Raw genomic sequence first — 60,948 nt, 5'->3', positions numbered from 1 at the left:
TTATGAATATCTAAAGGGTGGGTGTCAAGAGGATGGGGCCAGGCTTTTTTCAGTGGTGCCCAGTGACAGGACAAGAAGCAGCAGGCACAAACTGGAGCACAGGAAGTTCTGCCTCAGCACGAGGAAAATCTTCACTCTGAGGGTGACAGAGCCCTGGAACAGGCTGCCCAGGGAGGTTGTGGAGTCTCCTTCCCTGGAGATATTCAAAACCCGCCTGGATGCAGTCCTGTGTGACCTGCTGTGGGTGAACCTGCTTTAGCAGGGGGTTGGACTAGATGATCTCCAGAGGTCCCTTCCAACCTCTGCCGTGCTGTGATTCTGTGATTCTGTGAAAGCATACTGTGGTTTCCATAAATTTCTGATGTGTTCCTGGGGACCAATACTTGGGTACATGACACTTTCTTTTCAAAACCAGAATTTAAAAAAAAAAAAAAAACCACATAAAAATTGTACTTACTCAAAAAAAAAAAATTAAAAGAAAATAAGATAAGGAATTACAGATTTTTATTCATCTTTCATGTATAGCTGATCTGCTTCTTATAAATTAGGGGCTATGATTCAAAACAGACTTAGAAAAGAATTTCTAACACAGATTTCATCATCATAAGACCTTTGGTCTGAAAAGTCTCAAACTATTACTCGATCAAACATAAATTATCCATAATAACAATCACATTATGCAGAGCAAAGGCCTACCTTATTTGTACAAATGCAATGGTGTTCCAATGATTAAGAAATCTGGAGTACATGTGTGATACACCTGAAAGCATGTTCTTAACAATAAAACCAGAAAATAAGCACTTTTATTCTATGCTGCTAAATAACAGGAATATTTGCCATATTTGCTAACATATTAATTAGAGTCTCTTTGAAAAGGTTTATCCCAGATTTTCCTTAAAAGTCTATCGTTTTTACTGTAGCATTTAGCATTGTGTTGGCCAACAAAACGACGATCTTAGGAAAAGCAGAATGCCTTAATATAGCCACATAAGCCATCATAAGTACAGAGCACCAATGCCGTTCAGGTTCTACATTTTTCTGAGAATTCTCCACTGTCTTTTGATTCAATTCAGAGAGATTTAAATTTCATTAACTTCATTATCGATTTAGGTAGGCATGTTGCCCTTTCAATCTTAACTTGTTTTCCTAACTATCAGGGTTTGTTTTTTGAAAAAAGTGCTCCTTACTGATGCTAACTACAGCTGATCTGTTTGGGAAAACGTTTTGACATGCTATCACCTGCTGAACATATGACTTTTTTTGACTAACCAAAGATTTTGTGACTGATAAATAGTGACTATTCTAAGGAAAATTTAATCTTTTAATAAAAACACCAACATAAAAAAAAATCCCTCAGAAAAGGAAAGAGTTTGGACTCCAGTTATACATCCCTGGAGCGATAAAAATGTGATCTTCTTGGCATCATTTCCACTGTGCAAATCAATTTATCTAGCTGCAGGTTCTGCCAAACGAGCCCTAGCTGAGCTTGCTGTAGTGGTTTAATGTGCCGTTATCTATTCATTCATCCTTACACTGGGGATGGGAGAATGTAGTGAGGGACCAAACCTAACTGGCACCGTCCACAGCCTGAGAAAGTAGCTTAGCCTCACCTTCAGAAGCCAATGGGTGAAAATGTGAATTGCAGGGGCTGGAAATAACTTCTCATATCAACTCTGCTTTAGGGGCAGTCATCCCTTGATGAGGAGGTGGGAGAGACAGTCAGGAATGGCAATGCCTCAAGCTGCGCCAGTGAGAATTTTCTGGAGACATTTGGTGTGTGCGTTGCCTCTGACTAGCGGGTTGGTGGCAGCCTCATTGCTTTGTAGGCGTTAATGCAGCTCTCAGGTTTAGTGCCTGTGTCCTTGAGAGAAGATGTGAACGTTTCTGTGAGGTGAAGAGGATGCAAGAGAGACAAGAGCAGTAGCGAATACCAGCATACAAGAAGAAATTAAATTGCCTTCTCTCCACAGTGTAGAGTGCAAGGACGTGGCACTGAATGAAAAATTAAATAAACCACAACATGACTTTATCGTAAGTAAATTCTATTAAACTAGCTCATTCACTTTCTCTGGAAAGGAGAAAACAGATGCGGGGGCCAGAAGAAAAGAATGTGGCATAGTGTCACCTGGGGAAGCCAGTGAAGGTGGAGAGTATGAGGCATGGTACAGTGACAGAAAGCAACCGAACCAACACAGTGTGTTGAGAGCAGACCTGCTGGAAGAGCAGGGGGTTACTGAAGGGCCGGCCTTGGAAGGCATTTCACAGAACGCACTAAGGCCTTTGTCACGAAAAGAGCGAGGTGTGCTGGTGAAATCTGTAGAAGGCACAAAGTTGGGAGTCGCTGATGTGCAAGAGTGAGGTCCCCACAGCGGGGAGAACGATACGGTCCTTCAACCGGGGACGCAGGGCCAGGCCCTTGCGAGGGGCCGAGGGGGACCCGGGCCTGGCGCCAGAGCCGGGTGCCCGCGGGGCCCTGCGCCCGGCATCCCCCGCCACGCCGCGGGGAAAGGGACCCCAGCAGAACCCAAGATGGCCGAGGGCGCCGCACCGGGGCGGCGGGGAGCTCGGCGCCGGCAGGGGGCCTGGCCCCTCAGCGGGCGGGCGGGGCGGGGCGGGGCGAGGCGAGGCAGCGGCGGAGGCCGAGTAACCGCCGCCCGCCCCTCGCCCTGCCCCCGCCTTCCGCCGCCTGCCCCGCCGCCCCCGCGGCGGCCCCTCGCGGCGAGAGCAGCGGCGGCAGCGGCAGCGGGTGAGTGGCGGCGGCGGGGAGCGGGAGCGGCTGTGCCGCGCCGGGGGGAACCGTCCTTCCCTCCGCTCCCGGGAGAGAGAGGCGCTGCCCGGGCAGCCGCCGGCCGCGGAGGGCTGGTGCGGGCGGCGGCGGCAGCCCGTTGCCCGGGCGGGTCCCGTTTCCCGGTGCGCCCCGCGCAGGCGGCGGTGAGAGCCCCGGCCCGACCGTGCCCCGGCAGAGCCTGGGGGGAGCGGGGGGGAACGTCCTGCCGGCGGGTGCCTCGGTGGGAAGGGGACCACGCTGTGCTTCCGAAGGCGGGCCCGGCGAGGAGCCATCTTCTCCGGTGTTTGCAGCGTCGGCAACGGGGGAGGTCGGCGCCGTCGGTTACGAAGATGTATTTGTGCTAAGTAACCGTTCGGTGAATTTCCATCAAATAAAGAGAAGTTTATTTTTCGTACAACGTACTGAAAAATCATGCTGGCTTCCAGCAACGTATTGGCATCAGAAATATTAAGAGTTTAATCGTTGGCGTGCCCTTTTGGTAGTTGGCCTGCCGAGTATATGACAATACAAAGTGAATATTTAAGTGCGCTTAAAATACCTAGAATCCCTTTTTCTTTGCTCCTTACACGGCCGCGGTTCTCTGATCTCAAAAGTGTTGCAAAATAATGTAAAATATTTTTTCTTTTCTTTTATTTCTAAATGTGGCTATTTAAATTGATGGTGTAAGAGTGTGAGGGAAGATGAGTTTAAGTTAATGTTACTTTAAAGAGTTTAAAAAAGCCTTTGAAGTTAAGTGAACATCTTTGAAGAGAAGCTAATTATGCTATTGTAATGACCAATAATAAATTGGCAGTTTGACAAATTAGTAACGATAGTGTAACCTTTTTTGGTAGATGGGTCATATTTTCCTCGGTGACTTGTAACTATATTTAGTGCTCAGTGAAACAAAACCTAAAAGTTTGTGGAGTTCACCTGAGGCAATTAGAATTCCGCAACCCTGCTGCCGTGCCCTTGTCAGGCGGCTTTGCAGAGGGGGTACCAGGGCAGTGTGTGCCGTTGGGATGTTACGTGTCAGCCTGTTGTGTTCGTTGGTACCGTGCGTTAGGACACCACTGTGGTTTGGATGGGGCTCTGCCTGAAACCCGCACTGATACTAAGCTTGCTCAATTTCGCGTGTTAAAAAGACAGATTTTCGCAAGTGATCTTGGGATCTGAAAATCTAACTATTTTGCAAAGTTTTTTTGCCTCTTGGATAAATCATGAGGGGTCAGGAGGTGGGACTGTCTCACTCTTGCCTGTTTTAACTCGATAGAGAGCAGAGGGGAAGATTTGTGATGCATCCAGATGTCAGGTTTTTTAACCCCACTTATTTACCAGATCTGTGCAGAAATCTGGGTTTCTTGAACAATAGAGAGGATCTCGGTGCTTGCTGAGACCCTTTCAGGCAGTGCTCAGCTCCAGAAGCTCCCTATAGCATTTGTCCCAGACCATGCTTTGAGCACCTGTGGAAGCTGCATTGGATGCTTTGCTTTGACTGTGGGGCCCAGTTTCTTGTGCTTACCTTGATGCCAGTTTTTGCTTAAGGAGTTCTGCTTCTAACGGTTTCATTGCGTTGGTGCTGCTTTGCACAGCACAGATCCCGGAACACCTTTCAGGTGCCTGCAGTTACTAGCCGTGGACGCTGGTAGCCAAATAGCGTTTTGTGTGACTGCAGTGTTGCCATCCACTAAGTTGCGCGTGGCTAAACTGTTGGCAGGCATTGGTGGGCGTGTTGGTGAAAATGGCCGTGTTGCCCCACAAAGAGGTGCGCAGGATCTGTTTGACGGTGTAGCGGTTCCTTGGGATCACTATGAATGGAAATAAACGTTGGCCTTCTGAGGACACTTGGGTCGTTTGTTTCTAGTTCAATTCTGCTCTCGGTAGCAGGCGCGCGGTAGCTGCTGTCCTTGCAGGCACTGCATGTGTAGACCTGCTGTAACCAGCTGGATGTCTGTGGTATCTTGCCAGGGTAAGTGGAAAGCTGTGGTATGGTTTAAAAAACAAATCTACCACATATCCCAGAGAGGAATTTAAAGGAAGACGTTCCATTTTTATTGAGGGCATTGGTAGAAAGTTGCAAAGCCCCTGAAGGCCTGTGATGTTACTGCGGTGCTCCGATTCTGTGGCAGCCTAAGCTCATTTGAAACAAACACACACATGCCCCTGCCTTTCCCGCATTTTTCATATTTTGAGATTAGATGCTTATATTTGTGTTTAGAATGTACTGAGGTTGTAGTTTCTGTTCACTTCCTCTCGAATGTGGAGGCTCTTTATGCATTCAAGACTGAAATCTTGCATTATCCTGTAGCCATGTGCCTCCAGGCTACTGGGATTTACAAGGTACTGATTCGTTCCTGGTAAACTGAGAACAGGCCAGGATGGTGCACAGGATTTGCATGTCTCCTAATAACTTTGTGAAAATTCATTTTACTTTTTAGACCACGATGAATGTGGAACATGAAATTAGCCTCTTAGTTGAGGAGATTCGGCGGCTGGGAACCAAAAGTAAGTATTGTAATACCTTGGACCATACAGCTGTAGAATCGTTAGGTTGGAATAGACCTCCAAGATCATCAAGTCCAACTGTTGACCTAATACCGCCATGCCCTATAAACCATGTCTACCATGTCATGTAGTTATGCTGTACATACCTGTATGTATTATGACATACATGTCATACAGATGTAGTCACGTTATAGCAACCTATGAACTTGGCAAATTGAGTTCAGCAGGCTCAGGTAACCTGAAAACTTGCATATATGATTAATGTTGGACTGTATGGTACGCTCTGCGCTCTGTCCTTTAAAGTAGTTTTGTTACAAAGTTAAATGTTTAAGCCTCTGCAGCACAGAGGATGTAGGCCTGAAATCCTGCTTCCACTAAAATCAGCTGCAAAATTACCCTTTTCTTTAGACTTCCTATACTCGCTGCAGCCATCAAAGAAGAAAGTTGCACCTTTTCCTTCCACCTTCTTCCTTGGTAACTTCTGAACTTCAGAATTCATGCAGTTCTGTTCTGTTCATCTTAGTATTATTTGGAAGAAATTGATCTGTATGCCTACAACTAATCCAGAAGTTACAGGCGTAGGCCCAACTTTCCTTAAACTTGCTTATAAGGTAGCCTCTTCTTTTAAGATTGTTTTTCGTTGTTAAAACTCCTCTTTTATGTATTTATGCAATTTGTGGATGTGCTACCTGCTCTCATATTTCATTCTGATGCAGTTTCGTTCAGTTCCATTTGTTTTTCAAAACTTAAACAGATCCGTACGTCTTGCATTTTGTATGTTTGCATCTGCCTTTTAGGAATAACCTAGCTAACAACATATATTTTAAAATTGTTGCTTTGTGTGAGAAATGAATTCACATTGCAGCTTTTTTAATGTGAACCTTAAATATTAATAAGTAGGAAAAAAACTTGCTTGAAAAAAAATTTTAACATTTTAATTATTTAAAACTAATTTCCCCCTTATGCTTTGAAGAGGTTCAATAGCCTGTGCTGGTCATAAGTTTCAGAAAGGCATCAATGAAAATAAATGTAGAAGATACGTGGTCCTTGATAGGAGCCTCTGGAAAGAAGGGAAGGTCATACCAGGCAGGAGTTCTGTCTCTTATTTATCGTGAGCATTCATAATATGTTCGCCAATAAACTGGGAAACACCATGGGGTTTACTTTCAACGTTCTGACTGCGTGTCACTTTGCTTCCCCAGTAATCTCCTAACTGAAAGAAAATCTGCATGTGTTTTCATGTTATGTCTTTGATTTAGATGCTGATGGACAAGTGAGCGTGAAATTTGGTGTGCTCTTTGCTGATGAAAAGTGTGCCAACCTCTTTGAAGCCCTAGTGGGAACTCTTAAGGCTGCGAAACGGCGGAAGATTGTCTCTTATCAAGGGGAGCTACTTTTACAAGGTGTTCATGACAACGTTGATATTATGCTGCTGCAGGACTGATGCAGTGTTTCAACTATGCATTAATGGAATTGTTTGAGATGGTGACCTCCAACATCCTCTGAATAAGGCTGATTGTTCTAAGGTGTTTTGGTGCATTTTCTATATCTTTATAGTCAAAAGGAAACTGTCCTATTTTGGAAAACATTCCCTTTTGTAATTCTTCCTAAAATGGTACTGTATGTGAGTAAGGTAAAAGGTGCCAGATGTCTGTCTGTCTTTTCTTTTAAAAAAAATCTCAGGTAATGCTCTCAAATGTCTGGTGGTTATTTTCAACATATGAAGAAGAGGACTGATAATTTAATGTTTACAAATCAAAACGTGCCATAGAAGTATAAAATAAAAGCACATACTTAAATTTACATAATTCTTATTGCTGTTGTTTCTCTTTTTATGTGCCATCTGAAATGAAAGCAAACTGAAGTCCTGTAAGGAACAGAGTTAAGTAACTGTACAGAAACCATGACAGTGAGATAGAAATAATACTGCAGCATAATTTACTTGAAGAATGAACATCCTTTAGAGTGACCACATTTTGCACAAAAAGCCATGAACAATAGCTGTACCTCATTCATCTCTGTCAGTGTAATATGCTTTCATTTTTTTATCCTCTAGACTTTTGAAGGAAGTGGGTGAGGAGCTCCCTGTATGGTGAGGAGCTCCCTGTATGCTTTCATGCAGTGTTAACCAGAAGAGGGTACAGAAGCTTCAGGTTATTTTCCTCACAGAAATCATACTTTCTCTAAATCATTCCAAGCAGAAAGTGGGAGGGGAGAAAAAAAGCCCTTTTGATTGTTTTCTAGCTTACTGCTAATTCTTCTTAGCAGGTAAAAATGCTTCCTCCAGTAGGGAGAAAGAGTTGCTGCATGAGGAAAGCAGCAGTGGGTAAGCAAACTGCTCTGTGCTCGCACTCTGCAACTGCAGCTCTTAAAGTCGCAGGATGGGTGAATTTCCCTTTACTTAGCAACCTTTTACAAGTGGAAAATGCTTGAAAAGTGCCTTTCTATTTCCAGATACAGGAAATGCATGTGTGGTTATGGAGTCTCTCAAAGCTGTGTAATTCCAGCTGCTGCCCCTTTCATCTTTGTTCACTCTGCTTCACACAACAGCAAAACAACTTAAATCCTGTGTGCAAACAGATCTGGGCTGCCTCTGCCTGTGCTGGCCTCAGAATCTGGAGAGCAGGGAAGCGATACACAGGGAAACTTGAGCTGTCTGGGTCCAAGCCAGCTGGAGCGGAGAAGCAGAGCAGGAGCTCAGCACAGCTTACTGGCTCCAGTGCCCTGTCACTCCAGTGCAGCTATTCTGCTTCCAGACCTGCTCTGACAAGTGCCTGCACCCCTGCGCCCCACAGGTGGAAAGAAGGGGTACTGAGACCCAGGCTTTCCGCATTAGGGGTGAGACCAGACAGCTCTGTGTTACCAGATAACCACTGTTTTTTTTTCCTCTGCCTCTATTTTGTCAAAAGCCTGAGTCATTGTCTGGGTTCACAGGGTAGCCTGAGTATGCTGACAGGTACCGAGTGCTTTGTGATTGTCTGAGGTGCTGGTTTTGGTACTGGAAGGCATCAGCCTGCCTCAGCTAGGGTATAGTTCTACAGTTCTCTGTGCATGTTCATGACAGCTCTGTAAGCACTGAAGGGGCCTCAGTCTTGATAATTTAGTAAAAAAAAAAAAAAAAAACAACCCAAAAAAGCAAACAATCAGTTTAAGGCTCAGTGCTGAGTTGTAGCTGAGATGGGACAATGAAGAGACCTGTATGTCTCTCTCATTTTGGAATTATCCTTTTAACAAGGCTAATAAATTAATTCAGGGCTGCTGAAAGCACTGTGTAGAAAGAAACAGAGAAACCTGGCACTAAAACAAATCTGTAACGAACAGAGGAGACTGTGACTCTGTACTGCCCTGGGGAGTTGAGACTCATTTTCCCTGTTTCTGAAAGCAGAAGAGGAACAACATGAACAAGGATGTATATCCAAGAACTTGCCCCCTGTGCAATGCTTAGTATGTCTACTGGCCCCAGAACTGTGTAGGCGTCTTCACTTCAGGTTACATACAAGCACTGTTGACTTAATTTCTAAATTTTTTTGGCTAAATTTTTTTTGGCAGAGAAAATCAAATACGTTGCTTCACATGCAGAGGACCACACCTCTGTTAAGGAAATAATTACCACAGCAGATGGCCTGGGTGCAAGATGTGGTTCCTGGAGCACTCGACACAATAATAGAAAAGCTAACTATGGGGAAGGCATTACCTATTTTTGTAACCAGCAGGACAATCAGCAATCAGCAGTCCCCTGTGACGGGTTCACAACCTTGCCAGCCATGGGCCTGAAGGAAGTTTGTAGGTCAGCCAGGAGCACCAGAGATTCCAAAACAGCAAGACATTCTCCCAACTGCTGAGAAGTAGGAAGATATAGAGATCTTTGACAGCAGCACGAAAGAGTTGTCTGTAGGGCTGTTACCTGCCTGTGATAATGCTGGGAAATTAGTGAAAGAGTAACGTAGCTAATTCAGTCTCCATCTACATGAGATCCCAGAGCATGGTGAAACCTTGAAGAGAGGTTAGATGAGCTCCAGGCAAATCCAGCTGGTACAATTTAAGGTGTTACCACTGTATTTCTTCAGCAGGGACTGTTAGAGTAACCGATGGAGTAGACTGTATGCACTCACCTCAGCTGTTTCTATGCAAAATCCAGTGGCTGGAGATAAATGGGCTTTTCAAAGAGATTTTGACTAAGCTGTGAAAGCGCTGAGGTGCACGTTTGCATAACCTCTGGCAAGGGGTGGTAACATCTAAAACTTTTTAGCTATTTCTCTTGTGAGCATAGATTTTTGCTGGGAACTTGAACAAAAGGTTTGAAATGTATGCAATCGTGTCTTTTACATGACCCTCTAAAGTTGGAATGAATTTTCAAAATGTATGTTGTGTTTTGCTCATTTTTCATCTCCCCTCTGAAGTTTTGCTGGAGGTGTTCTTTCCGCTTCAAGGGATTTCTCTCGGTGACAGCAGTGTCACTTTTGCCATTCATATCTGTGTAAGTTGGTTGTCTTTACTTAGTTTCTTTGTCACACAACACTTGAAAGAACAAGACTAAGAGGAACAGGAAGTTCTTATATGCTGAAAACTGATTATATTGCTGCTGGTGCTTAGCAGTTTTATTTAAAAACAGTTGGAATTTTTCAAATATAGGCTGAGATTGTCTTCTACTCCAGCAGCACATAGTGACTATTAAGCATGTTTAAAAGTTGCAGAGTCTTTGCTAAGATGACGCAGCATGACGCAATGAATGCCACAGGATCGGCCTTATGGCTCCATATCAGAACCCTAACCATTAATGGTATCTTTGTATCGCCTCCACCTAGAAGAAAGGAACAGTCCTAGAGGTTTGGTTTACACCCCACAGCATAATTCGTGTTTGGTATTGCCTGAAAACCCTCTACCTGATAATTGTATGTTGGGAATCATGGTTTCAAGGACTTAAAAATAGAAAAAAAAGACCAACATGCATCTCTTGGAAGCTGACAAAGTCAATAATCTCGCAAAATTCATGTTCTTGTTCGTGTCCTTCTCAGGCAAATATGGGACATTTGGTCTGTAGTGGATCTTCTCTTCTGGTGTGTTGTAAGAAAGCAATTCATTCCAAAGCCAGCCACAAAGGGTAGAACTAAATATGAACAAAGCAATTTGAAGGAAAATTAACCCCTAGACCAAAAAATATGTTTCAGTGCTCTCACAGCTATGTGAAACAGGTGATCTGGCTATGTTGAAGAATATGAGTTTGGTGACCCAGGGACATATTTAAGCCTGAATACCTTTCAGGACAAAAGTCAGTATGACATACTTTGTTTTGTAACCCACAAGATGACGATACATGCCAAAATAATCCGTGTTTTTTCCTGCTTTCCCTACAGACCAGTCAATTTTTACTTTGGAAACTGCCCTTTAAGCTTATAAAAAAGACCCGAACTGTCCCCTTTGGTGCATTTATTATGTACCAGAGAAAAAGACAAGGACAAAAGAACTGCTTAGCGCTCTCCAATACATGCAGACAGGATCCAAGTCAAGACTGTTAATGTTATGGGTGATGCTAAAAAACAACAGTCTGTCTTTGCTTGAAAGTCCAACACCTATACTGACTCAGATCTCCCAAGGATTTGGTTTTCAAGGCACGGTATTTCGATCTGAAATGGCATTCTCAAAGAAAATCAATTACTGGTTGAAGAGTTGCTCCAGTGCAATGATTTCAAGGAATCTGTATGGTCAATATTTCCAGATACCCCTTTTTTTTAAAAAAAAAAAAGCAGAATGGATGCTTGACAGGTAAGTGCTTGGCAGTGTTTCTAGAAAGCTGGGGTATTTAAGATCTAGTTACATAAACTGCTTACTGTGAAGTTGTTTGTTCTAATGAAGTTTTCCTGAGGGTGGCGGTTCAGTTTCGTTCTGCCACTCTGTAACTTTAGCCACAAATGCACAGTAGATTCATATTTAAGCAGCTGAAGCTAGTCTCCTGGCAGGTATTTTGAATAACGCACCAGGAGCAGCATTATCTTTTGTAGCCTAGATGTCATTGCAGATTATGCTTATCTCTGCCGGAGCACCTGAGCAACTTGGGGAGGTTAAATACCAGGCTAGTAACCTGGGGAGGAAGTAGTGTGAACTACAAACATGCGCCAGAGTCTTGTCAGATCAGATCCAGATCAATCCTTCTTTCAGAGAAATATTTAGAGTCAGACCTGAGCATTTTCACAAATATAGCAGCGTTATGGCCATGACCTTGCTCCTTTTTGGAGCTTATTCCTGCAAAACCACTGCAAGCTGAGTGACACTAAGTGTCTTAAGGCCACCTTGCATGCTTAAAGCTGTTCTCCAGACAGGACAATAGTAGGTACCATGTATTTGTATATCCATATTATACATACATATTGGTGCCTAAAACCTGACTATTTTTTTCCCAGTGGAGAAACACTCGGTAAATGACAATTATGTTTGAATGGGAATACAGTGAGCTGCATTTTCTGGTCTTCGCAAAGTCTGCTAAATGCCACAGAAGATCACGTTAGTATAATTGTATCTTGTGGAATTAGGTCTTTTGTGAAGCTTTGGTGATAGAAGACATATTATTAGGCAAGAGGCCTTAGTCTGTCTCTGCAGGTAATGTTCTAAAAAGCTTCCTTTATAAAGTTGTATTTTGGAGCACAGTATGATTTTCTTGGAAATCTGCTTTCAGTTTTCTTAGGAAAAAAAAAAAGACATAAAGGCAACAGCAGTTGAAAACACTCACCACTGTTCAGGAGCTGGAGTTCAGCACTTTGTAGCAATTGACACGGTAGTCAAGATCCAAACAGAAATAATTGCATTACAGGTACCTTCAGTGGCACTGGAGTACTTAAATTCAAGTATGTGACATCTGCAAGGTACTCCGGTAGCTCCAAGTGCACAGGCATCTAAGGTTTGACTGGAAAACTTTGCTGGGAACCTAGAATCATGCGAGCCTCCATATACCCAGAGGCATCACCACCTTGTCGGTGCTGAACATCAAAGTACCTGTCTTAGACTTAAGTCCACAGGGGATCAGCACACACTCATGCCTAAACTCCCCCAGTATCTGTGCTGGGAAGCATAGACATAGAGTAGTCCTCAGCCCTGTACCAAAATGTCTGTGATTTTCTTAAGAGCCCGCTAAGAGACCTTTTGTTATCTTGGCTAATGGTTCTGGCTTGAAGGGGGTGGGGGCATCTGCAGTGGGTCGACACAGGTTGCTGCTAGGCCCTGCGTGCTGACCCCCTGCATGGCTGAAAACATGTCAACAGATGAAATCACTATGTAAAAACCTGTGCCTCGGGCTCCTTGCGAAGTTGGTCTGTGCTTCTGTATTACTAAGAATGGTTAGCTTAGAGCCAAGAGTGGGATTCCCTAACCTGTGTCTTACTTCGTGTTGTGGAAAACAACGTCGCTCTGTGTGCTTACATTTGTATTGTATTACACTCAAGCAAGCCCAGCCAGCTGGCCCGATAGCGGGGAACTGCTGTAGTGGGACTTCTCAGAATTGTTTTCTTCTCTCTAAACGTATTTGGCAGTTAATGGAATAATAGAATATCTCAAGTTGGAAGGGACCCATAAGTTTGTAGCACACATCAGCTTGGTTCCCTCTCAAATCCCTTGCACACTGAGAAAAAGAGCTCCCAGTCATGCTTGGGACCCCAGTCATAGATGTGCACCTTACTAAGGGTCTTGACAGCTTTCTTGACATGACTGAACACCTCTCATCTTAAAACTATAACAATATGTGGCCCAGAAAACGAAGGGCTAAAAAAATGGCAATACCACAGTCCCACTGTCGTCACTAAGTTTAGGCCTGTACCCAACATGCTTCCCTTACATTTTTAAAACAGCCAAAGACAGCAGGCTTTGCATTTGGATGTCAAAGTCAGAGCTCCCTCTCCGTGGCCTGCAGCCCCAGCGCGGGCAGGATGTGGCAGTGGGTGACAGCCAGGGGTGAAACGCGCCCTGGGCTCTGCGGAAGAGAAAACGAAACCGATTCACTTTGGCAGAAGCAAGAGGAAGTAAATGGTATAAACAGTGCAAAGTAAATAATACTGCAGATTTTTGTTTTTTTGAAATCCAGGCTGCTATGGTCATGCAAGCACATATTTTAAATTGCTATGTTGATAATCTCCATTTTAAACAAACAAACAAACAAATCCCTGAAGCTGTCTAGAAAACTAACTTGAGCCATACCTTGCAAGCTGCATGTGTTGCTGTCAAGCCTTATGACACTCCTTTAAATTTAAGGAACAAAACTAATCATCTTTGTATGATTAGTTATAGACGATGGCAATAATCTTGGCCAGTTAATGATGTCTTGAGGCTAAAATGCAGAAAGTTGGCTATTTATAATCATTTTTAGGATGGCAGTGCCATCCCTTCACTCCCACTCTACCTCTCCCACACACACTCAGCATTTTATGAGTCAGGCTGCAAAAATATCGAGAGGCTGATGTAAAGATGAGGTTTTGGAAAGTTCTTTTGTAAAGAAGGCTTGAGGTGCTTTTTCTTTACTCTCCTTTTTTTCTGGCTGTGAATAGGTCATATTTCCAAGCTACTATCTGCAGTACAAGGGCAAGGTTTTTATTAAATCTAAAATCTGGGGTTATTCTGTGGTTAAGGTGAGGCCACAAGAGAAATACATTTTTTTGCATGAAATTTCTAAGAATATTTCTGCATTTGATAGACCTTTATTTTTGCCAATGTTTAGGAGTCAATGGGCAGTTCACACGCAATCAAGCCATGTATATGGCTGTGGCTATAGAAGCAAGGGGACAATCAGTGTGAAAATCACAGATCTCATCACTGCACTCACTACTTACGCACATTTCCATCCCCAGCACAGGTAGTTTGTGAGCCATTCAGCCATAACATCATGATCTTGTGGCTTCATGGCTGCAGTAGCTAGTGATGCCATGCCATTGACCAGATGGTACCAAGGGCATAGCTTGGGCATACAGTCATGTTCTAGATACATTTCTCTCATGAGGGAGGTTTGCATTACCGTTTCAACCCAATAACATTACTGTTTAAAAAAATACACCTGGCATGAGATGTGTTTCAGGTTTGAAGGTTCACCGGGGTAGTACAGATGTGAAGCTGCTGGGCAGCTTGGTCCCCCCAATGCGGGAAGGCAGCAATCCTGGGGGAGAAGCCCAGGCTGAAACTCCTGTGTCAGCTAGAAGTCCCATTGGGTGCTCAGCCCAGTCCTGCCCACAGTTGTGAGATGGGGCTCCACTCAGGGACACTGCTATCTCTATCTGGGAAACACCCACATAGCTCCTCCTCACTGTAGTCTGCAGTGTGAGGGGTGGGCATGCTGCCCCCACCTCCCACCGCTCTGAGATGTGGCTTTTTTGGGTGGCTATCCAAAAGGGTGACTATCTCTGCCCTTGTTGGAGAAAGTAAAGTGTGAGTTTGTGTCTCTGTAACAACAGCAGTCCATTTTACAGGTCTCTATTTTTTCTGTTTTAGTTTATAACTCTAGGGTAAACATTTAAATTAAACAGAATTACATCCCTCCTTGCTCTCTTCCATCCCCTAAAGCCCAACCAAGCAGCATAACCCTACCTGTTATATTGCAAAATATCTCCACCCTTGCATAGACAAAATAACCTGGAAATTTGCCAGAGTAAGTATTGTTTCTTTGAATTTGTCCATGTATGTTATGCACCACTAACCTAGTCCTGACTGGTATATCTGCTTTTCTGATGTAATGGTGCAAATGATAGTATCATCTAAACTTACATTAGTAGCTTTCCAAACAATTTTTTTCTTGTCAGAGTCTGTTTCCCACAAATGCAGAAAAAAGTTATTAAAAAAAAATCCATATAAGACATTGTTTTGCACCAGGGGTGGTGGTAAGGTGAGAGAGAGAGAGCTGGGAGAGAGAGAAAGATGGTGCACGGCTCTTTCTGGGTCTCAGTAAGAAAGGCCTAACAACAAATAGATTAATAAAATAGCCATTTTAATGAGATAGAGTGGGGAGAGAACACAGATAGTGAGTAATTCTTATGTCTCTTCAGATGCTGAGCACCCCATGTTTGCATAGCATTGGACAGGCCCCGGATGGATTTTCCCGTGGTAGATCCCTCAAAGGAGAGGTTCCTCCTTTTTCATCCTTCGAGCTATCAAATAATTTCCTTACAAGAAAACAACTCTATTCCTAAAGGATGTTTGCAGGAGAACTTCTGCTGCACTTTCAGATAAAGGCAAGACCAGCTGAGTGGCATAATCACCGGCACCAAGTGGGTGCTGCCCACCAGCTCCTCTGTTATAACAAGATGGCCGAGTTTGTCCCGCAGCCAAGGGATCTGTGCAGCACCACGCAGGCTGAAGGCCACACTGGACATGCGGCATGGCACAGCACAGGCCTGGGACTGCTCAGGTTCGCTGTGGTGTGGATAACTGACTCCTTGATGCACAGCGGTCTCCTGGTCAGGATCACTGCACAGATTATTTCAAATCTTTAATTTATTCCTTCTAACAAGCTGCTAAGCTTCTCCTTGGCTCACCTCCGAAATGAAGTAATTTAATATACTGGTGGTAACAGGAAGAAAAATTGGGAAGTACTTTGTGGTGGTGTTTTCAAGTACAGTAACTGCTCTTTCAGAAAACTTGGGTGTTTCACGTATTAGAGTGGAGCTTAAAAACTGTCCCAAAGGGAATTTTGCCAAATGCAAATTTTCTATTATGGAAGAACAATATCATATCACATAGAGTTTGGATATTAATAGATACTTAATCCTACTGGGTGTCATGTCCCGTTTCTGTGCCTTCCAATTCTTACAAAGACTGGGTCTTTTCTGATTTTCAAAGCTGTCAGGCACTCTGATGTCAGCCCACATTATACTGACCTGCACACTTCTCCTCTGCCCTGTCACATCTGAACTGTCAATTCACTGTCCGTGAAGCAGACTGAGGGCACTGTGGTTACAGTCAGGGAGGAAGTCTGCAGCAGCAGCAGGGGCATGACTGAGTTTTACTTTGTAGTATTCACTTGCTTTATTCCAAAAGACTTGCTCTCTCTTACAGTCTCCTGCCTTTGCTCTTTGCAGAAGTCTAATTTCCTACATGGTGGAGCAAATGAAGCAAGGAGCCTCATTAATTCCCAATCTTGCTTCTTTTTCTTATCACTGTTCTCACCCATATGATAAGATCCCTGTGGAAAAAAAAAAGAACAACATTTAATTAAAGGTTATCTTCCATTGCACATAGACAAGGAACTGAATTAAAGCTGCATGGAAGGTGTCACTTATAAAATCTAGAGTGTTTAACCTCAGTCTAGAGCATATTATGTAAGTGCTGTATGTAGGAGCATATATGCATACTGATAAGCGTTATCTCCATATCGATAAGCATTTATACATACAAGTCAGAGAATCATAGTACAGTTTGGGCTGGAAGGGACCATTAAAGTCATCTAGTCCAACCCCCTTGCAGTGAGCAGGGATGTCTTTAGTTAGATCAGGTTGCTCACAGCCTCGTCCAATCTGACCTTGAGTGTTTCCAGGGATGGGGCTTCTACCACCTCTCTGGGCAGCCTGTTCCAGTGTTTCACCACCCTCACTGTAATTTTTTCCTTATATCTAGTGTAAATCTGCCCTCTTCTAGTCTAAAACTATTACACCTTGTCCTATTGCAACAGGCCCTGCTAAAAAGATTGCCCGCATCTTTCCTGCAGGCCCCCTTTAAGCACTGGAAGGCCGCTATAAGGTCTCCCTGAAGCCGCCTCTTCTCCAGGCTGAACAACCCCAACTCTCTCAGCCTGTCCTCACAGGGGAGGTGCTCCAGCCCTCTGATTATCTTCGTGGCCCTCCTCTGGACTTGCTCCAAGAGGTCCATGTCTTTCTTGTACTGAGGACTCTAGAGCTGGACACAGTACTCCAGGTGGGTCTCACAAGAGTGGAGTAGAGGGGCAGAATCACCACCCTCAACTTGCTGGCCACAGTGCTTTTGGTGCAGCCCAGGGTATGGTTGGCCTTCTGGGCTGTGAGTGCACATTTCTGGCTCGTGTCCAGCTTTCCTCCATGAGGAAGATGGATCAGCAGGGTCTTGCTCTGGATCCTTGTATGAGTTGTTCCTGGTAGCACACTCCACCCTCTCCCTTCAGAAGGGCTTGCACTCAATTATTTTGGCAGGATCTTGGCAGTGCACATGCAGATGGCAGAAGGACCGCAGCAACCTGAAAAACGCTGTTTGTCATGCAAGCTTGAATGGAGCTCCACGGAAGGCAGGCAGAGCACTTGTCACCACTCCCCTCCAGACCTGCCAAGGCTTGCTATGAGGCAGAGGTATCAACTGAGCTCCTCCAAAAAAGTCAGATAGCTTTTGCAATAGCAAATATTAATCAAGCTAAATACCTAACTCCTCACAACCTGCACATACAAGTCCAGTTTGCTCTCTCATATCATCCTTACTGACAAGCTAAGTCATGGCAAAAGGCAGGGAAACTTCTGCAGAAGGGTGATTTTGATATGCTTAGAAATTTGGTAAACTTAGAAATGTGTTTTATTCTTTTCTCTGTGGATACACGATGGCTTTTAGAACCAAGCGTTGTGTTTAAACACATCACATCTGATCCAGTATCACTAATTACATCTTACTGAGCATCACCAATTGACAGCTGTTTGCTCCTAAATCCTTTTTAGCGCTTTCCTTTCTTAACAATTCCTATTACCACAGTACTAGGTCTCAGACAGTGCAGGTCCAGCATAAATTATACATAAACTGGATGCAAGCTGTGTTTTCCCACCTGTCCTCAAGAATGCCGTAAGCAAGATTAGAGGACAAGATGGTAAAGATGATGATGTTTTCCTACTCTCCAGCTGACATTGCTGTTAGGAATGAAGCTGTTGCGATTCCATTTGGTTTTTACTTCCATTTTATTTAACTTCCACAATTTTGTGGGTATCCTTCATTTTCCCATATTTTTCTGCTTATTATAGAATCATAGATTCTTAATCTTAAAGATCATCTAGTTCCAAACCCCCCTACTGTGGGCAGGGACATCTTCCACCAGACCAGGTTGCTCAAAGCCCCATCCAGCCTGGCCTTGAACACTGCCAGGGTGGGGCAGCCACAGCTTCTCTGGGCAACATGTTCCGGTGTCTCACTACACTCACAGTAAAGGACTTCTTCCTTACACCTAATCTAAATCTACCCTCTTTCAGTTTGAAACCGTTACCCCTCATCCTATCACTACATGCCTTCGTAAAAAGTCCCTCTTCAGCTTTCTTGTAGGTCTCCTTTAGGTACTGGAAGGCCGCTATAAGGTCTCCCCGGAACCTTCTCCTCTCCAGGCTGAACAACCCCAACTCTCTCAACCTGCCTTCATAGGGGAGGTGCTCCAGCCCCCTGATCATCTTCATGGCCCTCCTCTGGACCCGCTCAAGCAGGGTCCATGTCTTTCTTACACTGGGGACCCCAGAGCTGAACGCAGCACTGCAGGTGGGGTCTCATGAGAGCAGAGCAGAGAGGCAGAATCACCTCCCTCGACCTGCTGGCCACACTTCTCTTGATGCAGCCCAGGATGCGATTGGCTTTCTGGGCTGTGAGCGCACATTGCTGGCTCATGTTCAGTTTTTCATCCACCAGCACCCCCAAGTCCTTCTCTGCAGGGCTGCTCTCCATCCACTCATGACCCAGCCTGTATCTGTGCTTGGGATTGCCCCAACCCAGGTGCAGGACCTTGCACTTGGCCATGTTGAAGTTCACGAGGTTTGCATGGACCCACCTCTCAGCCTGTCAAGGTCCCTCTGGATGGCATCCCTGCCCTCCAGCCTGTCGACCACATGGCACAGCTTGGTGTCGTTGGCAAACTTGATGAGAGTGCACTCGATCCCACCGTCCATGTCACCGACAAATATGTTAAATAGCACTGTCCCAGTACTGATGCCTGAGGAATGACAGTCGTCACTGGTTTCCACTTGGATACCAAGCATTGACCCTTTGAGTGTGACCATCCAGCCAATTCCTGATCCACCGAGTTGTCCATCCATCAAATCCATGTCTCCCCAATTTAGAGACAAAGATGTCATGCAGGACAGTGTCAAATGCTTTGCACAAGTCCAGGTAGATGATGTCGGTTACTCTTCCCTTATCCACCAACGCTGTAACATCATCACAGAAGGCCACCAAATCTGTCAAGCACGATTTGCCCTTAGTGAAGCCATGTTGGCTGTCACCAATCACCTCCTTTTTTTCCATGTGCCCTAGCATAGTTTCCAGGGGGATCCGCTCCATGATCTTGCTGGGCACAGAGGTGAGACTGACTGGCCTGTAGTTCCCTGGATCTTCCTTTTTTCCCTCTTTTAACATGGGGGTTATGCTTCCCCTTTTCTAGTCAGCAGGAACTTCACCGGACTGCCACAGCTTCTTAAATATGATGGATAGTGGCTTGGCCACTTCATCCACCAGTTCCCTCAGGACCCATGGATGCATCTCATGAGGTCCCGTGGACTTGTGCACCTTCAGCTTCCTTAGATGGTTTTGAACCTGATCTTCTCCTACACTGTGGGTGTTTTTTCATGCTCCCAGTCCCTGCCTTTGCCTTCTGTGACTTGGGCAGTGTGGCTGGAGCACTTGCCAGTGAAGATGGAGGCAAAAAAGTTGTTGAGTACGTCAGCCTTCTCCATATCCCAGGTAACCAGGTCTCCCGTTTCCTTCCAGACAGGGCCTACATTTTCCCTAGTCTTCCTTTTATCACTGACATAGCTGTAGAGGTTTTTCTTGCTGCCCTTGATGTCCCTGGCCAGATTTAATTCCAGCGGGCCCTTGGCTTTCCTAACCTCATCCCTGGCTGCTCGGACAATCTCTCTGTATTCCTCCCAGGCTACCTGTCCTTGCTTCCGCCCTCTGTATGCTTCCTTTTTTTGTGTTTGAGTTTGTCCAGGAGCACATTGTTCATCCACACAGGTCCCCTGGCATTTTTGACTGACTTCTCCTTGTTGGGGTGCATCCTTGAATATTAACCAGCTTTCTTGGGCCCCTCTTCCCTTTAGGGCTTTATCCCATGGTACTCTACTGAGCAGGTACCCAAAGAAGCCAAAGTCTGCTCTCCTGAAGTCTCCTGAAGTGAGTTTGCTGTGCCCCCTCCTCACTGTGCCAAGGATCTTGAACTCCACCATTTCATAGTCACTGCAGCCAAGGCTGCTCTTGAGCTTCACATTCCCCACCAGCCCCTCCTTGTTGGTGAGAACAAGGTGCAGCATAGCACCTCTCCTCATTGGCTCCTCCGTCACTTGGAAGTTATCATCAACGCATTCCAGGAAACTCCTGGGTTGCTTATGCCCTGCTGTGTTGTCCCTCCCACAGATACTGGGGTGGTTGAAGCCCCCCATAAGGATGAGGGCTTGTAGAAGTGAGGCTGCTCCTATCTGTCTATAGCGGGCCTCGTCCACTTGGTCTTCCTGGTTGGGTGGCCTGTAGCAGACCCTCACTATAATGCCTATTAGAGGCTGGCAATCTCGTGGAAGTAAGCAAATTGTCTCTCCAAATTTTTTCTCCTTGCAGAACAAAGCATTCATTCACTGTGGCTTTGTACCTCACAAAGATGGCAAAATTAGGTACAATTATTACTAGATGAGAAAGGATGTTTGTGTTCAGTTTCACAGCAGGTGATTACGCCAAGTACAAACTGCTGTAGAATTAGGCCCAGTGTTTCTAAATATATGCAGAGTTAGAAAGGGTAAGTTTTCCTGGAAATTTTCCAGCAGAAAGTATTTGATCTTGCAGCTTGTGCTTTGATGTTTGTTGAATATGTCTCAATCAGAGTTGTAGGATTGGGCTTAGTATATTCAAAGTGGTTTGAATCTTTCAAGATCACGTCTTTTTTTCCATTTCCAAACCCAATGGTTTCAAATCATCACATTTCACCGTAGCTGAAGTGATTTATATATCTTAGCAGTGCTGCAAACTGCAGTCTTCTAACCTGGAACTCTCCCCACCAGGTATTAATGCTCCCCAATGATTTCAAATCACTTCACACACTGTAAAAAGGGCTATGTGATTAACACCCTTAAAAACTCCTCATGTTTGACAAAGATTTACATTTAAATCCTAGGCATGTAGAGCCAGGCTGATACAAACCACAAGATGTATTATTTTGTACATTCGAATGTGAAAGGTATTTCCCAAGCTTTTTGCTCTATCATTCAGCTAAACGTGTCAGAGTTCGTAAAATTGCTCTCTGCCTCTTAACTTCAGCAAGTTCTAGTAAAAAAGCCAAGAAAACTGGTGGGACTTTTTTGTCATAAAATGCAAACTCTGCCACTGTTATATTATGCTTCCCTAAACTATATACTATCTCTTGTTTCTCACTACTCTTTCTTCTATCCTTTTTCTTCTCCATGGGCTGTACAGAATCTCCTGTTCAGCATGGGGTATTGTTTATATAGATGAGAGGGGTGGCCCTGAGACCATACAAAGCAGATCCAAAGCTGCATTCAGAGATTAGAGTAAATCCGCTGGATTTCTCCCTCCTCCTCCGTTTCTATGATCTGGTAAAATGAAGGGACATAGAGTAAGAGCATGTGAGGTTGGATTGGTGGATCTCGGTGTGTTGGTTGGAAGTAGATGGACCTTCCAGATTTGTTGCCAGTGGATACAAAGGTATTTGCACAGGTGGAGTAAGAATAGTCCAGTGTGGAAATTCTCCTGTTTTCCTTTTTTTTTTTTTTTAAATGTAGAACAGGCTGTCCTTTTACTTTCTGGAAAGAAAACGACAGAGCTTATTGCCTTCCCTAACCAGCTGCAAGCACAAGATCTGTCCCCTCTCCCCTTGGGCACACAAACACCACCTTCACTCACGCTGGGTGTGTCTGGAGATGCACTCCTCCAGCCGGGTTCAAATCCTTGTCTCTTCCTCATATTCCTTTTGCTCTACCACGCTTGTGTTTTCGCATACACCTGGAGTCCCCGCTGATACATGTAACCTCAGAACTATGGTGAGCTCCAATTGCTGCTGCTGGGCCAGCAACTTCAGCCTCTGAACCCTTATTTCCTTTTCTCCCACTGTCCTTGAGACTAGTCTCTTGAATTTGGATCAGCAGAGTTTTGCCACTGAGCTAGTAGTGTTCACAGAGACCTACACCTTGATACTAGCATTCCTGAATGCAAGTGCTCAAACCTGTGTGTTTGCCTTATCCCATCAAACTGGGACTAAATTCTGCTGTCAGCACGTCGCTGCCATGTCACTGCAGTCAGTCCCATTCACAGCTATAACAGAAGGGCAATATCAGCTACGTACAATACTTGCAAAGCTTTTTTCATAAAAGGATTCCTTCCTGAGTGTGTGGCTAGAGGATTTCAGCACCAACCCCGAGAGTGAACAAGATGAACCACATAGTTCTTTTGTAGCACAGAGAATTACTGATGTGTTAGTAGGGTAAATCAACTGTCAGCTCCCTGGAGAACTGGGTTTGGCCAAGTGTCTTGTTTTCTCTGCTAAGTTTGATGGGTTTTTGTTTTTTAAAATATTTATTTATTTATTATATTTTCTTTCTTTGTTCTGTTGTGAGAGAAAAGGGCTGCAAGCTGTGTGCTTATTTCAAGACAGGCAATCTCATGGGTCTACAAGCAGTGAATCTATAGGATGAACAGAGTTATAAGAAGAGCAAGAAGTTTGTATTGGTCTGCCTTTGAAAAGGACAGAGCCAGCTATGGGACCTGTGAAGCATCTACTGTGATGCCTCTGAGTTTAAGGAAAGTCCAGGCTGCTGGTTTTATTTTTTAATGAGAAGCTTTTAATCTGCACCTGTGTTTGTATGCACACGCACGTAATGTTGAAAACTAAATGGAAATGAAACATTAGCTGGTCTTCGAAGCTCGTCACTGTTATTTTTTGCTCCTGCTATTTTGCTACTATAAAAGCAACCAGAAGCCCCTAGAACTACTGCATGAGGCTCCTTGAGACCCCAGTCCCTCTCAACAAACAACACATTACAAGAAGCCAAAAGCTAGTCAGTGCAACATGCTCCTGGCAAAGAGCGAGGTCCGGCTGCCCCAGACAGGTTGGCTGCTGCCTTCCCCTGTTTTTGAGTCTGACTCCATGGGAGATCAGTTTTGTTGCCTGAGCGAAGCAGGATGACAGCTAGCATGCTGGACAGTTTGGATACCGGTTTCCTAGTCCTGGCACTGGCCCCAGCATTTCGTGCGACAGCTTGATAACTCATTTTTCCTGTATGTAAGATGAGGGTAGCAGCATTCACTTACTTGGCAAGGTGAAATGATGATTAATTGGCCTTTGTTTTTGCAGTCTGATATAGAGAGTGTGATTAGTTGCAATGTGTACACACATCCCCCCAGGCAGGCTGTCTTCGGGCTGCTTTCGGCAGTGTAAGCATGAACCCCCGCAGTAGCATCTGCTTTCAACTCTTCCTGAACCAGGGAGGAAGGTGGCTGGATTTTCCCTTCCTCAGTCCCACACAGTGGCAGTTGTTTGTCTTTTACCTGAAGGCTTAGTGCAGATGTGGGTGTTTTCAAACCACCTTGTTAACCATTGTCCAGATTCTGGGCTGGTCCTGTGCATGGTGATGAAGATCCAGTGGACGTGAGCTGGTAGCTGTAGGTGGCAAATTGTATTACAGGTTGCCCAGGCATATTGTGCTTGTTCTTCAGTGAGGGCAATGCCTCTCACGAAGACAAATTTCAATTTAATTGTAACAATATTCTTTGAATATAATAAAACATGATACAAAAATATTGCGATGACAACAATACAAATCAGCACAGCAGTTATTGAGAAAACCCTACTGGCCGTTCACGCGTATGCTCCCATTAACTGGTCTTCATTCTGTAACTTCGGGTTTTTTTCCTGTTTCACTGCAGAGGATTTACTGGTCTGGATGTTAAATCTATTTGACTTTTGTAACAGTGCAGTGAACAATATTGCAATCTAAATCTAAACTCAATACCTGACAGAAGTACTCTTACTCATTAGAGATGAGGGAACTTAGAAAAAAAGCTCAGCTTTTCCAAGAAACTTCAGCTCTTCTCAGAATTTCGAAAGACTGAACACCACCTTCACTGTCTCTGCTTTTTTGATCATGTGCCTGGGGCTACCATCCATAAAATCTCTATGGATTCGCTACAATTGCTAAAGCTCATGGCATCCCTACAGGTTATAACCAGCTTCTGTCTTCTGTAGTGCAGAGGTCTACACTACAGAAAAGACTGATGGAGACTTAATGATCTATCCCAGAGCCCACAGCCTCACTTGGAGAAATCAAGGAATGATGGCAAATTAGATAATGAAAAAGACTCTCAATTTTTTTCTAGTTCCTCCTTCCTGACTGGTAGCAGAATTTTTGCTGCTGGAAATTACACATACACTACAATTTCATTATTGTCATTTACAACAAGTTCAAGCATGTTTCCTGGTGTGAGAGTCTGTGATACACGATCCACTGTTCCTCTGGGAGCTGAAAAAAAGACTTCTGCTTCTTACAGAAAGTGAGACCTTTCAGCCTGTGACAGAAATGCCAAGGAGGTTGAGTCTGGCAGTGATGGCTGTGCCAAGTGGAGATGTTGTGGGCATCTGTGTACCCCTTTTGTGTTATGTTAGCCATCACCTTTACCCATCCCCATTCTGCCCATGTTATCCCGACTATTTCTTGTGGCAGAAGTGTACCGAATTATTGCCTAATGGAGGACGATCTTGAAAATCACCAATATCTCAGATGTTCAAAGCAGCAGCCAGGCCCAGAGTAACAAATACCCTCACACTAATGGTATTTTTCCATGGTGAAGAAAGTACATTGGGGGTTCTCTTATCATCTCCTTTTTGAGCTTTCAGATTGCACTGAGAGCTTTTTTCAACTTTTCCTGAAATTACCCAAGGCGGACTCTTAATTCGATGCTGTGCCCAGCAGCAGGGACTTTGAGAGAGACCTGAAGGTGCAACACTCACTGCTTGGATGGTGCCTACAGGCAAGCAGCCCAGGAGGACCTATGTATCTGAGAGGAGTTACAGTGTGAATAAGCAAGGGCATAGATAGCACTGGGAAAATCTCCTGGGATCTTTCTGAGCCAAGTGCTGGCAGCTGGCCACGCTGGACCCCCTTCGGAGAAGCTGTCTCCAGCTTGCTGTTTTCTGCATTGTTCAAGGAAGCAAGATTTTGTACATTATTTGTAAACAAGTGGAGCTGTGTCAAAGACATCCACCTCTCTTATTAATTTCTCTTTCTAAAAGAAAATTACTACAGAACCTTGAATTTTGGCCAGGTGTTAGGGTTAAAACACAAAAAGAAGAGGAACAGTAATTTAAATACACAAGGCTTGTCTGTTTCTCTTCAGGCATCCTACAGATTTCTCTTCCTCCTTACCCCCAACCTGAGGGACCCATTGTCTATAATGCAAAATTCACTCAGGAATGTTGTTATTCTTTTGGAAGCCACCCTTCTTTGGTATTTCTGATTTTTTTTTTTTCCCTTGGAACTTCCTATTTGCAGAGAATATTAATAATTTCTGAGTTTGGTATGATTTGGGCCAAACTTGAATTAAAAAAAAAAAATAGGCTAATTGTCCATGAACTGGGAATACAGCCTTTTCAGTTATCTAACTAGAATACTCCTGAATTAATGCAAGCATTTTTGTATAACTTCAGGACAGCATTCTGAGGCTCTTAGAATTTGCTCTGTAAATGCATACTGCTGGTGATTTTTCAGTGTAAGGTGTGACTTCATCCATGGATTCCAAGGCATTTTACAAAGGACAGTCATATCACGGTCCTAATTCTAATGAATGGAAATTTTAAACGAAAGAGAGAGGATGATTTGCTCAACATCACACCGTAAACATGTGGAATGGCTGAGAATAGAAGGCAGATCTGCTGGAAGGAAAGTCAGTCTTCACAAAAAAGTCCGCATCTCTCTATCTCAGCATGAACTACCGGTGTAATTGGCTATGTACGTGATTTTGAGTCATTAATACAGGGTCTACTGGAATTGAAGGTCTTTCTGAATGACCTCTCTCTAAGTTTCACACATTCATACTGTATTTACAGCATCCCATTTATCTTGTTTTGTTGGCCTGTAGAACAGAATGTACTATTCTGCAGACAGCCAAGTCTACACAAAGAATGACAGACTATCTGCAGATAAAACTGGAAAAATATGAAATAACTAAGCTACCTTTGGCATCTACTGACTCAAGTTAGATTAGTCGAGAGAGAAAGGTCAAAGTACTGGCAAATTCCTCCTCTCAGCTGGAGGGAAGCGAGCAGAAATCTCAGAGGCAGAAGTACATTCTTCAGCAGGGAATTTTGACTGATAATATAATAGACTGAGCTGGGAGAAGACAGAGGGGAAGGAAAATCTCCATTGATGCAAGTTAAATGTAACTGCCATAGCTATAAACAGTCAGTTTTGTCTCCATTTAATATTAATGAAAAAGGTTTGGAAGTAAAACAATTAGTTGAAAAATTAAGTTAAAAGCAATTAGTTGGAAGAGATCTGTGAATGACACCATCGAGGCTAAGAAAAGATCTTCCGAGCTTAATTTCTCCTTTTTTTTTGCATTGTTTTCTTACAGTTGCAAATTATATGTTCTCCTTCATTATAAAACACCTTGTTCAAAGTAATTTTTAAAAACCTTGCAGGTAATCTTTTGGTGAACAGTAGAACTTGAAACCAGAATCAAAATTTTCCTGAAAATCCAGATAGCCTTACTTGCTTTTTTATATGGGAATCTATGGATCTTATGCTCCTGAAAGCAAATTACTAGGGCCTGGATCCTCAATCTGGGCTTCAAAGGCCTCGTGACATTTAGTAAGCAAATTTTCTATTCTTTCCTGTGCCATCAATTGCTTATGAACTCCCTAACAGCAGCATCCTCCCTCTCCTCTCCTCTCCTCTCCTCTCCTCTCCTCTCCTCTCCTCTCCTCTCCTCTCCTCTCCTCTCCTCTCCTCTCCTCTCCTCTCCTCTCCTCTCCTCTCCTCTCCTCTCCTCTCCTCTCCTCTCCTCTCCTCTCCTCTCCTCTCCTCTCCTCTCCTCTCCTCTCCTCTCCTCTCCTCTCCTCTCCTCTCCTCTCCTCTCCTCTCCTCTCCTCTCCTCTCCTCTCCTCTCCTCTCCTCTCCTCTCCTCATCTGAGGGTCCAAAAAGCCCGAAGGATTCACCCTAAGACCTCTAAACTGCCTGGTGCAGACCAAATCCTGTGGTCACAAGCAAATCCAAGAAATGGGCTCTGCTGGCTCCAGGGTCTTTGTAGAGCTGAGATGTACTGTGGGCTCTTCTTTGGCATCCACCCATTTTTGTCAGGCATATTTGACCCATATGCTGGGACACAGAATTCAGTGGACATTGATAGCAGCGTAGTGAATCACTACTTGGTGTTATCTAATCATACCAGTCCACATCTCCCGTGAGTCTGGGGAAAAAAAACCCAAAAGCTCACACAGACCTATAAGCTATTCTGTAGCAGATTTAAAGCCTAGAATATGCCTTTCTGTAAAATACACTTACTCCTTGCTATACTTGCACACGCTCTCACAATGGTCAGTCTGGATTGGCTCTTAAAATAAAATTAAACTCACAGCAGCAGCAGCCATAACAGGGCTGTCATCAAGCAGGACCCAGACTTGGTGCATGCTGAGGGGAACAGCTGGTGCAGAGAAATGAATAGCCAGCCATTGTCCTTGCACCTGGCCGGTACCGGTCTCACAGCCGGAGATGATAAACAAGGCGACCACGGAGAAGACGGGTGTATTTTTCTGGAGAGGAATAAATTAAATGATAATTGTGGCAGAAGCGTATGACGTGTAAGAATTAGATATAAAGGAGATGTGATGAACATGATCTTCCACTCCCCCCATCAACAAAAGCTTTTTAGCTCTCTTGTCTTAGGGACAGAAAGACTTTGGGGGGGTCCTTTCATAAAATGGAAAAATGGGGAAAAGCCAGATCAGGGAATGCAAATGAGCCTCCCGGCACACTGGATGAGACTATAATCCTCATTATTCTTTGTGGATGCAATGGTGATTTTGGTTGGTGCTTTTGTTATCTGAATGCAACCGAGACATGACTTGTGCACGAGGCCCATCTGTTTGTAAGAGCGAGGGTGGTGGGAGAACAGCAAGCGCTGAACTCAGCCTGCCCCACTGCTTACAGCAGAGGGCATAAGCAATTATTACAAACATCGGTGATGTCTTCAGACATGGAATAAGGAATAACTGACAGTTATCACCATGCAGGGCTTTGCCTTGTGCCTGGAAAGGGACAGGTAATCCTGCTGGACTGGCTGTGCTCAGGAGGCTGGAGAAAACCTGTGCCTGTGCTGCGACCGCAGCTGCCCTGGTCCCAGTACCAGGAAATAAGGTCTGGAGTGGCGGGAATGGGTTTCAGCACAAGGTGAATATCACGTTCACGTTTTTCTGGATTCAGAGCCTTCACCTTTGATTGTTAGCGCTCAAACTTGATTGAGCACAAATGACTGCACACACCACCGCTTTCCTTAATTTCACATACAGCTCTGCAATGCTTTGCAGTTTCCCTACCACAGATGTCTAAACCAATCTTCCTGTTGAAATGAGTAATAGCAATTAGTAATAGCAGAACTCGTCTCCTGAGATCTCATTATAAATCCCCAAACCCAGGCGTTTACATATAGTTAGCGGTAGCAGGAGACAGATCCCCTGCCTGTCGCTCCCCTCAATGCAGCAGAGAGATCTCAGGGATGGCAAATGCTTCCCCACTGGATGTTTGGAAACTTAATCCAGTTTTTCAAAACTAAACACCACAAAAGTGATATGAAGACTTCTCCATCCCTTTTTCAGCAACTGTTGCTTTACCACCTTCCTACAGACACCGAGAAAACTTGTCCGTGTGTTGCTTGGGGCCTTTGCAAAAAATAGCATCCATTATTCAAAGAATGAGTAACAGCTCACAGATTACATGTTGTGTTTCCTTTTTTTGTTAAGAAATGCCTGGAAGAAATGCTAACAACTTCTTTGCAATAAACACTCGTGGAGAACTGGAAAAATTTCCAGGTTGGGGATAGTTTTGTGTTTTGCAGCTTCCCACAAAAATGGATATTTTTCACAGATGCATGATATTCCTTTGGAAAAGCTGTGCACTGCCTGTCATCTCAGCAATAACAATGTGAAATTGATATAATTTCCTTTAACTTCATCACTTACCCACTTCTGAATAGCAACAGTGAAGGTAATGAATGCCACCAATTTTCCCTCAGTAGCTGCAAAATCTTCAAATGTGCTGCTCTGGAACCAAAGCTCCCAGGACTTGACAAATACTTGGGGCTTCGCAAGAGTCTGTGTTCAGCCAGTTGCCACAAATCATTTCTGAGCTGAGACGCTCACATTTCCTGATTAAACCACTTCTCCCTGGCAAACTTCACTAACCAACTGCGATGAGAACAGCCTGCTTGCCATTATTCTGCATTAGGGACAGACAAAGACGCTTCAGGACACTCAGTTTTTATTGTCTTAAAAATTGGAAGGATTCATATAACACTACTTAGGAAAAATTGTAAGTGACTTGTAGGACCCAAACTACTTAGAGAGAATAGGCTGAAGAACCAAAGTCACTTCATCTCTTGCTTTCTGAGTTTCAGATAAAGTCATTGAGGAGTGGTGAGCTGCAGGGTAGATGTTCCCAGGCACTCAGCTAATGGCTTTAATAACAGGGGATGGGAGGTGAAAGACCATGGCAGCACCAGTGGAAACCACAGATCGGGACCGCAGAGGGAGAGGACAAGGGACTCATCCCTCTTCTGAGAGGCTGTTTTTGAAAGATAACTAACTGGAGCCCAGAGGTGAGTTTTTAGTCAAGTAGCTGGGTGAGCAGCAACCTGTTACCTGGAGAGGTGACAGTAACAACTAGCAATAAAATAAACTGGTCAGAAAGGACTCTATTTTGTCTCCCATAAAGGATGTTTTATTTTTATTTCTTCATTGTGGTTGGTTCTATTTGACCAGTTTGAATTTGGACTTGAATGGACATTTTAAAGTTGTGCAGGAGAACTGCAGACGCTTGAGTTTGAGTTTTCACTGTTTTAATCTAATTCTTTTTTTTTTTTAACCTTATGCTTCCATAGAAGTATCTAAATAGAAAGTTTCTAATACAGAATACTTGTATTAAATATTTCAGACAGGAAGATCCCTAAATGATTCAGGTCTTCCCATTAGTGCTCTCTCACATTTTTTGACAGCCATGGAGTAGAATATGGCTTGCTCCCTGACAGCTATTTGAGTAAAATGGCACTGTTTTATCTACTCCCATTTCTTGTCAATTGAGTCTCTTTTCAGAGTACGACCCTGACTTCCAGTGTCTAGTCTGTATCTATCGAGAAAGTAATTTGTTCCTATACCATCATACTGATTAGGTGCAGTCATTTTTTTCTGTTACTGATAGTTTCAAGCTCATTTTTAGCTCAAAGGAGATCACACCAAGAATGAAATACTGGCCAATACCTGTAAACCCAAAATATTTTGCTTATGGGAATTTTTCTTGTCTGTAGAAAACAGTATGTTTTCTCAAAGTCTCTTGATCCTTTCTATGTGCATCTCTTTTGAAGTACATAACTGTGATGCTGTTTATGCTACTCCAGCTGGGTGTTACGGTGCCTTTTATGTTCTAAATCAAAACTCTGTGAGATTGCTGTGAGATTGAACGATTTGTGAACGTCTGCAAATCAAGTAAGCCAAGGTCTGTCTTCTGGGACTGTTGCTAGCCTGTTGTATAGGGAAAGAAAAAAATATCAAAAATTAGGAAAAATAAGAATAAAAGGCTGTGAAAGGTGTCTTGTTTTCCTTACATCTTCCTTGTTTATTTATTAAAGGAGGAGATCATATCTATTCTGATAAAGGAACTCCTGAGAAAGTATGATAAATGGAAAATATCCAAATGTGAACAGAAATTTGGTTAAGTTTTTCAAAACTTGTGTGAATAACCTGAACTACTTCGCACTATTTGTGTGAACTACTTACCTGGCTTTTAGAATAACTGATTTCAGAGTGAAAGGATCACAACTACTCTGTGCACTCTATCTAGAAAGAAAAAGAGATGCTTATTTTTGAGTTATGAAAAACACGGCTTCTGCAAAGGATTGGGCTGTGGAGAGAGACTTTGCAGTACCACTTGGTGTGGACCAATTGCACCTGTCAGAAAGATGCACCTCCAGGACAAGTCCTGGCTGATGATGTGCAGTAAGGACCTGCAGACCCCAGCACAGCCACCTCACTTCCACGGGACGGGGAATGGGAGGGCCTTTGTGGAGAGGCTGGTGGAGACCCCTCACCCTCGTGTGCAGGGATCCTCATGATCCCACAAACAACCACGGGTCTAAGTAGGAAAGTGCCTGTACCAGGGGACTGTGCCAGTCTAGGTCCCCTGCCAGACCAGGCAAGGAAAATTAGGTGGCATACACAGTAGCATCAAGACAGCTGAGATGAGTTTCCCTGTCCAAAACTAGTATGTACCTTGTGCCTTCTCCTGCCAGACACACCTGCTCCTACTCACTGCTCTGCCAAAAGCTTGTCCCAGGTCAGAAATCTGGATCATGGCTGGCTCAGAACCATGGGAATCCCTGAATCCTCCAGCCAAAGGCCACTATCTGCACTACTCCCTTTCTGATGCCATAAAGGGTTTTTTTTGGTGCTGACCACAAACATATCATTAATGATGCCCAGTTTGTCTAATACCAAGTCGGCTTAGAGACATCATACCACTTCAGAGTGGAAATTTCACCTTGCTGTGATTACTTAGGACCCCCCTTCAGTCCTCCTGCTGCTACTCACAACCCTTCTGCTCTTTGTTAATCGACATACGTCTTTGGTTCAGTAAGTTTTGCCACGTAGCTACAAATCTATCCTCAGAAATGTTAACAAGAGGCCTTTCATTCAGAGACGCATTTAGTAATGGTACTTTGTAGCCATAGCGGGCTTGTCACTACTTCATTACATACATCCGAACAAGAAAAGCCCAAGAGGCAAACACCTCCTCTGTGTGAGCCAGAAGGCACTTGCCACACATGTAGAAGATTTTTTCACCCCAGAACATTATGGCAGATCTCCATGATTACTGGAACTGCCATAAATTACCTGACCTCTGCACGTATTTCTATGGTTGCACCCCAAGAAGGTCTCACCTACATATGGCACAACCCTTGCAGAGCGTAAAGGCCGACCGGACAGCACCAAGATTTGACCTTGCAAATCAGGAAGCTTAAATTTTGCAAAACTCGTGTTTCAGACGTTACACTCTTGTACCCAGCCACACCGTTTAAGCAGTTACTCTCCAGTGCCTCCAACATATGGTAAGGAGCTGCTTTCTTGGCTTGAACTGGGCCATTTAGTCCAACACTCCACACTGACTCTGGACACGAGAAGCAAGCCTCTATTTCGCATCCATGGGTTTTTCACTGTTTTATAGGAACATGAAAACTTGAAAAGATTTCCTTGGAGGCCTGACACTCTTCTACTGCAGGCAATCATGTTTATGTGCCTGTAAGTGTCGTAGTGGAAAGGAACCATCTTTTTTGGTCTTGGAAACCTAAAGAACTAGGGGTGAAATCTGCTCTTGCCAAAACCAATGGAAATTCCGAAATTGAGATGGCTAGGATCAGGATTTGCCCAAACTTGTGGCCTCAGAAGTTGGCCACATTTTCTCCATTCCTCTGGTTTCTAGAATTTAGAAGCTTCAAAGCTGTGAAATAAGGTAGGCAGGACATTTAGCTATGGGAATGCAAGATACTGAAAAGTACGTAATTTCAGAAGGTTTCCACCAACACAAGAAACTGCTTTAAAATCTCTCTAAAATGTTGATGTGTGCAGGCAAAGAAACTAGGCCATGTGACTCCAAACTTCTTGTGACAGCTGCTTCAAGAGCATTTGAAAAAATACAGCAGCCAGTTTTCTTGGAAAAGTAAAGGCCCTGGCTACTGATAGGTGATCCAGGATGTATGTCCAGTTTCTGATACAAAGACATTTGGGAACTGCTCCAGGCAAGTGGTTCAGCCAGTCACCGTTGATCAGTTGTAACTTATAAAATGTGGCACCTTCCCATCAGACAGGCCTCATTTGTTACAGGTTTTGACCTATCCACTTTGACTTGACCTCTAGAGCCCAGACAGCTCATGCATGCTCTTGTCCTCTCAGTCTGGATCAGTTGCAGACCACTAACCGTAACTGCTCTGTGAAGGCGCATTCTTGCATGCCTGTGTGCTTCTTCCGTAAGGAAATCACGGAAACCTAATCCACAGGATCTGGGTCAGAAGGAAAAAAAGTTAATTTATGTGCAAGGAAAAGCTTGCCAGGCTCAGAATGACTGCTCAGCCTGGGAGCTGGCACGTTGTTCTTATGACAGGTTGCATTTTTTATTCTCAAGTTGGACAAAACCCGGTAGGTACCAACATAAGCACAGCGGCAGGTGACACTTAGGAGTGGGGAGCCGCTGCTTGTCGGCCAGGCAATGTCGCAGGTGCTGCTGTTCTGCAGCTGGCTGGCAGCATCTTGCCTCTCTGGGTGTGGGAATCCCGAGAATATTTGTTACCAATTTTCCACAGTGCCTCCCCCCGAGCCCAGACTCCCGCTGAAGCTGAGGCTGCTGCCCCTCCACAACGCCTCTGTCGAGGTGCGGTGGCTTCCAGCTCTGCTCCAGGCGTGCGCAGCAGTTTGACGGTCTTCATCTAACTCCTATCCTAAAGGTTCACCCCCGCCATCCGTCACCCACGGAGCTACCCCTACCAGTAACTACCTAAGATGAAAATTCTCCAGCCAGGGCTGTGATGTTGAAAGGCTTTTTGCTCCTTACCCCCCCCCCCCCCCCCAAACACGAGACTGCATTATTTTGATTTCCTTCTCCCACCCCCCCACCCCCGCTTTTATTCCTGCACCTTCAGGTGACATTTTCCAGCTGTTCCCCGCCGTTTGGCCACTCACACCGCCTGGGATGCCGAAGCGGGAGCCCAGCCCTGACTGCGGCCGGGGCTCCGGCGAGAATCGCGCACGGAGACCCCCGGCACCCCCGGGCCCCGAGCTGCCGCCCGCCTCCCCCGCTCGCCCGTCCTCGCCGCCCTAACCCCGGGGCGCGGTACGGCCCACGGCGGCAGCTTCCCGGCGGAGCCGCCCGCCCCGCCCTGGCCGCGGGGGAGGCCGGCTCCGGCTCCGACTCCGACTCCGGTTCCCGCTCCGGCTCCCGGCGGCGGGGCGCGCTCGACCACCTCCCGGGAGGAGCTGCCGCCCTCCCGCCCCCGTGCCACCGGCGGCGGCCCCCCGCCCCGTGCCGGCGGGAGCGGGGCTTTCCCTCTCCCGATAAGCCCCTCCCGCTCCCCGCGCCTGGCTCAGCCCCGGCCCCCCCCAACGCGCTCCGCTTCCCGCTGCCGCCAGTGCCCGCGCCTGCTCCGGGAGGAAGCGGAGCGGCGGTGGCCGGCCGAGCGGGACACGCCTTTCGCCCTCCCCGTCCCGGCCCCACGGGCCCCGCCGCCCACCGCGGGCGCGGCGCAGCGCAGCGCGGCCGCCGTGGCCCCGCCATGAGCCGGAGGTAGCGGCGGCGGCGCCTTCCGCAGCCGCCGCCGCTCGCCCCGCCGCGGCGGCGGCCGGGCCCGCGATGCCGAACCAGAAGGGCGGCAAGGGCAAGAAGAACAAGCGCGCCAACAGCAGCGGCGACGAGCAGGAGAACGGGGCGGCGGCGGGCGGCGGAGCCGCGGCGACGGCGGGCGGCGGCGCCGCGGCTGGCGGCGGAGCTGGAGCGGCGGCGGGCGGCGGCGGCGGGGCGGGCGGCGGAGCGGGCGGCGCGGCGGCCGCGGGCGGCGCGGCGCCCGGAGACGTCAGGAGCGGTGAGCGGCGAGCGGCGGACCGGGCCCCGCGGCCTCCCGCGGCCCGCGGTGGCGCAGGCGGCGGCTGGGGGGCGTGTGGGCGGCGCGGGGGGGCCCGGCGGGGCGGGGGAGCCGCTGCCGGCAAGAGGGGACGTGCGGGCGGGCGCCTGCAGGCGGTGGCGGCGGCGGGGCCGGGGGAGGAGGAGGGCGGGCGCTGCCCGGGGCCCTGCGCGGCCACTGCCGCCGAGATCTCCCCGAAATGCGCGGCGGGGCGGGGGGCTGCTCGCCGGTGTGTCCCCGCCCGGTGACCCGCCGGAGGGCGGAGGCCTCGGCGGCGGCGGTGCTGAAAGCGGCGCGGGCGGCGGGAGCTGTAGCTGCGGGCAGGCGGGGGGGGTGGGGGGTGGGGGCAGCGGCGGCCGCCCGGGAGCGCGATCAGGAGCAGAGCGCATCCCCGGCGGCGGGAGGGACGGAGGGAGGGGCAGCGCCCGCCGGCTCCGGCCGCGCCTCGGCTTCCTCAGCGCTTAGTTGAAAAATCCCGACTTTATTTCAGCACAATTAAAAATGGAGTCCTAGTTTTCGGGCCGTTTTATTTGTCGATTTGCGGCGCTTGGGTTTGTCAGGGTGATATACTCACTTTTCATCAACCATTTTATGCTGCTTTTGGTCGGTGGGTTGTTTTTTGGTTCGGAACACTTTTGGTAAGGTTTTTTCTTGCAGAAACTTGCGTTGCTGACCACGTTTGGAGATAAGTCTTGCTGCAAAAGGGTATTTCAGGCTAAAACTAAAGGTGGGGTAGAATTTTATTACACTTTTGCTAAGCCGAAAAACCCCTCACATCTTAGGTCTGCTGCTAGAAACTGCAACCCAGAGTCCCTACTTTTGGCTTTTTTCCCCCTCCCAAATTGAACTTCAGCTTTTTGCTCTGGGTGCTTTGGAAAAATGGGAGGGTGGCTACAACTGGCTTTGTACTTTGTGGCGGTAATTTTGCCTGGCTGCTGTTAGCCAGAGGTAGTTCCAAGAATCTTACTTCGTTTTTCAAGATGTCTGATTGCCTTGTATTATTTAATGGAAACTTTTCCTTAGAAATATTAGCAATTAATTACTAATCACTTTAGCTCACAAGATCTTTGCCAGACTGCTTTTATAAGAGTATTACTTACTCCAGAAGATCATGGAGGATGCTTAGAATTTCCTTTTTGGGTTTGGATTTTTTTTGGACTATTTGTTCTGTGAGTGAACAAGGGGGGAAAAAGAAAGATTAGCAGGAGTTAGAGAATTTCTAGAGTATTTTTCTGATAACTTCAGTCTGTTGGTGTAGTATGTGCAATATCCACTTTGCAGGTGGTGTCTCGTATGTAACACTGGCTTTTATTTAATTTTTGGGGTGGGGAGAAACAGGGTTTCCAACTTTTTTTCGCTCAAGCACAAGTGAAAGCAGAGGTGTGTTTCTGGTGTGGCTGTTTTGCATAGGCTGTGGTTCCTTGTGCAGATGCCACTGAAGGTGGTGCCAGTGAATGTTGGTAGCGGTACAGCTTGCTAGTTGGACAGGTTGTCAGTCTTCTTCAGCTGTTAAGACGGTGTGTCCCAGGTACCTTACATATCCTTCCTCTGTGCTGGACAGCTTCCTCAGAAGCTGAGGCTGCCTTTCCAAGAGCTAACCTGAGATGCTCCTTTATTCTCTCTCCTCTCCCTGCTTCAGTGGTCAGAAACATCCTCGACTCTTTTGTCAAATTCCGCCCCACTCCCAGTTTTTTTTTCCCTCTCACAACAGAGGTACAACATTGGCTTTGGCATTTGCTGCAAGTACCTGGTCAGCACACCTGATCTTTGCCTTGACAGGATCATTGCGTCTAGTCATATCTTTCATTTCAGATAATCATCAAGGCTGGAGGAGTAGATGTGGTTGCTAGCTTTATTTTACATCGGTTACTGCCCATCAGATAATCCCAAACTGGAAGTTCCGTAAATTGTATTCTCACTGATAAGTCCAAAGCTTTCAACAGTTTCGGTTCAGGAGATGAAAGGAGAAACTGCTCCTGTCGTGCCACAGAGCTGGGAATCTGGCTCTTATGTGCAAGGAAAAGATTAGATAATGATAATGGATTCCCCCAAGTCTTCAAAACTGATGAATCTGAAATGAAGCTATGTAGTATAGCCAGGGCCTTGGAGGCAAGTATCCCATTACTGGACTCAAGACATTTGTAAGAGGCCGTGTACTTACAGTTACTTGGTCACTAAGCAGTTTATGGAGGATGTGGCCTGCTGCAGTGAGTTGTGAGGCTAATACAGTTCTGCTGTACACAGTCAACTCTCGATTATTCATGGGAGACTATCTGGGTTGCGGATTAAGAGTGCTGGGTGCAGGGAAGCTCTTCGCTGTGCTGCTTTTGGACGGTACAGTTGCATGCTGTGACTCGTGCTGCCCAGGCTCACTGGTCCTGTGGGTCCCTCGTCCCAGGGCTCACTCTTCTCTCCTGCATCATCACCGTATGTTGTTCTAGAGTAATTTATGTGTGTCTGGTATTATTGCTCTCCTATTCTATCTTTACCCTGGAAAAGTGGTGGATGATCATAATAACATGACCTGTTTTCTTTCGTTTATGGACAAGACAGAAGTATGCAGAGATGAAATCAGCAGATTTCATAATTGCAAAATTAAGATTGTCTGTGCAAACCTTGGCTTTGCATCATGATGTCAGTATGACAGGCTAATTACGCAGTCCCAGCAGGACCCTGCTTCATTCAGGGAAGGGATAGCGGTTCAGATATATATATTTTTTTTTTCACAGTTTGTTATGTGGTCCATGTATTGTTTCTGTCCCCCATCCACATGCCATAATGAAACAGAATTTTTAATTTCCTCTGGGCTTCTCCATGCAGCTCTGACTAGTCGTGCTATGTAATATGGAACTGCAGTTATAACACCCCTGTACAGTGGAAAGATGTTGTTCTCTTTTACATTTTGATAAATTTAGCTTCAGTCCCTGCAAAATTTTCCCTCAAAGTGCCGGTCAATTTTTGGCATGATGATTGAGAAATGTAGGCAGGTTTTTGCCCTGCCCCAGGAGGGCATCTGTTTATGCTTTTTTTGGTGGTGTTTTAATTTTTGTATGTTCAGAGGTCAAACTGCGATCAAAGGGTTCTAGACTTCCAGTTGGGAAGGTGGAGAGCATAACCACTGACCAGGTGTGATGGCTTTTCTCCATCTTGCACTGCAACTTTTCAGCAGGTATTGGGATGATGCCCACGAGGAGGATTCACATTATGGAGCTGTGCCTTCCTTTCCTGTCTCTTCCATCAGACCAAGCAGGAATTCTGTATATGGTAGATTAATCTTTCTTGACCAAAGTGCATCCATTTTCTGCGTTGAATGAGGCACAGGTCATGGGTGTGGGGGGATGGATTAATTTGACAGTATTGCAGTGCAAGGGAAACTGAAATGTGATGTCACAGAAAGCCTCGTTTCTTGGATTCCCTGTGTTCAGAGTGGTGCAATAGTATTCGTAATAAATTTTTAGTTTTCTAGGTAATTTTTTTGGTTACTTTTCTTAACCAAACTGGAAAATCTGAGCTGTCGTCATGTAAAATTATACTAGCAGCTACATGGGATTGTGCACTTATCCCACTGACTCCAGCTGTGTGGATTACCAGCGTTCCCAATAGCAATAGTTGGTTACCTTCATCTGCAGACATAAATGAGTGTGAGGGGGCAAGACATTTTGTGGATAATTTGCCCTGAGCAGTAGAAGAGGAAAATGCATGGGGTTTACTTCAGATCTGCAGGCTCTGACTGGCAAATTCCTTCTACGTTTCTGCCTTGCTGAGCCTGGGCACTTTTACACAGTCAGCTCCAGCCGTTTTATCTCTTTATCCTATAAACTTCTCACTCTGGTGTCCACATACAGTTGTTTCTGACTCTGAAATTATTTCTTCCATTCATTTTCTTTGCCTTGTTTCTGTTCTTGGTCTCATTGTCCAGTAGACCCAAGTCCTCTTCCTCCTCTCGATGGTTGCTATCTTAGCACCTTGCTGCTTCATCCCTTTGGTCCTTGTCACTCTAGCCTCTCTAGCGTTGGTACCTTGAGAGGATGAGAGAAAAGGAGAAGCTGGCTCTCCTTATCTGTGCTTTTCCCCTTTAACATGGAGTTCATTATATCCAGCTAAGTTAAACTAAAAAATATGGCATAGCTATTTCTAAATCACTGTATTGATTTATTGATTGATTGATTAAATCATGGTGTATTTGACACCTGCTTTAAGACCATACTTTTTTCCCCTCAGGCGTAGGTGAGCCCTTAAATTGCAAAAGTGTCAGAGCTGGCGAGTTGGAGGGTGGTCAGATGGAGTTGCCAGAGGTCAGGTTTGTGCAGGTTCCCTGGTCATGAAAGTCCTTTGTGGGGAAAAAGGCTCTGGGGGAGCTGGTGGAGGCAGTTGCTGTAGGTCTCACTGGAGTGTAGTTTCCCAGGGGAGGTGTTGCTGCCGCAGGCAGCCAAGGGGTTGTATGAGCAGTGCCCAGCCCTCTGAACTTGTCTGTGGTTACCTGGGTGTTAAATGGCAGCTGTGCTTTTGCACAGCCTTCACCTGGGTTTCACAGATTTGTAAGACTGATTTACTTTCAAATAAAAATGCTAATGTAGGACAAGTGTGAAGAAGAAAATCAGTCAGCGCAACAGTGATTAATGTATTGAAAGCTGTGGCTGGCCAACAATTAAGATTTACTGAAAAAAAACATTATATCCAGGGGGTGGGATAGTTGAAGAGGGCCAGAAAATTTGTGAGCAAAATATTTAATTTAAAAATGTATTTTTAGAGCATGAATTGCTGTAGTATTTAAGCATGGATTAATATTTGCTGTCAGATGTTCCCTGCTGCATATGACATCCAGTTCCAGTTTGGCACTCTAGTGATGTTCAGTATTGACACCTTCTTATTACTTAGCTTGAGGCAGTCCCATTGGTATCAGCGAGACCACCTGGAAAATTAAGTTTCTATTCTGTTGCAGTGACTACAAAATTTAATACCTTTTAGTTTTCTAAAGGAAAACCATTTTGGTTCATAATTCCATTGAATTCTTCTAACTGCAGAAATCAACTGAATGCAGATTTCCCTGTCTCTATCAATGCAAATCAGGATTGAAAGGACTTTCATGTTAGGATTTTTAAAACTGTGCAATTACATGCTTTTGTAGAAAATGCAGTTTGTGTTCTGCAAATCTTTGCAAATGGAATCATGTCTATGGTATTACTGAATAAAATAAATACTACCCTTTCATGCAAGCAAGTACACACCCGTTTAAATTTTTTTAACAGCTATTTGCTATCAAAATGGTTATTGGTGCCCTGGCGGCATTCTGTGTTCGTGTGATTAGTCAGTTGCTCAAGTGTAGCGCTTGCATGAGTAAGGATTAAGCTTGATGATTGTTAGGTTTCATATGAGGAAATACAGTTTTTGAACTGATTGCTTTAGTTTGTCTGTATCATCCCGTATCTTCCTCCCAGTGATCTAACAAGTAGTGACAAAATGATTTCTAGTCCTTGGAGACATTTGTAAGTTTTCTTCAGCCTCGCTTACAGCCTTGCATATTGAGACATCCTTTGGTATTAAAGGCATGATGACTGGCAGACGTCCGTCCTTCTCCGCTTTTCTTCCTTCAGCATATGTGAGGGGAAAAAAATAGAGGTAAACCTTGCATCCAGCTCAGGGTGAAATACTCCAGCTAATCTTCAAGGTGTCTAAATTACAACAGCGTTAGTAGGGCATGGGCTTTCTTTAAATAGTTTTGATAGAAATTCAAATAATTTCAAAGAGGCCTCTTGAAGGAGTCATCTAGTCACTGGAGTGGGTAATTCTGTTTTGAAAGCTTGCGGGATTTTCAGTGGAGCACTGGCATTTCCCAGTAGACTTTAGTGACATTTATCTTGAGAGCTTTCACTTCACTTATCTCTTTCTGTCTTCTCTCCTGCAATGGTAGAGTCTGTCAGTCCTGCTTCCAGGACCCGAGAGGGATATTGCTGCTGTTCCTGTCTTGAATGCCTGCTGGGAGAGGAAGTGGTTTCAGTCAGAGCCTGGCTATTGAGTGTGCCTGACACTCCCCGTCTCCACTTCTATGCTACCGATACCCATTTTGGGAGCACTGTACAGTCGAGGTCTCTGTGTACTGCACAGATGCCAAAGATGGCACAGGGGCGGGGCTGGGAGCCAGCACAGCGTCGCGATGGAGATGTCTATTGGAACCGACAGCTCCACACTCAGGAGCTGCTGTCTTGCAGAGATGCTAGGTACCGCAGGGAGGGTGACTGCATCTCCCGTTTCCCACTGAATTTCTACCCGTTTCTTTAGCCTTTAGCCTGGGAAATGAAAATACTGTCTGTCATATTGAAACTTAGGTAGGATAGACCAATGACACAAACATCCCTAGACTTGAAACTAAAAGAGATGCTGATACCGCTTGATTCAACCTTTTCTCCTTTTTCTCCTCCCTTCTTGTGCTTTTGGACTGAATCTGGTGACTAGGTGGCTCTGTATCTGGGCAAGTCTGTCCTGTGGTGTTTGCATCTGTGCTTGTTATTAGGGCATCTACTGCTTGACATAGTTACCTCTTTAATCCCAGCATGAGTTGGAATTTGCTGCTGAAAACTTGCCGGGGCAGGTGCATTAGAATTTGCTTTAGCTATTAGGATGTCTGTTTGTTGAGGCACCAGGGTTAGTTTTCTGTAACATTTCAAGGTATTAAAAGCTATTGGAAGGCTACAGTGAGAGAATTTAATGGTGGAAGTGCTTTTCTGTGAGGATGATCCATGTGTGGACAAAGGAACAACCAATGTTCGAAACACGTTAATGCCCACCAGTCTTGAGATAATCACTAATCTCTGCATTCACTATGATAGAGGTCACCGGAAAAATCCACAGCACTGAGGAGTGCAAAGAGTCTTCGTGGTCCAGGCACAATTGCTTGAGGCATGGAGGACCGATTGTCACCTGACTTGGTTAAGCTAACTCAGAATTCACATGGGAGTATCAGGAGTGCATTGGCATTAGTTGTCCTGGTGCTGATAGAGGTAGAGGCTCAGGCCTGTTCTCTTTGGTGTGGTGTGGGTGATATTTTCAGTTGGATTGAGGGTATTACAGCACCAGCCAGGGCAAGATTTCTCCTATGCAGAGTGGGTCTGTACATCCTAAACAAAAGCCAAAGCTGGTGATTGAGTTGTTCTCTGTGTTTGGATGACAAGTATTAAATGGAAGGAAGTTGGTTAAGTTGGCTAGATGATAACTGTACAGATTATGGTGACTTCTACAAGACCGTGTGAATTCTCATGATGGGTTTCAGCAGTGTAGGCAGTTGGTCCAGCTTGGAGCACAGATGGCTGTGTAAGCAAACAGCAAAACTTGTGCACATGTAAGTGCCTGTCCTCCTTAGTTTGTACAGTTTTGCTCTTGACTTTCTGACTTAGTTTGGTGAGGTGATGGCTGAGCTGGGAGTGGGTGGTTGAATAAGAGCCATAGGTAACTGACTTTGTATCACATGCTAATTGCTGATTTCATAAATAGGCACTAGCTCTGACTGTGCTGTAAGTTAGAAGGTGTTAAGGTGGCAGATATGAGTTAAGCCTTCGTGATTTCCATGGCATCTTCCCACTGCTGTGTAGTTGCAAGGCCTTTCTCGGTTTTGGTTTTTGTTGTGAAGAGACCCCCTTGGAGGCAAAGTGTGAAGTCAGCATAAGTGAACTGCATGGAAATGGTTCTAGCACCTACTGAGCCCTCCGGGAGTCCTGTAATCTGAATTCCCAGGTGAACTGGCGTTTAGCAGCTCCAAGTTACCTGAAATCTTTTCTAAGGCAAGGTCACTTCATGTGACTACTCACCTAATAGAACTAGTGACATGGATAAGCATGCCAAGGAGAGCCGGGCTGCTTACGGCTTTGATCTCTTTAAGTCCCTTATGAGCATAAATATTGACTGCAGCTGCTTGGTCCTTGGGGTTAGGATTGAGCTCCAGATTGGCACATAAGTGTCAATATGTAGGTACTTACATGTGGAAAGCCATTGGACACATTCCCGTTGTGATGAGGGGTTAGTTGTCTGGAGCCAGTGGCTCTCAGAGGGTGATTCAGGTGGGTCTGCACTGGGTGTTACACCAGCCTGAGCTCTGTCTGTTGCTCACTGAAGATGGAGTGCTGGCGTTGGCTTCTCTTTCCAAGAACATAAGAGGGAGTCTCGTGACACAGAAGAAAGCATGTGTTTTAGTTAGCTTACCGGGTACTGCTGTCTTGTTTTTTCCCCTCCTTCCTGGAAAATGTCTGGAAACTTTCATCTTGATCAGTCTGCAAAGATTGCTTAGGAAGGTTTTGAGAGACATGAGTCATCATGAGTGAATGTTATCAATATAAGCCATGAACCGAGCTGTTTTGGAAGACTTCTTTTACTGTTTGTCGGCTGTTATTTGTTATTGTTTCTGCTGCGTTGAAGATCCAAGTCTGCCTTTTGGATCCACTTGTGAAACATTTTTCCCCATTGCATTCTTCCTGCTGCATTCAGGCTCTCAGGAAGGTGTCATATTATTTGTACTGTTTAACCAGTTATGTGTATGGCAATACCATTGTGTCATGTCTTGATAATCTTGTGAATATTAAATTGTATTCCAAGGTTCACCAAAGCAAACACATTGGACGGTTAATACAAGTTTTCTGTTTAGCCTGTTTTGTTGTTGTGGTGTTGGTTTATTTTTTACAGCTGCATTACATTATTAGCACAATAATATTGTATGAATTCAATTAAAAGCTATGCTGATGGCAGAGGAAATTCAGCAGATTCATGCAGATGGTTGGTAGAGAGTAGCCTTCCACAGAAATGACTCAGCTCTGGTTCAGGCTGGCAGAGTGAACAATTCCTGCCTGTGCAGGGTTGTGAAGAGAGCACTGTTCACAGGAAAGCGGCAGTAGAGGTTAAAGGGCTGATTTGCAAAGTACGTTCCCACAGGTAATGTTCTGGCCTAGTTAATGCATTGCCAAGTGAAGAGTCCTTGGCATAGAAGATGAGATGCTAGAGTGACTGTAAACCAAAAGCAAGCCAGTGCCAAGACCTTAACTTTTTTTTTCTGATAATTTCTTTTTCCAGAACCATAACAACCTACTGTGATGGCTTTGGTGAGGCCGCACCTCGAGTACTGTGTCTGATTTTGGGCCCCTCTCTACAAGAAGGACACTGAGGTGCTGGAGAGGGTACAGAGGGGGGCTACCAAGCTAGTAAAGGATTTGGAGCATGTCTCATATGAGGAACGGCTGAGGGATCTGGGGCTGTTCAGCCTGGAGAAGAGAAGGCTGAGGGGAGACCCTATCGCTCTCTACAGCTACCTGAAAGGAGGTTGTAGCGAGGCGGGGGTCGATCTGTTCTCCCTAGTAACAAGCGATAGAACAAGGGGAAATGTCCTTAAGCTGCACCAGGGGACGTTCAGGCTGGATATTAGGCAGAATTTCTTTACCGAAAGGATTGTCAGGCATTGGAACAGCCTGCCCAGGGAGGTGGTGGAGTCACCATCCCTGGCGGTGTTTAAGAGACGGGTAGGTGTTGTACTTAGGGACATGGTTTAGTGGTGTTGGTAGAGCTAGAGCAAAGGTTGGACTCAATGATCTTGAAGGTCTCTTCCAACCAAAACTGTTCTTTGAGTCTATGATACTATGACAGTTGTTTTAAGATGACAGTAGGGCTGCCTTTTCTAACAGCCACTGCGCTTCCCTCTCCTCTGCCCCCAGCCTCACATGTCTAGCACCTCCGATCGCAAGTCTGTGCGGTGAGCTGAAACCTACGCTGATGAGTACAGGAAATAATTATGTGTTTCTGTCCACTGACTGAAAAACTCTGGTGCTTAACACAATGGATAATGTGGGAACGTGGTGGGGGAAGAGCGAATTTTGCTTTAGGCAGCTGCATTGAGGACTTGGAACAAATGAGAGCAGTCACGAAACTGAAGCCATGGAGTCATGGCATTTGGCTTGCTGGGTGCATCTTTGGTTTTATGATGGGTGTGTAAACAGACGTGAACAACATTCTCTTCCATTTACTTCAGCCGAGGGACGTTCCTCAGGCGGCCGTTGTTCTGCTGCATTTGTTTGGGTCATAAAATGGAAAGGATGGTCTTCATATACCCTCTTTCTTTTTTATTAAAAGATAGAAACCAGTTAATGTGGGGTTTTTGTTGAAGGAGATTTATCTCAACTGTCTGTTTCTAGTCCTGGCTTTTATGGATGTTTATAAACCTGAATGGAAAAACTGAGAAAAAGCTGAACACCCAAACCAGCTTCCTTGCAGTCTTCTGTCATGATCTTGTTTTTGAAAGAAAAGTTAATTCTATGGTAGTTCTGTGAAACATAAAACATAACCTTGTTTAAACAATGAGTTATCTTTGCTCAAACGTACATTTGTTTGGAATATTGTATGTTATTTCTGGTTTAGCATACATTTATGTGCTGTCACTTGAAACTATTTTCAGAATTACTGATCAAAATCACTGCAGTGGAATATGGGGAAACATTATTTTTTATGTGGAAAAATAAGTTCTTGAAAGAAGCAGTACGCAGTTGTAGTTGCAACTTGGCAGCCTGTCTGTTACAGCCATGCAGTTATGTCTAAATGTTGAAGCTGTTCAGCTACACAAAACTGCATGCTGTCTTGTTTAGCATCTTGAAACTGAGAGGTAAGATAGACGTACATTTATGGTCATTTAGGCATTCTTTCAGAAGGGACTGCTGGGAGAATGGATGCTGCTCTCATACCTGGTAATCTTTCCTTTTTCCTGAAGTTTATAGCTTGAGAAACCAGAAATCTGTTGAGCTATTAGCTACTTGGAAGAAAATGATATTTAGGTGACAAGCCAGCTTGGGCATGCAGGTGTGGGTGGGCAGTTTGGCCATGTTAATTTCTATTTAATCCGCTTTATTGTGTTTCTTGACAGTAGTCATTGTACTGTTATCGTAAAACATTAAGATGATGATTCTAGCTTTGACCTTTTGAAGAATAATCTGAAAATGCATTTCTAAGTAATGGAAAGTAGAAGGGCTTGATAATAAGAATTTTTAAAGTTTTGTAATTCTGTAATAAGTGCTTTGTCTCATTTATAACGTGATGATTAAATAACGCAGAGAACTTTCAAGGGTGCAAATTGATGGGAAGAGCTCTTCATGTATGATAATGTGGTTCTCATACTAAGCAATCCGAATGCTGTCTCTTTTGCTCCTACGGCGTATCTGTTGCTGTGAACTGGAAAAGTTGCACAAAAAATTGCTGTGTTTTCTGTTTCTCATTTATTCTTTATGTAGGATTATGTGGCATGATTATGTTTGGCAAGAGACATGAATGGAGAGAAGTCTTCAAGGGATGTTCAGTCCTGCACAGTCTGTTTTGTACAGATAGACCTGCTGGAATTTGAAATATTAGGCAGAACCAAATGTTGGCTTGGGGTTTCTATATGCTTTTCAGGTAGTGGAGTTTTCTGCTTTCTTAAAAATGGGGATGCTACAGAAGTGGTGGAACTTTCTGCTGAGACAACTTTCATTAGCCGTGCTGGGCTTTTCAGTTTCTGTTGTGAAAATACTGCAACAGTTTTATCAAGGCCTTCTCCAAATCAGCAGACTTTGTGGTAAGAAACCCTTATCAGTGAAAGCAGCTGCTTTGACTAGCATGGCATTAACCTTACTGTGGAGCCTGGCAACATGGCAGAGACCTATTGGTTTTCTAGAGTATTTCCTATGCTACTGCAGTGACAGTAGTGTAATGTCAGGTGAGTCCCCAGAAGAGGTGGGTAGGGACCAGCTTCTCCTGTTGGCAATGATGTTTTCCATTGTGATCTCAGTACCGCTGTTTAACAATTCAGTGGAGTCTTTTGCTTGGGGGAAGGCTCGTCTTTCCTCTGTTCCTTTCTTCCAGCTGCTCTCTAGGCCTACTTTTGCTGTGATTTTGTGACCAGCCAAGTCACACTGAGTAGACAGAAAATCAGACAAGGGAAGTCTGAAAACTTGTAGTCATCTAGTTAAATGTTGAAAATGACGTCGCTGTTCAAAACTTGAAGCTTTTTCTTGCTTGTAGTTGTGCTGTGTGGTAAGTTCCTCAGATATCTGGCATCTGTAAGTTCTCAAGGAGAAACTGGAGAAGATCCCATTCCACAGTCATTCCATTGGCCAACCAGGGAAAAGGGGAAGAAATCTGTTGAAATTCACCTTCATAGTAGACTCTAGACACCTGGTACGTGATCATAACCAAATAATTGTGGACATGTTCTGTGGAATACATTGGTTGTAGTGGGGTTTTTGTGTTTCAGACACTTACTTTATTAATGTAATTTTTTGTCCACGTGTTGAAGAGGCTGTAAACTTCACGGAGCTAGAAATCATATCTTTTTGCATCTGAAACATATTCAAAGGCTAACCAAGGAAACATTTTTCTTTTTTAATCGGTTAACTATGCCAGTATGGATGAACAAGTGTAAAGTCTTTATTCTAAAGTGGAGATCTCTAGACTTGTCTGTATAGTAACTTTCTCAGCTGTCAGCTATAATTATACCTGTGACTGTTAGAACATTTACACTCCGAAACGGGGAGGGGGGGGGGGGGGGGGGCATAAGTGGATTTTTGGCATGTTCTTTCTTCCTGCCTCCTGGCAGTGGTGTAAAGAATATGGACGAAAATAGATGGATACAGGAAATGCGTAAGTGAGAACTGTTCATATTGGTACCACCAGTATCTTGCTGCATGTCTGACTTGTGATGATTTGCCTTTAATGGTTTCAGTTTAACTGGCTTCTCTGAGATAAATTGCATAAGGATGCTATAATTGCAAGCTATACTTCCAGACCCTAAATATGGTGAAAGAATGACTAACAATGAAGAAAAATTTTGCCGAGATGCTTGGTGTGGCATAGTGTGACCTGAATTGAATTTTCTCATCCTCTTTGTACCTGTCTCTTCTGGGTAAATAAGAAAATTAAGAGCTACCCTAATCTTGAATTTACTGAAGGTAACCTTGAAGATTTTGTTTCTTTGTTTGTTTATAGCCTTTTAACAAAAACTTGTTGGGAAGGGGCAAAACCACTAACATGGCAAAGATCTGTTGTTGTATCTGGTTTGTGTATTGCTGCTGTAGGACAGTGATGATGGGTAGGGTGTCTGTTACTGAGAGTCTGAGTAAAAGTAAACATAGCAGCATAAAACCTATCACCCCACTGCAAATTACGTTGTTTCATTTGTGCTAGCAGTGGCAAGAATGGGATTAAAAGGGATGCAACCGAGTGGTGTTTTTTTCCCTGTTTATCAGATAGAAATTTTAAGGAAAAACAACCCTGGATCACGGCAGCCTCTCTCCACAAGGCTTGATGTACCTCTTTTGCAAGTCCTGGAGCTCTGGCTGAGACTGGGAATGCAGGGAGACGTTTGCTCTGTTTCGCATGGGGTGAGACAGCACTTGGCCGTGAAAGACCCTGAAGAAGCCTGCTAGTATTTGAATGCAGCAGTACAGAGGTTAAAAGGCAACCTGCCAGCCCTGTTGGAGCAGTATTTCATGGTGAAGTGGAGGAAGTAGGAAGTCAGAAATACAGAGAAGAAATATTTGTAGTACTTGAGTGAGCATCTAAAAACTTCATAATTAGAAACTCTTAAGATCCAATAGAAACTCCAACTGACAATTTCCTGTCCTTTCTGTGCCTCCCAGCTGCAACTGAGCAGCCAGAAATGGGAGTCATATGTAGTCTGTGGTACTTTGGTGAGAGAGGGGAAAACATCATTGGTCCATAAATGCAGAACATTTTTGTGTAGAAGCCGATAGAGTTGCAGGGAGAGAATGTTCTTTGCTCAAGGATATAGCAAAGGCTGCTGCTTTGCTGATAAAAGACCATGTGGCATTTGTTGTTTTTTTTTTTTAACCTGTCTGTTGTAGAACTGTTTGGTTTGTGAAATTTATCTCTCCAGGAGGTCAGTGATAGTGGTGTAGTCTATATTTGCCTGAACAATGTAATGACGGCCCTCCTTTCTCTACTAGGAACATAAGCTGTTTGTCTTGCTTTTCAAAGTCCCCCGCTTCCTTCTTCTCTCCTTAGCTGTTGTCTCTTACTCAGTCCCAAAGAAAAGATCAATTCCTGCCTCTCCCTGTGATTGCAAAGGCAGGCTGTATTGCCTACTTGTTTTTCAAACAAACATCTCTCTGTGTTCTCCCCATGTTGCCTCTCAGGCTTCAAAGCAACCCTCCAGAAACATCCACAAAGCTTTCTCCTTACTTCTTAAGGCCCTGCAATGGTATCCGCAAACCCTTGAGGAGGGCCAGTGCTTCTGAGGTGCTTTGGCTTTGAATATTAAACAAACTGTAATGTCATTTTGTTTCTTTATTCCCTCATTTCCGTATCTCCTTTCATGTGCTTAACTTTTTTTTGGCAAAGACTGCTTTTTGCCGTGGCCCAGAGCTGGTGCTTGTGGGCCCTTCAGTAGCACGGATCATGAGTAAGAGCTCGCATGTGTATTTGGCACGGTGTTTAAAGAAGTATTGCAGTAAGTGGGCCATGAAGTTATTAATGTATCTTTTTTCTCTCCACAGAAGCCCCTTGTGCTACTCCACTGATCTGTAGCTTTGGAAGGCCAGTTGACCTGGAGAAGGATGACTATCAGAAGGTTATATGCAACAACGAACATTGTCCATACAGCACTTGGATGCACCTTCAGTGCTTCTACGAGTGGGAAAGCAGCATCCTCGTCCAGTTTAATTGCATTGGCAGGGCCAGGAGCTGGAACGAAAAGCAGTGTCGCCAAAACATGTGGACAAAGAAGGGATATGACCTGGCTTTTCGCTTTTGCTCCTGTCGGTGTGGGCAGGGTCACTTAAAGAAGGACACTGACTGGTACCAAGTGAAGCGAATGCAGGATGATAAGAAGAAAAAATCCGTGTTGGAGAAGAGTACAGGAAGGTCGATGGCAGAGTCAGCAGAGGAGGCCAAAAAGGGCAGGCCGGCCAACAAGCCGCAGAAAGGCTTGAGTAATGACCTCCAGCGAAGGCACTCGATGGACAGGCAGAACTCGCAGGAGAAGGGCGTCATGGGCAGCAGCTATGCCGTTCGTTCGCCTTGTGTCTCTCCTGGCCAGTCCCCACCCACTGGCTACTCTATCCTTGCCCCCACGCATTTCAGTGGCCCTCGTTCCTCGCGATACTTGGGAGAGTTTTTGAAGAACGCCATTCACCTGGAGCCCCATAAGAAGAACATGGCCGGTGGGGGCATGTTCAGGAACGCACATTTTGATTATGGGGCAGCTGGCTTGCAAGCGCATAGATCAGGACACTTTGATGCCCCTGTGCAGTTTTTGAGAAGGCTCGATCTATCTGAGCTGCTTACTCACATCCCCAGGCATAAATTGAATACTTTCCATGTGCGGATGGAAGATGATGCCCAGGTGGGCCAAGGGGAGGACCTTCGGAAGTTCATCCTTGCTGCTCTTAGTGCCAGCCACAGGAACGTTGTAAACTGTGCCCTATGCCACAGGGCGCTGCCAGTGTTTGAACAGTTTCCGCTGGTGGATGGGACCCTGTTCCTTAGCCCATCGAGACATGATGAGATTGAATATGATGTTCCCTGTCACCTTCAAGGTACAGGTTGTCTGTCAATCATGCTAGGTTTCATTGAATGATGGAACTGTGCCCTGTCCCCCTCATTATAGGTTTTCGTCCTGATTCTGTATTTTTAAGCAATTCTGTAAAGCTTGGAGTCGTGTCCAAATTAATCATGTGGATCAGATTGAAACACTTAGAAGGAATTACAAAAAGCAAATGCCATGTAGAAGGATCCCTGCCTTGTATTTGGGTTTACAACTCATTTGGTTTCTAGGTAGACCACGGGAAGGTTTTCCGGTCAATCTGTTCTGCAGTGTGTGCGTGCTGATTTATCTGTTGTGAGCTTTACTCCAAGATATACATCAATCTTTTAAATTTAAGCATGCTGTGCTGCAGCATCAGTGAAAGTTCTGTTTGTACCACCGGTGAGATGAGATGCTTCTCATCTGCTTTCAGACTAGAGAATATCAGTTTTGTTTTATAGCAAACAATTTTATTTTTTTTTAATATGGAAAAGGATATAGTCTGGCCTGTGTTAACACCGTCCTGGAGAGGCTGGATGTAGTAAAAGTAAACTTTTACTATGGCGAATTGAAGCAGCAATCTGTAGTGAGGGTTTTAGACTTGCTTCCAAACTCCCATTTGTTTGGACTGCATCCTGATCATGTCCCTGCTCCAAGCTGAGCTGAGACTGAGGCATGTATTACTCTTCTCCTCCTAGAGAGACAAATGGATGTGGGCTAGGATGAACTTCAGCTCTACCTGAAAGCTGTGCCTCACACTAAGTGATCAGGGTGGTGCACAGAAAAATGCGTGTCCTACAGCCTGCTGGCAGCCAGCATGGCTAAAATAAGTCAGAGAAAGTACTTGTAGTTTGGTATTCAAAACCATAGAATTATATGTTGAAAAGTGTGTTGGGTAGGCATTAACGACAGTTATTTTAACATTTAAGTTTCTCTCCTTTCAATAAAATTTGTTATATCCCATGCATGGTCATAATATGTGTTATGTAACATTCCTTTGCTCAACAAACTTTGTATTTTTAATTTTTTTCTTTCCTTGAATCACTGTGCACTAAGTCACCAAACTGTATTCATGCTAACATTATTGTTTCTGTCTTGCCTAATGTACTTTAAGGAGAAAGTGATAGGCAAATATACAAGCTAAAGAAGCTCCAGGATAAACAGAATATACGTATGTGAGATAACGATGCTTATTTGATTTGGTGGGGAGGCATGCACAATGTGCTTTTGACTTTATCAGTACTAATAGCTGGTTTAGTAATAGTGAAACTCATAATTTGTTAACGTTTGCCACTAAGAATGGAACTGTGAAATTATTATTTTTTTTTTTTTATTAATTGCTCCTTACCCATTGGATGATACATCTGAAAAACTTGCTCAGACAAGATGCCGTGAATAATTAATTGTTAAAATTTTTACCTCCTTGTCCTGGGTAAAATGGTTTATTATCAGAAGTACTCTTTGAAATGAAATTAAGCTTGCAAGGTGCTGTTCCAGGGTGTTATTTTCTCTTCAGTACAGAAAATCACTTCTTTTATTTCAGACGTGTTTAAGGTATCAGGTGCCTCAGTTCCTACATAACAAGGATCCTGAAAATTAAGAGTGGGGGAATGCAGTATTTTAATGTGTGGGAGCAGTGCAGAACTTCAGATGGGGAAAATTATTTTGTCTTCCTGCACAACACAAAACTTCTGTGCGTGAGATTAATTTGAACATCTCCAATCTCGAGTGCTCACTTTAGGAACAGAGTTTATTATATTTGCACTTTAATCTCATCACATCACATGGTCTAGAGCTGAATATGTCAGTGTGGAATAACTCAGTTTTTACCAGCTCATACTGACAACTTTATTTTGTATATATTTTTTAAGAAGAATCTGGGTTTTCTTCTCATTTTTCTAAAATTGTTGGCTTAAAAACCAAAAGAAAGGAAAAACCAAACCATTAATTTTGAAAGTGTCTGGTATGGGCTAATCATAAATTGTTAATGTTTTATTCCCTTTTATCCGGAAGAGGCACAAGATAAGTGTGTTCATTAAATTACAGGTTATGATGTGTTCAGTGCTTTGGTGCTAAAGAGCACATATTGCAATCCAAAATGAACACATATTATATGCAGTCCTGGTTTGTAGCTGATCTGTAACTGCACTACTTCTTAGGTTTGTCTTATATAGCAGTGCAAAATACAGTATATTGCAGAATTAGTACTCTGCATCAGCCCACTTCTAATAGCCAACTAATAAACTACAGATCTGTTAAGTCACTACAAATTGGGCATGATCTAGATGCCAGATCTTTGTAACTTGTGTGGGGCTTTTTGTTTTGTATGAAATTTGCATCTCAGATTTTGCATTGGTGGATTTTATCACATTTATGTAGAGAAAATATTTAATTTTCAAGTCTAAGCCACTTGATTTTTATGGAAGTCAGTGTAAGTCAGGTTTTGAAAGTCATTGTGCATACAGAGCCTAAGATTTCTAAGGTCACGATAGAGCTCGATAGATTCTTTTTTCTGAATGGCATGTTAAAGTGTGTAATGTGTAATGTTTTAAAATATACTTACTGTTAATGAGTGGTCAGGAAACAGTACATGAAAGAAAATTGCTCCTCTGGCTGTTGCTTTTTTCCATGAGGAATATTAGGTCCTTAGTTCCCTCTTTGCTGGAAGATTTTGGCAGGTTGTTAAATGAGTCTGTACCCAGCTCGCTAATAAGCTTCAACACTTCTCCACTTCCTCTGTCAGGTGGGATGAAGCTAGGGCACGATCCTGGTTTTGGAAACACTGCAGCTGATTATGTAGCTTAACCTGGCATCTGTTCATGGAGCTTCATCAGCTCCTTTTATAAAATATTTTGCTAAGGTCTACCAGCAAATGGAGGAGGGGAGGGTGGGCAGAGTGATAACTAATTCCTGAGTTTTGCATCTGTGGAAAATAGCTTCAGTCAAGCCCTATGTATTGCCCATAGAGAAAAGTTTTTTGCTTTATCATTCACCCTTTTTTAAAAAAAAAAAATTAATAAGGTGTGATTTGTATAGCTGAAGGGCAGATAACACATTGCAGGAAATGTCTGTTTTAATCTTCTGTTCTACTCTCCTTAAGAAGTGTCTTTCCTGTCCACAGGAAGGCTTATGCACCTCTATGCTGTTTGTGTAGACTGCTTAGAAGGGGTTCACAAAATTATCTGCATTAAGTGCAAGTCCCGATGGGATGGAAGCTGGCATCAGCTGGGAACTATGTATACCTACGATATTCTGGCAGCATCTCCCTGTTGTCAGGTTAGTACCGTACGTAAATAAGACTCGTAAGGTGAAATTCCAACTGATGATAAATAAGGCCAAGGTTTGTGTATCTCTTCTGACTTCCCTTCTTCCATCCTTCTTTTCCAGCCTGTACCTATGAGTGCAATACAAGAAAGCTGATCAAGTCCCTGTTCCTTTGTCTTAACTTAAGAGGCACAATGGCCTATAGCTAGACAAAAGCCAATGCAATGGTCAGTGGTTAATACTTATGTTTTTAAATAAAGCCACTTTAAATGCATTTGCAATTAAATCTGATGCTTAGTATGCTCACTAGCAAGTATGTTTGGCATCAGGTATAATTCCAGTAGTATTTTAATAACAATTGCACATTTTGACAGGTGTTTCATGTATTCAAGTTTCTTTCAGTTGCTTGAGTTGTTTTTTATCATAAGATAATGGTAGCAGAAAAGCCAAGGGAACGGAAAGGTCTAAAGTATCTTTGTGCTTAGAGGTTAGCCAGTTCTCCATAATCTTTGCTGTGACTTGTCTCTGGTGATTGTACTGTACCACAGCCTGAAGCAGCTTAGTTTTCATTAAATACCTAATCTATGCCTTTGGTGAGACATATCCAAGGCCTGAGGTTACTCCAGAGTAGACATGTGCCTGAGCCAGCAGGATCATCAGCATCCAAGAGAATTGTCCATGTGATGGGCAGAGCACTTTTGTTGTGCAGGTAGGGGTAGACAGCCATGGAAAAAACATTCGTCGGGGAATGGCTCGGTGTTCTGCTCAGGATGCTCAGGAGCAAGCTGTTGCCTTCAGGTACGCAGGTGCTGTTGCTGGGTTAGGACAGGAACCTCGCAGAGATGCACTCGTTCAAAGTGTGATCACCTCATGGTAACGAGCAGTCTAAAATACAGTTTTGTCAATATGCGAAATGCCATTTTACATTTAACGTGTTTACCGAAATGCGTTGCTCGAAGGACAAGTGGTGTTGCTGCTACTGGTTAAAATGACACTGATAACAGTTTTAACTGAAGACAGAGATATTACCTCCAAATTTAGTGCCTGTTGAGATTGTTGTACCTTTTTTTTTTAAAAAAAAAATAGGGACTTTAAAAGATAAAACACTGATGCTGACTTGCTAGCTCTGTAAAAGCCAGCAAATTTAAATCTGAATTGCTTCTGTTGCATGTAACAGACAAGAATTAAGGTCTCATTATACAAAAGCCTTAATTATATGATTAATGGGCAGTGTGACAGTACATGGTAAGTAATAGAACTGACTATGAAATCATTAGCTGCAGTGACTGTGATTGCCAGATAATACACATTATTGTTTCACCATGATTGTTACAGATGATTCCCTGCATACAGAGGAATGACATTTAAATATGGTATATAATTTAACTCCAAATTGCCTTACTAATTTTATTTTGAATAATTTCATATCTTATTTCAAAATATTTAATTAGGCATCACAAATATGCATGTAGGATAATGAGCTGCAGCCACTGTCAGGTTACTAGCGCCTAGCTGATGTGCTGGACAGTAGCAAGGGGGCAACAACACTTTGGTTAAGAAAATCATACCAATCCATACCCTGCTAGATTGTCTTTCATAAAATTTCTACTTTTCAAGCAGAGCAGATGGCTGTGGAGCTGGTGGTTTGTTTCTTTTTGGCTCTTGTCTCACCAGCAATAGTACTTTAATAATTTATTCCTCTCCTTATCCCAGGAAAATTCCTTAAATCAAGATTGCCATAGAAAGTAATTTTTTGTTCTTTTCAGCAAAGAGCTGAAGTATTCATTAGTGTATTGGGCTGCGAGGTTAAGCTACGGTTCAGCTCAGGCCCTTGCTGCTCTTTTGCCACCTTTACTCTTAAACTCCTTTGTGGTCTCAAATCCCTTTTGCTTCTCTTGAGTATCTCAAACAGCCTGCTGAGCCATTACACCGCCTGTTGCTTTCTTTACATCAGATGAGTTGGGTTTCTTAGCTAGATGACTTCTAAAGACGTATTTTTTATTACTGCTGAACATTAATAACTCTGTCTGTCTTCACCCTTACCTTTAGTTATTTCTCATATCCACCCTGTTAATGTTGGTCCTTTTGCAGTTGGATTTTGTAGAATAGTTTGGTGCTTGAAGTGGTGTTTAGTTTGTATAACCTGATACGTATTATAAATATTTAAATAGATGCTTAGTGATAGATACAATACCATGCCATGCTGATAAAGTAGATTGAGTTATACATTTGTTAAGACAAGAGATTAAAATGCTGATATATTTCATAGACAGATCATGTTCAAATGTCAACATAAATGGTTGAATTGCATGGCACAAATGTACAGTTTTTTCTCTTTGCTTCGGGGCTTCATTAATGATTTATTGAGACACCACTTCTTGTGCTGGAGATTGAGGAATTGGTTCAGAAATGAAGCAACACAAAACTTCATTTGCATATATAAACTTTGAAATTCCCTACCTCCCATCAGTCAGAGTGGGAGGTAACCTACTCTCCAGAATTTCGTGGTGGTATTTCATGTGAAAAACATTATGTATGCCTGTGAAGTACCAGTCCGGGTGAGGAATGTCCTTACCAGCAGATCCCATTATTGCCCATTTCCTGACTTACCCCTTCTGCTGCCACAGAGGGCAGGGCAGGGGGCTGTGTGTGATGCCTTCTTTTTCAGAGGCGAGGAGCGGAGGCGAATTTGGTTATTTCAAAAGGGTTTTTTGTTTGTTTCTTTGTTTTTTACAGGCTCGACTGAACTGTAAGCACTGTGGGAAGCCAGTAATAGATGTACGGATTGGCATGCAGTATTTCTCTGAATACAGCAACGTCCAGCAGTGTCCTCACTGTGGAAATCTAGACTACCACTTCGTGAAGCCATTTTCTTCATTTAAAGTTTTGGAGGCTTATTGACGAAAGCTTTGCTTTAGTAATAGCTATTTTATGGGTATTTCAACTTTATTACATATCTTTTTATAGGATTCATTCTGTGATGAAATTTAATTTCTTTTCTAACTGAAAGAGCAGCTTCTTTGTCTGTGTACATATTAATATGTATATATACATGTTGTTAAAACCAGAATCCTCCTGACAAGATCTCTGTGAAGGTTGGAGGCAAGCCAATTTAATGGCCTTGAAATATATCCCAAGTGTGGGGTAAAGTTCAGCTAAAAATGATTTGGTTTTATTTTTTTGTATAATTGTAATACAGTTTATAGGAAGGGTGTGAGGAGACGTACAGGACAGAGAAATATGTCCAGTTGGAAAATGGGTAGTTGTGTAGGGTGGTTGTCCCTCCAGCTTGGTGGAAATGGGAAATCCTTGGAAAGAAACCGTCCTGTTACTGTTGAATTCATGCAGCCTTTCGCATCGGTTCCCATGGGCGCAGGAGCTGGCCCTGCGCTGCCAGTTGCCTCAGCAGGCTTTCTTTCAGATTTCCCGAGACGGGGTGAACTAAGGTATTGTGACAAGTGAATGTAAATGTATGCCAGAAAATGCAATCTTGAAATGGAAATAATTTTTTCTCTGGCATAGCGTCTTCCTGCCGTGTGCGTTTGATATGCATTGCCTTCAGTGACGGACCGTACGGCAATAGTGCTGCTTCCACCGGGGCTGTCATGTGCCCAGCCGGGTCATCTGTTCATACCAAAACAAGCTGGAGATCTTAAAATGCTTTATTTAGAGGTGTTTCTTCACAGACATTTTAGGGAAGGAACAGGCTGAGCTGAATGGGGATGTGTTTGTATGTATCTGCTGGGGCTGGGGCTTTGCTGCCTGCTGCGGACTGGTGTGACTGGTGTGGAAGGAGGACCGTGGAGTGGGATCTGGGCCGTCAGACCTGTAAGAGCTGAGAGGTACTGAGTACAGGACATGGCATCACTTTTTAAAACAGTTAATTGCTGCACCTTTATCTTTCAAAATTGCGTTAAGTCCAGGATCTAAAAACTTGGAGACTATTTAAGAAAGCAAACTTAGTGTATTTACTTTCTACATGCCTCTGTGCTGTACATAATAGACTATGCATTAGGCAGTGAATTTGTGTCAGAGGGCTTGGCCCTGTAGACTCTGCAGTTGTTGTTTCTTTGTTCTCATTTCTCCCTTCCTTAAATAAAAATGTTTAAAATAGGTCATTAATCTTTTGCTTGGTTTCTCAAGCCAATTGAGATTTAGGGGAGGTTTGGTTTTTTTGCTTTTCTCCATAGTATGTTTATGGAGTGTTTGTCCACTTGAGAGGTGTGGGTTTTGTTTCTGTTTATGAGGTGGGATTATTTTTTGTTTCTTCTGAAGTTCTTTTGTTTTTCCAAATCAGAATCTTTTTAAGGAGCGTACGTGTTGAAATGCTCTTGAAAATGGCCCTGATACTCTGCCACCCTGGGAGAGAAAACAAAAAAGTCAGAAGCCAAAAAAAGTGTTTCATATGCTGGACTGAGAATTACACTTTCTGCTAAGTTAAGAAATTAATGTGCACATAAAACTCAAAGAGAATATCCGTGTTTCTTTGTGCATAAAAATGCCAAGTTCACAGCTTTATTTCCTGGCTGTCTTCACTGCAGAATTAGCTCCTTTTAGCGTTAGCCACTCTGAGTAATATTCAGGCTGCACAGAGGCTTATATTGGCACAGATGACTTACTGCTAACTTGAGTGGTAACGGCCTTAGAAGCCAGCCAGCTCACGTTAAATGGTTTTCCCATCTACACTGTCTATCTCGTACAGTTACACTGCTGGTCTGAACAACAATGTTAGCAGGCTGTGGTAGCTCCCCTCCTTCTGTCCTTGCTCCTGGGCTTGGTTTCAGGTCTGAAGCACATCCTTGCGGTTTTATACAGTTGTTCCCTGTTTGTGAGAGTTTTGGGAAGACCTGTTTCCTTTTCAAGGATAATTATGGGAAGGACTTTGAGAGACTTCTCACGCCGTTCTTGCGTGGCTATCACAAACCAAGTTACATCAAGCCCAGTTGCAGTGGGACCAGTGCTGTAACCATTGCCCGCAGGAGCAGGAGCTGGCCTAGGTATACCTGGGATGGAAGAAAGTGTCTAGCAGATAAAACCTGCTTAGCTGTGCAGTGTAGACTTCCCTTATGGAGAACAATCAAATTATAATTTGAATTAACTCCTCAGGGAGGATGAGCCCTTCAGCTTTGAAGGTGCATTGAGCAACCTGATGGAGTTAGGGTGGTTCATAAGGTTTGGAGCAACATTGCCTGGTAGTACTGTGAAAACCAGACCAGATGGACAACAGCTAGGCTGTTCCAGTGGCCTGAAATCACACAGCAAAGGCAAAGCTCCTGTAATGAGAAGAGTTAGAGGATACATCTGTTCCTGTAGTGTTCAGTCTTGAGTGCCAGTCGCTCATCATGAGTCTAGGGTGTTAATACCCACGTAGGCTACATGGCGTTGGGTACCCACTTTTTCATGCATCAGCGAGGGGAGGTGTCAGTGTACAACACGCATGGTAGGGGAGAAGTGGGATCAGGAGTCCTTCTGAATACTTGTTTGTTTGCTTTCCTTAGAGTAGCTTGATTTATAATTCTGTTCTCTCAGTACTTGGATGCCTCTCCAGACATGTATGTGTGACAATCGAGAATGAGTAGACATGGGAAAGAGGAATTTGGCCAGCTTTGAAAACACAAGTGTGTGAAAGGTGGTACAGTATATTCAAGAATGCAGCAGACTGAGAAAATGGGAAGGGGAAAGCATATTTAAAGTCTTAAAAGTGACAAAGAGTTACGTACAAAGCTATCCAGGAAAACAATTTAGTTCTCCACCAGCTTTTCCTTTTAATTCTGCTGTTAAGTGAGTCTTACCTACTGCTTTAGGAAATGCCTGTTTTCTTGCAAAACACTTCTCTCAACTGGAGGTTAGCGGCACTTGTAGCACTGTAAAAACGATCCTTGATGGAAACCAGCTGAGCTACAGAAAGATTCTTCTGAACTTTCACTCCAAAGTAAATTGTCCCTAATTTGTAGAGAATGCTTCCCTGCTTCTTGTTGGTACTGAAAACTGGTCTTGGGTTGCTGCAAAATTTTCTGTATTTTCTGTAACATGCGTCAGATTCCGGTCAAGCAGTCAGGCCTGCCCTTTGCCCATGAGAGTTTCAGCTGGGCTTTGCGTAAGTAGAAAGGCAGAGGTAACTTCTTTGGGACCTAATGCCTACTTCAGAGGTTAAACTAGACCGCAGTTGGTTTGCTTTCTGTCTTGACAGGCATTGGAAGTAGTCATGAGTTTTTAAATGTGTCAAAAGGGAAGTGATTTCCCTAGCTAGGGAGCTGCTTGCTTTGCTTGTTTGGCTAAAGTTTATTCTTCATTACTTTTCATTTTTCTGATGCTGTGTATTCTTTTTAATCTGACCTGTGGTCAGATTAAATTGTGCCTGCAATATGTTTGTAAACGAGAATACAGTCCTCTGGATTTGGAGGTTCATTCTACTCTTCTTAAGTGCACGATACTCCTTGTGATAGTAATAGGAGTTGCATGTGCAAATGCTTTTCTTTCCAGTAGTTAACTCTTTTTCCATAGGAGGGTCTTGCATTTAGATAGACTTCATATTTTGGACGTGTAAAAATTAATTCATCCATCAGTAGGATGTTTAAAAGCAAATTTTGATAACCTTAATTAACACAATGGACATCTTTTACATGCTGATGTGTGATTTGGCATCTACCAAGGTGAACAGCCTGAAATTACTGTTCTGTCTAATGCTGCGGAGTCATTAAAGCTACAGTGTTCCATAGCCAGCCCACAGACTGTCCTTTAGTCTATTTGCATTAACATCTCCGATAGTGAGCTGTGTATTCATAATGAATTTGGTTGGGAAAATAGGGACTATTCCTACAAGAGAGGCATCTAACCCAGTTTCTTTTTTTTTTTTTTTTTTCTTCTTCTTCCCATGTACTCTTCATTTTGCTATACCAGGTAACCAGGGACAAACATGTTGTTGTAAGGCCACTGGTGAGAAAAACCCTCAAAAATATACTTGTCTATAAAGGTATCTTGTTGAGACATTCTTGGATTGCACTTTTGCAGATGGAAGAATATGTACATAGCAAATGAATGTTGATGAAATTAAAA

The 60,948-nt window shown here is 44.1% G+C and overlaps 2 protein-coding genes across 2 annotated transcripts; both read left to right on the top strand.

Annotated features, from left to right (window-relative positions):
- The first annotated feature begins 2,712 nt into the window (after positions 1–2,712).
- On the top strand, positions 2,713–7,069 carry ABRACL (ABRA C-terminal like). The gene is made up of 3 exons (XM_086461178.1): positions 2,713–2,746; positions 5,206–5,272; positions 6,532–7,069. The coding sequence occupies exons 2-3, from the start codon at positions 5,212–5,214 to the stop codon at positions 6,714–6,716; spliced, it is 246 nt and encodes an 81-aa protein (XP_086317304.1). The 5' UTR covers positions 2,713–2,746; positions 5,206–5,211; the 3' UTR covers positions 6,717–7,069.
- A 27,753-nt stretch (positions 7,070–34,822) lies between these two features.
- HECA (HECA ribonucleoprotein granule regulator) lies at positions 34,823–56,794 on the top strand. Its single transcript, XM_086461177.1, has 4 exons — positions 34,823–35,051; positions 49,601–50,641; positions 53,750–53,904; positions 56,629–56,794. The coding sequence occupies exons 1-4, from the start codon at positions 34,823–34,825 to the stop codon at positions 56,791–56,793; spliced, it is 1,590 nt and encodes a 529-aa protein (XP_086317303.1). The 3' UTR covers position 56,794.
- The last annotated feature ends 4,154 nt before the right edge of the window (positions 56,795–60,948 follow it).

This window comes from Leptosomus discolor, chromosome 2 (assembly GCF_034619465.1).
Source record: "Leptosomus discolor isolate bLepDis1 chromosome 2, bLepDis1.hap2, whole genome shotgun sequence".
In the NCBI taxonomy this organism is placed as follows: Eukaryota; Metazoa; Chordata; class Aves; order Leptosomiformes; family Leptosomidae; genus Leptosomus; species Leptosomus discolor.
Note: the sequence above shows the minus strand (reverse complement) of the source record. Positions and strands in the feature narration are given on the sequence as shown.

Bases quoted from the DNA above. Each gene is read 5' to 3' on its own strand.
- ABRACL (XM_086461178.1), top strand. From the start codon at position 5,212: ATGAATGTGGAACATGAAATTAGCCTCTTAGTTGAGGAGATTCGGCGG. The intron at 5,273-6,531 runs GTAAGTATTGTA...TCTTTGATTTAG, and splicing joins TCGGCGGCTGGGAACCAAAA to ATGCTGATGGACAAGTGAGC.
- HECA (XM_086461177.1), top strand. From the start codon at position 34,823: ATGCCGAACCAGAAGGGCGGCAAGGGCAAGAAGAACAAGCGCGCCAAC. The intron at 35,052-49,600 runs GTGAGCGGCGAG...TTCTCTCCACAG, and splicing joins GCCCGGAGACGTCAGGAGCG to AAGCCCCTTGTGCTACTCCA. The intron at 50,642-53,749 runs GTACAGGTTGTC...TCCTGTCCACAG, and splicing joins TGTTCCCTGTCACCTTCAAG to GAAGGCTTATGCACCTCTAT.